This window comes from Arachis stenosperma, chromosome 6 (assembly GCF_014773155.1).
Source record: "Arachis stenosperma cultivar V10309 chromosome 6, arast.V10309.gnm1.PFL2, whole genome shotgun sequence".
NCBI lineage: Eukaryota > Viridiplantae > Streptophyta > Magnoliopsida > Fabales > Fabaceae > Arachis > Arachis stenosperma.
The window spans coordinates 143063410-143130287 of NC_080382.1; the positions used below are offsets into that span (position 1 = coordinate 143063410).

General features: G+C 29.2%; 6 protein-coding genes across 11 annotated transcripts; 2 read left to right on the plus strand and 4 right to left on the minus strand.

Annotated features, from left to right (window-relative positions):
• The first annotated feature begins 10859 nt into the window (after nucleotides 1–10859).
• LOC130933125 (uncharacterized) lies at nucleotides 10860–13199 on the plus strand. Its single transcript, XM_057862644.1, has 3 exons — nucleotides 10860–10959; nucleotides 12098–12526; nucleotides 12632–13199. Exons 1-3 carry the CDS (start codon nucleotides 10912–10914, stop codon nucleotides 12842–12844), a joined length of 690 nt encoding a protein of 229 aa, XP_057718627.1. The 5' UTR covers nucleotides 10860–10911; the 3' UTR covers nucleotides 12845–13199.
• A 327-nt stretch (nucleotides 13200–13526) lies between these two features.
• LOC130932590 (CSC1-like protein RXW8) lies at nucleotides 13527–21211 on the minus strand. 4 transcript variants are annotated; one of them, XM_057861938.1, is made up of 12 exons: nucleotides 20802–21211; nucleotides 19348–19712; nucleotides 19011–19157; nucleotides 18493–18556; nucleotides 18194–18403; nucleotides 17374–17559; nucleotides 16929–17227; nucleotides 16078–16354; nucleotides 15454–15729; nucleotides 14332–14565; nucleotides 14080–14260; nucleotides 13527–13864 (listed from the first exon to the last, which is right to left on the minus strand). In XM_057861938.1, exons 2-12 carry the CDS (start codon nucleotides 19623–19625, stop codon nucleotides 13782–13784), a joined length of 2235 nt encoding a protein of 744 aa, XP_057717921.1. In that variant the 5' UTR covers nucleotides 19626–19712; nucleotides 20802–21211; the 3' UTR covers nucleotides 13527–13781. The 4 variants fall into 4 exon arrangements, with proteins under 4 accessions (XP_057717921.1, XP_057717920.1, XP_057717922.1 ...); XM_057861937.1 differs by having other exon boundaries at nucleotides 20798–21211; XM_057861939.1 differs by lacking the exon at nucleotides 20802–21211 and adding an exon at nucleotides 19903–19988.
• Nucleotides 21212–30215: 9004 nt separating this feature from the next.
• LOC130932835 (probable pectin methylesterase CGR3) lies at nucleotides 30216–34073 on the minus strand. Its single transcript, XM_057862267.1, has 7 exons — nucleotides 33950–34073; nucleotides 33600–33830; nucleotides 33162–33201; nucleotides 33010–33051; nucleotides 31638–32012; nucleotides 31189–31244; nucleotides 30216–30700 (listed from the first exon to the last, which is right to left on the minus strand). Exons 2-7 carry the CDS (start codon nucleotides 33711–33713, stop codon nucleotides 30548–30550), a joined length of 780 nt encoding a protein of 259 aa, XP_057718250.1. The 5' UTR covers nucleotides 33714–33830; nucleotides 33950–34073; the 3' UTR covers nucleotides 30216–30547.
• A 10387-nt stretch (nucleotides 34074–44460) lies between these two features.
• Nucleotides 44461–45126, minus strand: LOC130934893 (F-box protein At5g07610-like). The gene has a single exon (XM_057864416.1). It carries the CDS (start codon nucleotides 45124–45126, stop codon nucleotides 44461–44463), a length of 666 nt encoding a protein of 221 aa, XP_057720399.1.
• A 2712-nt stretch (nucleotides 45127–47838) lies between these two features.
• LOC130933291 (uncharacterized) lies at nucleotides 47839–51554 on the plus strand. Of its 2 annotated transcripts, none has more exons than XM_057862869.1 (7): nucleotides 47839–48082; nucleotides 48530–48658; nucleotides 48965–49237; nucleotides 49830–49887; nucleotides 49986–50913; nucleotides 51072–51123; nucleotides 51226–51554. In XM_057862869.1, the coding sequence occupies exons 1-5, from the start codon at nucleotides 47978–47980 to the stop codon at nucleotides 50063–50065; spliced, it is 645 nt and encodes a 214-aa protein (XP_057718852.1). In that variant the 5' UTR covers nucleotides 47839–47977; the 3' UTR covers nucleotides 50066–50913; nucleotides 51072–51123; nucleotides 51226–51554. The 2 variants fall into 2 exon arrangements, with proteins under 2 accessions (XP_057718852.1, XP_057718853.1); XM_057862870.1 differs by having other exon boundaries at nucleotides 50762–50913; nucleotides 51226–51552.
• Nucleotides 51555–53298: 1744 nt separating this feature from the next.
• LOC130935720 (squalene monooxygenase SE1-like) lies at nucleotides 53299–58136 on the minus strand. 2 transcript variants are annotated; one of them, XR_009067954.1, is made up of 9 exons: nucleotides 57682–58136; nucleotides 56856–56967; nucleotides 56220–56394; nucleotides 55632–55800; nucleotides 55220–55438; nucleotides 54808–55083; nucleotides 54415–54693; nucleotides 53800–53987; nucleotides 53299–53506 (listed from the first exon to the last, which is right to left on the minus strand). XR_009067954.1 is itself a non-coding variant. In XM_057865596.1 (8 exons), the coding sequence occupies exons 1-8, from the start codon at nucleotides 57928–57930 to the stop codon at nucleotides 53880–53882; spliced, it is 1587 nt and encodes a 528-aa protein (XP_057721579.1). In that variant the 5' UTR covers nucleotides 57931–58136; the 3' UTR covers nucleotides 53642–53879. The 2 variants fall into 2 exon arrangements, 1 of the variants encoding a protein (XP_057721579.1); XM_057865596.1 differs by lacking the exon at nucleotides 53299–53506 and having other exon boundaries at nucleotides 53642–53987.
• Between the last annotated feature and the right edge of the window lie 8742 nt (nucleotides 58137–66878).

Here is a 66878-nt window from a genome sequence, read left to right on the forward strand (position 1 = left end):
TAATATAATCTTTTTGACATATTTGGTTAATAGGGAAATATGCATTACCTATATTTCAAATTTAACTAATCTGATTTATCTAGCGGAAGTATTATATATGGGACAGAAATTTTTCAAAAAGAATTTTTTTTCTTCTATGATTAATTCCTGTATCTCGAACCTAGAACGGATTAAAAGGATAAAAATCTTTACCACATTAATTAACTAATAATAAGTTGGTCAAATTTAAATAGTTAAAGAAGACTTTGTTATCTCTCCTTAACTTAATTGAGATCAGAAATGTTATTTTTAGAAGTACTAGATTTTTTTTTCTTCCATGTTCTAACACTTGCCTATTTGTTTTCTTTCTATTATATAGTTCATATATGAATTATAATAGACAAATAACATTTTTTATTCCAAATAAACAAAATTCACTAGTTTTTTACTTTTAACTTCATGCACAAATAAGGGGGATATAAACGAATATAAATAGTAAGAATATAAAGTAATCTAATAATGGATTTTTTTTACCACAAAACTGTTCAAATTTACATGTCCACAGTTAGCATATAAAGCTAATTAATTAACGGCATAGAGCAGTGACTTTTGACTTAACAATCAAGCATTTAGCTTTGAAGTTATGTAGAGACTAGAGAGGTCCCATACACTCAAATTCAAACTTTATCCGGTGCCAGCAATTATTCACTAGGACCAATTGTTGAAAGATTATGCTTTCAATTTCGTTTTTAGAAGACGAAATATTTTTAATTAGTTTCTGAAAGATTGATCATATTCTATAGTTAAACAAGGACACGTGACATAAGTTATTTTATGACATGTCATTATCTATAATTGATAGAAGGGTCAATATTATCACAAAACATACAAAGGACACAACTTTTCTTTTTCCCGCTCTTTTTTACAAACATAGATAATTTCATTGATGAAAGACATTATAAATTAAATAAAATGGACCATAATATAAGGTTATCTTAGCATTTTTAATAATAGGTCTAATTTCATTTTATTTTGAGTTTTATAAAAAATATTTGTAGAATCATATATTATAAATAATAATTTAAAATTAAAAAGAAAATTTATTTTTTTAATATTTTTAATTTTTTTTACTAAAAATAGAGAAACTCAAACCCACAATTTCTAAGTGAGTATAGAAAGACTATACTATTTGAACTAGAGCTCGTTGTGAAGATTTAAAATTTTCATAAAATTATAAATAAAATTCCTACAAAATTAATTTATTATTATTTAATAAATTTTTTAACTTAAAAATTATATTTTTTTAAAATAGTAATATTAAGAGTCGAAGTATCTTTTATTTAAGTGATCCTTTTTTTTTTAAATGGACAAAAGACGGATTGATTCAAAAGTAAAATGTTCCTAAATTAGAAATTATATTCAAGGGTTATTCTATTTGATGCGGTTTTCAATTTGGGTCAAATATAGAGTTGGATACGTCTCAACAAGTTTGATTGAATCTCAGTGGCATCCAATATAAATATAAAGCTATTTTATTTGTTTGAATTATTTAGAAATTAATGGACCCAGGTCCCCTCTCATTATTTCTTGAAAACTTGAATTTTAAACACTAGATCGTGGGATCGGAATCCAACAATGTGTTATTCACTCTTATATGCCTTGAATTTTAGAAAATTTCTTTGGCGAGAACTGTAATTAGATGAAGACGGTAACTAAATTTTTTAGAATAAAAATTATTATGAATAAAAAATATTAAAATTTAATTAATATGTGTTTTAAAAACATAAATTAAAGTTATTAATAATAAAAAATTTAAATAATTTATTTTAATAAATACATTAAAAATTTAATATTTTTTCTATTATAAAAGAAATAATTTCATTTTTTATTGAAACAATCATGTCAGGAAGCTAATTAGATTACGAGCCAATGATAATAAACTATTAGTTAGATCGTAAATAAGTCAAAAAAATATCTAAAATCAAATAACAAGAAACCTCTAAAATTTAATTAAAAAAATATTTAAAATTAAATGAAAAAAATTTAAAATTATTGTAAAAAAAATTCAAAATTTAACATAAATAAATAAAATAATTATAAAAAAATCCAAAACCTAACAAAAAAAATCCAAAATCTGAATACAATAAAACTCGTTTAATTATAATAAAAAATGCATCACTTTGTGATATTTAATTTATTATATTTGGATTTCACATGTTTAAATTTTAGAGGTTTTATAGTTTTTTTTGAAATATACAATAAAAAATAAATAAAAAAATTATTAAAAAAGAAGGCATAATTTCTGATGTTTTTTACTTTTTGATACTTGAATTTTCGGATATTTATGTTTTAGAGATTTTAAATATTTTTTTTGGAAATGTACAATTAAAAATAAATGAAAGCAAATTATTAAAAACAAAAGCATTACTTTAGATATTTTTTATAGTTAAGTTTCAGATGTTTAAATTTTAAAAGTTTTAAATATCTTATTTAAAAATATATGTTAAAGAGTAATTTGATAATCAAAAGTCGTTAGATAATAATTTAGTCAAATATATTAAATCATTTAATAATTTTTAATTAATAATTTTACATGAAAACAACTGCCTTTATAAATTTTTATCTTTGTCCAAAAAAATGTATAATAATTAGAAACAACATTATTGTAATTATGGACAGATCAAAACTCAAATGCATTCAAGGAAGTGGCATTGATAAGGCACCCACTTGTTGGAGAATATGATTTGGTATGTTTGACTTAAAGAGTGGTTTTGGATTTTTTTTTAATTTAAAATATTTTATTTTGTTAGGTTTTAGATATCCTTTTTAATGATTTTATATATATATTTTTTGTTAGATTTTAGATTTTTTTTTATAATTTTAGATTTTTTGTTAAATTTTAAATTTTTTTATTATTTTAAATCTTTTTTATTTAATATTTTGTTATAAAGTAGGCTAATTTATTAAAATATTTAACAAGAAAATAATTGGTTACCTAGTTTTTTTTATTGAAAAATAGTCTTCATCATATTGTTAGTGATTATAGATAATAATTTTATGTTTTCGTCATGAAATCTTAACTTAAAAAATAAATTGATAGATACAAATTTTATGTTTCTATATACAACACATACAATATATTTATTGTCATTGGCTAGGTGTTTTCCTAAATAAAAATTAGTAATAATTTATATTTGTGTTGACTTTTACCTATCATTGGCTATAGAAAATATAAACCTCTCGATTATTTATTTATATATATTTTAAAAAAAACTTTTGACTTTGTTGCTTATAGATTATTAGGTGTGAAAAAAACTACGAAAAGTATAAATGAATCGATTATTTATATTTACATGCATGATTACATATCAAGTATTCAAGATCTCCTATTTTCAGTAGCTAGTTTGATTAAATTATAAAAAGATTAGAGAAGTCATCATAATCTTATTATATACATTATTTGGTTGAGAACAGTTGTAATAATTTAGACGAATATTTGTTGACTATATGGTCATGATTTGTTAACATCAGTTGACACTTAGCTTGACATAATTTGACAATTGAATAGGTTAATTATTTGTTAAATCAATGTTTCAAACATTGGCCCATTGCTGATCTCACTTAGCTTATTATTCACTTCTTATTATATAGGGAGTTTAATTTAGTGAGTTCTTATATGTAAAGTTAGTTAGTTATTTTAACATTAATAATAATAATAATAATAAATTATAATTTTTCTTGCTATTAATTACTTTTAATTTCTTTTCTCTGTTTACGTTCCTATTATACATATTTAACTATGTGTGTCCATCCGGCACCGATATAATTCTTTTTTTTATAATCATTCACATTCTGCAAAAAAAATTGAGAAATAATAAAAAATAAATCTAAAATAGTATAAAATTATTTTATTTTACATTATTTAATTATTACTTATTTTATTTTATTTTTTTAATTATTGTTAAAATAATTCAATAATATTAAAGGAAATAAAGGATAATATTATAAATATTATACAAATAAAATTATAAATATTAGTTAAGTTATATAAAATAACTTTAAATTATTGTCGTGTTGTTTTTCTAATATATATTACTACACATTGCAATGTCTTAAAATAAAATATTAGCCGATTTAAGTTTTATAGTGATTTTTTAGATTAGTGCACTAAATTATTTTTTTTTTACCAAATTTATATTTTTTAGTTTAAAATTTTTAATATTTTTAAATATATTAATTTTAATTTTATTTTTTATATATTGTTTAACTATAAATATTTTTATAAAATATTTTTAAAATTTTAGTTTTAATTATACAATTTTTTATAATAATTTAATATTGATAAATTTTGTAATATATAAGTATGTTATTTTTAATATATATATGTATATATAGGGCAATTTACTTAAATAAATAGAATAACAGAATCTTTTACCTAAATGTGCAAAACTGATTATTGTTACGTGCATGTGCAAAAACGTACTCTATGTAATCCGTGGCAACCCACCACGGTTTACGAAACGTGCATAAACCGTGGCAGGTCACAACGGTTTAGGGACAAAAAATATTGAGTGTAAACCGTGGTAAGTCACCACGGTTTACGAAGGATGGATGGCATGCATAAACCGTGGTAAATCACCACGGTTTATGAGAAAAGTGGCTTACACATAAAACCCGGTAACCCACTGCGGTTTATGTGTGTAGCTATATAAGTAATCTTGTCTAAATTTTTGTTAACAAGGTAATTATTTAATATAGAAAATCCAAACAGAACATTTATTTTTTTCCAAAGATAGTACTACTATATACATTTTTTCACAAAAATCGCGTAATTAAATATTTTGTTAGTACACTTTGTATCATGTTACATTAAAAATAATAAAAAAAATTAACAATAAGGTATTAAACATATATATAGGATAGCATGTTACCAAAAATAGTATAAAGGATATAACAATATAATATAAGCCATAGCATGATCACCAAAAAATAATATGGGCATGAGTAATGGCAGAAAAATACAGAATTAAGAGTACAGAACTAAGAAAAATCCTAAAATGTAAATCTCCATCTGTAAAGTAAAAATAAAAAAATAAAATAATAATCTCAATCCGAGACCATATAAAAAAAATAGTATATAGTAATACATAGCAATATATATGGCATATATTGTACTATTAGTAATTATAATGAACAATAGTTATAATAAGCACCAAAGAATTATGATCTATAACTTGAGACGGAACTTGCAGCTACTGCTCTTGATTCTAATGGAGTTATTAGCATTAAGATTATCCACAACAATCCAGCACCTAACCCTGAAGGTGATCTTGAATAGCTTCAACTTCCCAAACTTAATTTTCACCGGTTGCTTGGCCTTCAACCGAAGAGGAACACTTCCACTTTGCTGCAGTTGTTGCTTGAATAGCCAATGGAGGGTGAGGGTCGCTTGTACCGACTAAATGGCGTCGCTCACGTGGCAGGATATATCGACGAAATGTGAGGCGTTTATTATGTGTAAGTTACTTATATAGCTACACACATAAACCGCGGTGGGTTACCGGGTTTTATGTGTAAGCCACTTTCTTCATAAACCGTGGTGACTTACCACGGTTTATGCATGCCATCCATCCTTCGTAAACCGTGGTGACTTACCACGGTTTACACTCAATATTTTTTGCCCTTAAACCGTTGTGACCTGCCACGGTTTATTCACGTTTCGTAAACCGTGGTGGGTTGTCACGGATTACATAGAGTACGTTTTTGCACATGCACGTAACAACAATCAATTTTGCACATTTAGGTAAAAGATTCTGTCATTCTATTTATTTAGATAAATTGCCCTATATATATATATATAAAATTAATCAAACACTTTTTTAATTTTCGTCAAAAACACGTGTGTTTTTAACCAAAAATCAAGAATATCAAAATACACTTTTTTTTTTAATGCTTTTGGCTTCTATGAAATATACTTTTTTGGACTTAAAAATATTTTTTTAAATCAATGCTATAATTGTATTATTAAATAATATAATTATTGTTATAAAGTATACTTGAAATTGACTGTGCGTAAATAGATTAGATGAAAGAAGTTAGAAACGATCGTAAGAGTTCTTGAAGTCCATTCATATCAGCTCTAAAATGACGATTAGAGGTACTTCTTGTAAGTAAAGACGGATCTAAATATAACAAAAAAGATACTTTGTCCCCACAAAATTTAAAAAAAAATAATAATACTTATATATATTTACCCTTTATTATATTATGTTCATTCTAAAATAAAATATAAATAATTTTCTTGTGTTTTATGTTTTTTTTTGTTAAACTTAATATATAATAATAATTATATTATTAAATTTGAGTTAGCATAATAATAAATGAATAAACTAATAAAAGAGTGATAATTTTTATTATATTAATTAGTTAATAATTAAATTAAAATTTAGTTTTCTAATAATTAAATACAATTTAAATTATTAGTAATTTTTTAAAAAGTTATTTAAGATAAAAAATATATTATCTATATATTAATATACTATAATAGTATTTATTATTAAAATGGTATTGATTATAGTAATTACTTTTGTTAAAAATTTTATTTATACCATAAAGGATATAATAAGTAGACTTAATAGTTAAATATGAGATAATAAAAAATAAAATAATAATTTAAAAACATATATAAAAAAATAATATTATCATATTAAAAATAAAAAGAACTATTATAAAAAAAATTTATTATTTTAAATATTATACTGTGTGTGCATGTGAAATTATTTTATTATTATTTTAAATACTATAATAAATGAGTGTATGTATATTTCTAGTTTTTATCAACATGTATAAATAGTTTTAATTTAAAATTTTAAATATATCTAAATCAATTTGGATTGGTCGAGTAAACAGTTTAGTCGTTCGCTTAAACAAGTGTTGGGAGTTCGAATTCCATCTCGTATGTGTAACAACTCATTGGCCAATTGCAAACTCTTAAATTAAACTCAAATTCATGACGGATTAGTTTTTAACTTGTTGAGTATTGCGGAAAGTCAAAAGAAAATATATCTATACCTAAATTTTATTATATTTTTGTCCCATTGTAAAATTTTTATGAGTCCGTCATTTTTTGTAAGAGACTTCAATGCCTAAATTAGTAAGAGTTTATATATATTTGTTAAGATATTTATGGGGAGAGCTGATAACATAGTCATCTGAACTAATGATCTTATTTGAAGTGAGTGTGTGCTTTCTTCTTTTATTGTACCAAAGAAAAAAACTCATATAATCAAAAATATAATTTTAAAAATATACATATTTAATAAAAGAATATATAAAAAATAGAATTAAAATTAGAATTTTGAAGTCATAAAACAAAAGGGAAAAAATTAGTGAAAGGACTAATTTAGTGCATGACATTCAATTATTTCAGAGAGTAAATGAATCTCTTAAGGTTAAGTTAGGGACCAATTTGATGCATCTACAATAATGTATAGTGGATGATATGTAGACAAATAATATTACAACACGTGGCATAAGCTGACAAATGGCCAAATAGTATTATGACATGTGGCACACTCGTTTACATCAGCATGCTACGTGTCACTGATCAACTCGTCATCACACCATTACATGTGGCCAAACCATGAAGTGACCATTCACCTTTTACATTTTAACTATTCATCTTTTAACCCTTTTACCACCGCATACCCCTTCCCCAAACCCTCATTGCACCACCAGTCCCTCCTTCGCCAGCCAACCTCAACGTCATCGAACTTTTTCTCTATCAAGAACGTCGGTTTAGAATGAAAACAACCATTTGCATACCTAGTAAAATGAACATCCAACAAATTTCATTGTATCTACTTAAATCCGATTCAAGTTAAATAAACATCCACCTTAGAATAAAAATAACCATCTACATACACAGTAAAATAAACATTCAGCAAAATTCATTGTATCTATTTAAATCTAATTCAGATGTTTATTTTTCCTGCAAACAAGATATTTATTTTTCATGTAAATAGGATGTTTGTTCTTAATGCGAATCACATCCGAAAAAGGAAAAGAAGAAGAGGAGGAGAACCACGGCGGCGGAGGAAGGATGGCTAAGAGACAACAATAGCGCCACCCAAAAATCGCGAGGCAGCAGTAGCGGCGCCCACGGAACGCAAGATAGCTGCAGTGGCACATGGAAAACGTGCGCGACGGGATGAACGAATTGATGGCTCTATCGATGGTTCACTCTCCAACAGTTTTTTTATCAGAAATTATGGCGCCTTAGAACGACAAACCGGCACGATGCAACAACAACTTCACGAGAGGGTGGCGCAACATCGTAGCAACACCGTCAGGGAAGAGTGGCGCGAAAAAAGCGGCAGCAGTGGATGGGCGGATGGGCGGGAGGGGCATTGGCTGAGCGTCAGAGGAGGAGACGCATCGAACTGGCCGACGGAGGTGGAGGCATGTTGGGTTGAGTAGCGGAGGGGAGGACTGTCGGGATGAACGACAGTGTGAGTGGAGAAGGGAGAGGAGGATTAAAATGGAATCAGAACATGATGTGACGGTATATTAAGAGAATGTTACGTTTCCTAACTCTAATAATTTAAATTCAAAATTTGATTATTCTAATAAATTGAAAATCTAATTTTAATAATTAATTTAATTTTTTTAAACTGTTGTTTACGTTGTTTAAAACATAATGTTGAAAACATAATAAAATCTTGTCTTTAACTTATTTGAAAATGTAAAATGTTGATTGGTAGAGCATTTAAATAGAGAGATAAATAAGATGGAAGATAAATAAAGAATAAAAAATAGTCTTATTCTAAAATATAATACATCAAATGATCTGATACCGTATAATTTATATAACTGATCTCAAACCATGGGATAAAATTTCGTTGTTGTTTGTTGTTGTCATACAAGTGAATACTTGATTATTCCGTTTGAAAGTTTTAAAAATAGTAAGTGCATACTTAATTAGGACGATAATAGTGCATCAAAATTAAAGCTTTTAGCTAGACTTAAACTGAAACATTGTAAAACATAAACAACATAAGTTTTATCCTAAAAAATTAACAACATAATTTCAGTAATGTCAATCAGCTAGTTAAACACGTCACGAATGATATTAAATATTAATTACATTGACATAAACAGACACGCCTAAGAAGAAAAAATAATTAATTATTAATTAAGTATTAAAATTAATGTAACTGGTGGAATAATTTCGCACTGTAAAGTTAAAGGGAATATCCCGAAGGCAGAAGAAACAGGAGGGAACAATCCTAATACATAAAACCAAAGACTTCAAAACAAAACTCGAGAGTTAGGGCAACAAAATTACAAATTAAAATGATAATTTATTGAGAAACACAACAAAATAATATTCCGTGATTGAGTCCCTAGACTCTGGTCTATGATAGATATGATATTCAATATTATAAGTATTAATTAATTATTTTGATATTTTATTTGGAAATATTTGACTACTGTTTTTTTTTAATATTTCTAAAAAAGAATTATAGTATTATTAAATTAAATAAACATGCATAATACTTCTTTCAATTTTGGCATAAGATTTTAAGAGATATGGTAGATTCTATATTAAATATTGTGTTGATTATATTTCATTCTTTATTGAAAGTAGAGTTCATATCACTACTCAATAATAAATGAAATCTGAAATAATAATATTGTGTTTAATACTTTTTTAATTCTTAAAATATCAGTTTGAAAACACAAAATTATATTCGATTCTAAAATAATTCTCTTTTTTAATATTAAGACGGTATTTATTTTTTCAAATAAAATTTTTAATTTGATTGAGATAATTGAATACATGTTAGTTACGTATATTCAACTCACTTAATTTTAAGTATTTATTTATTATTATTTTTGTATATATGTATTATGTATGTATGTATTTGTGTGTGTTTAGATAATTATTTAAAGAAAAAGGTATACAATATGTTTACCAAACATTTCTCAAGAAACAAGTTCAACTAAACATGGCATGCTGAAAACTTTAGCTAGCTTTAAAATGATCCTTCTTAAATTAGATCAAAGTCACTATCTTTAATTATTATTATTATTATTATTATTATTATTATTATATTGATATTGATTTATGCATGATTACGACATTGACCAGCATGTAAATTTTTCAAAACTTGAGTCCTCCTCTTAGACCTGACAAACGTGTTTCATTGGGTAATTTCATTTTCTTAAATGAATTCAAATGACTGCAGACAAATTTGTTAGGAGAAGCGCTAGCAATGCGCGTAAGTTTTGTGATTTGTAATTATTAATTATTATTATTAATATTTTTAATAATATAAAATTTTATTTAATAATATAAAATTATTTTTTTTGGTTGATTAAGCACTAAGTTTTAATAAAAATGCTTTTTTTAAATTTTCTAATTTTTTAATACCTGTGCATTGTATTTGTATCCATTCCAATAATAAAACAACCGACAATGACCCATTATATTTGTGTTTCAAAGAATCAAAGTTGCCCATTATAAGGACTACTAAAAAGTAAAAAATACCATATATATTTAACCCCCTCTATTTTGAATTAAGTATCTTTCTAATTATATATAAATATTAAGACAATTATTAATTTTATTAAAAATATAAATAATTATTTTTATTAATTTTAGGCATTTTAATTTTCTCTTTAATAATAAATAAAAATTAATTAATAGCTTTTTTTGTACGTTGATTAATTAATCACTTTTAAGGCTTGGCCGTCGATTATATTTTATTGGGCCAAACAAATACTAATTGAAGCCTGTACTTTAGCCCAATAGGCCCATTATTGATAAGCAAGATTCATACAAAAAAAAAAAAGAATCTGCAGGAGATAAACCCTACCGAAAACAACGAGATACTGATGCAGTGAATTGCAATTCCGAACAATTGAAGGATGGTGCTTGTTCCTTCTCTTGCAATTCCTTCCCCTCCCAAGTTACGGGTACATGTCTTGCAATTTTTTTTTTTCAATTCATGAAATTAAGTTGTAAACTACATTTCTGGAAGAACATTTCAGCTTATTTTGTTTGTGCTGAAGTAAGTTATTCAAATACTGACTAGACTTTCTGTTAATTTTTTATTTAAATTTCATCAGTTAAATGAACAAGTTATCTTTTGCTTCCCATATTATTTTTTGAAAGATTTAGGTTTGAACTGTACAATAATTTGTTAATCAGGCAAACATAGCAACACTCATTCTTAGGTTTGAAGTTATCCTTTGAGTTAGGGCTTGTTTCTGTAGATATGAATTTCTGCTGTTAATTCTAGTGGCTGGCCAATATTTTAACAGAGAGGAATTGAAGATAGACATTGATCTTAGTGAGGTAGAGATATTTCCCCCTAGGAATAGGTTTGAAAGAAATAATAAAGGGTGGTTCAGGGCACAAGGATCCTATTTGGTGGAGTCTGGGGAGTGTATATATCTGCAGCCTTACACGATCGAGTAGAATCCCTGCTTCTAGAACTTAAAACCCGTCACCTCTTTGGTCGTAAGGCGGCAACCTTGTGTTGCACTAAGACTTCCCTTGGATTTGAAATAGAATAGAGATAGAAGAGTATATGAAGGAAGTGATGTGCTGCTCTGGTTTCTTGAATCCGTGACCTTATTTCCATAATCCATCAACTAAAGGCTACATCTTATTTGAATCATCGTGTAACTCTTCAAGATGTTGCTGTTATCCATGTAATGTCAGTGCAGGATTCCTCTTAAGCGTACACTATTGGCGTTTTGCTTTTATGTTGCATTTGATTAATGTCCATAGACACAAAAATACATGAACACTGTAGGAAACAAATATGTTTGGTTGCACCGAGAGTGAGAATGAGAATGAGACATGAGAGACATGGTGGGATTGAAAATCATTGTCCTAGTGTGCATCTCAAAAGGAAGGACAGTAGCGTCCTTGGCTCAGTGTCTTATTCCACGTTCCAAATGCAGCCTAATATATTTATATTATTTATGTGCAAGGGAATCAAATCAACTTAAGTTGTAGTTCCAACAATTTATGGATTATGTTGTGCCTCAGCATTTGTTGGAAGTGCTCATTTCTTAATAGGAGTATCCTTCATTCTTTGTGCAGGTTAATCTGTTTCAGTGCCAACCTTGCCAAGCCCATCGATGCTCAGAAATACATCTTTCCCACAGAATATTTTGTACTCGAACTCGTTCAGTTAAAGTTAAAGTGTCAACGGCAGACCATAATGAGCCTAACGGGGTTAATATGCAGCTCGGAGTCCTTGGGGAGAAACTCAGAGCAGCAATACCAACATCAGTTCAAGAATTTCCCTGGAGAAAAGCTGAGCAGATAGTTCTAGAAAGAGTAGTTTTTCTTGTGCAAGAGGCAGCGAAGTGGTCTCTTGTTCTATTTTTTGTTTTTGGCTCTTTATCGGACGTTGTATATACATTTTCCATAAATCGGGAACTAATAATGCCTGTTGGCCTATTTGTTGGCTGCCTAATGGCCGATTTCTTGAAGGAGATCTCACAAGAACTGTTTCATAAATCCGAGGTATACTTTGAATTTTGTTAGTTATGCCCTTGCAGTTCCAATGTTTCATCCCCATTTCTTTAGTACATTTGTTAATTACAATCCCGTACTCTTTGTGTCTGTCAGGAAAAGGACTTGAAATGGCATCTTCTGGGCCTATACAGCTTTTTTGTGTTTGTTAAGTTTATATCGACTAGGTTCGCGATACAACCACATGTATTTCTCTTGCATGTTGGAAATGGTGGCTTGATGCAGGTTTTGTGGTCTTGGAGAAAATCTATGGAAAATGCAACAAGCAAGTCAGAAGAGAACAACACCTCCAATTTGGAGTCTTCATGATTTTTTTGCCGGATCTTTTTAATGACTAATGCTGGTTTTGTACTTTTATTTAGCGTAAATATCAGCCATCAAGCTCATTTGATCCGGCAATCGATTTAACTGTATCTGCTATCATGTATGAGTTGATCTCAGCAGCCACCAATCCCTTTCAAGTTTCAATTGTCTTGCTCTTGTGGGCTGGTTATTTATGCTGCCTATTCAAGTGGATGCCTCATACCTAAAGGAGCACATTTCTGATATTCATTGTTAGCATGCCATTTAACTATCAAGAGATATCATGTTTTGTTGGCCTGTGATATGAATGATAAATAAATATAGTTCAAGATTTCATCTATGGATTGGCCTTCTTTCTCTAGGTGGAGTTGAATTTTTTATCTCTCTTCTCTGGATAAGTTGAAGGGAGTTAACTAATTAACTTTTTTTCCAAGCCCTAGTAGCATTATTCTTTGGAAAAGTTATATATATATATATTATATGCGAAATTCATTCATGTATCCTTTTTCAAAGTCGTTATGGACTAGCATTTATATTCAAAACTTGTGCATTCTTTAAGGAGAATGAATATTCCCATAGAAAATTTCCAACGTATAACTTGGACCCACGTCCAAAAAAAAAAACTTGGACAATTTACTAGAATTTGCTATGCTATATTATCATTATTATTATTAATATTATTATTATTATAAATATAAATGTATAGACAAAAGGAACGCTAGTTTTTATCCCCTTCTCGCATTGAAGGTATTGACATTTGTAAGCCATTACATTACCTCCTCATGTTTTTATCTTTTTAAGCTGCCTGGAATTGACTACTACCTTTTTTTTTTCTTTACATAGTCGGATTTAGAGGAAGTTAATATCTAAACAAAAAATATTTACAACTCAAAAAGAATAAAACACGGGAATGTTTCTTATACAATGTACAAGGCGAAGAACTTTACATCCCACCAAGCACTACTGCTTTGGTACTCGAAGTGCGATGGAAAGACCCTGATTTCTCTTTTTTAAGAATCTCCTTCCCTGAAAAGCAAGCAGCGAAGTTTAATATAGCTACACACAAATATCCTTTTATCTAGAGAGAAAACTGAAAAACTATAGGATTTGATTAGTTTCTACTCTATTTATGGTATGTAAGTTATACGTGATGGTAGTAGTACCAACTATCAAGTGATTTATTATACTTATGGTGAATCAAAATTAATATATGAAATCAAAAGCATTAGAAAAAAGGAAACCTTTCAGACTACGTTGTGGAGAAAACTGAGCATCCTCTTCGTCAGGGTCGCAATGACTGAAGCATCGGGGTAGGTCCGGGTCATGCAGCAAACCGTATTGGCAGTAGGCTGAATGCAAGTGCTGATGAATCTCTCTCAGCTTTCCACTCTCCTCATCTCTCCGATCCATGTCAATGGCAGTCTAAAACAAACTAAGTTAATCTGAAAAAAAGAGCGAATGAGAGACAATGGCGAATGGCAGAGAGGTTTTACCTGTGCTGAGTTGCTCTTAAATGATGGGAGGAATCGTTGTCTGCAATACTGGTGAAATAGGAAAGTGCCAACTACAAGGGGAAAGGTGAATCCAGATGCCACTGGTGAATGTTTCACTCCAAACACCCCAAGTGCAATAATTTGAGCAAAGATCAATGAGAACACTGTTGTGTTGTGAACAATTGGCCAGTACTGTCCCCCGCTATCGTATTTTGCGACGTACACATTCAGAAACTGAAATTCAAAGATAAAAAACAAATGAAGGTAACTAAGTTTTGCAGTGCACTGCAAAATATCACCTCAGCTAGCTAGCAAATTATTCCAGAAACAGAGGAACTCAACTACATAATATGCATAGATGCAGGCATACATCTCTATATTTGTTATTTGGTTGTTCTTTTTCCTTTTTTTGGTTCATCTACACCACCCCAATTAAACTCTTTCCGTTAGAGAACATACAGAGACTTATTGGATTATATGGAGAAGCTGTAAACATACTAGACAATCAGAATTGAGTTGTATTCTTAGATGAAGCGAGTCCCATGAAACTTGTACTTAAAGGTCCCGTGCAAGCAATAAGAATTTATGTAAGTTCCAGTAATTATTTTCGTTTCTCTCATAAAAAACTCCTTTTTTGATGAATAAGGTACGCATGACCTATGTAGCAATCTGCTCCCTTCCTCAACTTATTGCCCGATAATTAATAGCTTCCATCTCACATCATAATATCATATACAATTGTGGAAAAATTACTACCCAAGCCCTAGTACTTATTTATGCCTAAAAAGTAAAAACTTGTTTGGGAACCATTAAGTTGTTAGAAAAAAAAATTAATAATTTTTTTTATCATCTTTTAGAACATGTTTAGATACCATTAAATTATTTGAAATTTTTTTTAATAAGTTTGGCAAAATTTTAAAAGTAAAAGTAAAAATATTTTTTTAGAAGTTACAATTTATATTTTTTTTAAAAAATATTTTCAACATTATAAATAATAAAAAAATATGGTAAATTATGTTAATGCATTAAATGAAATAAAACAGAAGAAACGAGAAAAAAAATTCCAACATGCAAGTTAGGGAAGTTTAGTGCGGTAAACAAACACAAGGCAGAAGTACAAACCTGGTTTCGGTACACAAGGTAAGCAAGGAAAAAGTAGATTATTAAGAAAGGCAACATTATGGGAGCCAGAATAGCATTGGTGAACCCAAGGAATCCAAATAGTAAGATCCTTGGAACTTCTGTGTGGTAAGGGAAATTTTGGGTTCCATTCTGTGAATCATCATTAAGCTTGAGTAATCTCTGAATAAAATTGCATAGGAGCGGATAAATTTGCATAATTTCACATCCCAAACTTGCCCAGCCAGATGTAAAAATATATGTTGTGAAGAAGGTGGCCTGCATAACATAAAAATCACAATCAAGTGAATCAATAATCAAGACTTACCGATTTATCTCCACTAAAAATCTCCAGAAAAGGGAATCAAGTAAACAACTGTGTATTATCCGGTTCTGCTCAAATATATGTTGCAGTTAAGTGCATAAAATCATGTCAACAAGAACATGTATTGGTTTATAGCGTAACCAAAACAATAAATTGAAATGAGGAATGTGTAACGTAGCTTAAAATAGACACTATTCCATAGTTATATATCAGTTAATTTATTGATACAATGGTAAAATTCTCTTATCTCTAATGTGAGATCCCCACTTCAGAGGATCACAATCCGAATAAAAATATATCACCTGTGATGGCACTGCCTTCGCAAGTTGGACAGGCAGGTCTGCTACACTTGAGAAGACTGAGAGTTGACTGATGACAGATCCGGTAAAGACATTAACAAAAAATACATTCCAGATTAAAAAGTACAAGACTTTGTAGCATGCACTCTTCTTCCTTCCACTTCGGGAAATACAACCTTCCAGTGATGAAAACAGCATCATCATAGGTGGAACAGCAAACAAAAATAAAACCAAGATCAAACTTGGTAGGTAACCAGTCACCACCTGATTCACCATTTTGCTGAAACAAAAGAAGGGGGGAACCATCAATTTCGAGTTAAATCTTTTGCATTGTATAATTTAAAATACCAACATTCCATACTCCACATCTTAGTTATGATTATATTATTTCAAGTTAATGCTACAAGAAGAAGTTTGGCATACATAAATACAAATTTTAGCTTTGCTTATGTCAGAAATTATAAACTCAAAATATGTATAGTAAGAATGCCATCTCTCAGTAAATTAAACAAAAAGAAATTATTTGCAAAAAATTTATTGATGATTAACTACACATGTGATTCATCTCTTTGGTTTGGTTAGCAAGTGTTGACTCATGGGCCACTGTTTCAACATAGTTATCCTGTTGAGCGATCAATTGTTCCTAAACATAAACTTTGTCAGTATCTTTTTCTTTTCCTTATGGTAATTTTGCATCAAAGTTTGTTTTGTTAATTATTAAAATGAAGTTTCATATTCGTCTAATAATGTGCTATGTAGGATCACGTGCTTTGTTGATCATTAGAAGAATATCCACGCAAAGCAGATAATAGTCTACGACACTTGTCTGTCATAGATATGCAGAAACATCGTACCTTTTCAGTATCTCTGTCAGAAAAGGGAACATTTTTTGAAGCTTGTCTAGTTGAGTCAAGCCCTGTACAAATGTGACAGGGAGAAGGAACACTAGCATGAAGGCAATAGAAGCTATAAGTGTAGCTATCTTCCGGATCCAAAGTTGCCTATATGGTATGCAAATATTAGACCAGTAAACATCTTGGGGTTCAGGAGCTATATCTGTCACCCATAGCATGGGATTTGATGATTGAAGAATCTTTGAAGCCAGAAGAGCAGCATACCGACTTTTGAAAAACACAAAAGCAGCTGCACATTCCTGTATCAAAACCGAAAAAAAGTAAATATCAAATTAGTGGGGAAAATAAATTTGTTAAGAACAAAAAATATTAAATTCTTTAAATTTCTATATAATAAATTACAACAAGAGCGGAATTATTATTTAAATCTCAGCCAAAACATTACCTTTTTTCTCATATCCAAATCCGAGCTAGTGTTGGTTGTTGACTCAAGTGCACTATTCCTCTCAATATTTATCATCTGGAAAGAATTTGCGTTTCCTCCACAAGAGCAACAATGAGTAAATATTGGCTTGGAGGTATTTTCCATTGTACCATCTTTAAGTACTCTAAAAACATGTTCGGCATCATCCTAGGGAAGAAGATTAAAACACACAACGGTGTAAGTAGCTGTACTATCCGAAGAGCGCTACATGTTTATATTATTGAAACAAAAAAACTCCAAATATTGTAAAGGATCAGCATAAATATGGTTTTGAACTTCTGGAATTGCAGTCAAAGCCCAAGCCCAGGGAAGGGAGGTTAGTTGTCTGAAATAGAACGCTTAAAAGTCACAACACAACAGCCTACATTGTATATTTTCCATATCCATTACATAAAGATTGACTAAATAGATGTTGAGAAATTCCTCAGATATCATACCAATGAAAGCTAAAACTATTACCATTATCCTGGAAATGAAATTTAGCACTAGCAAAAACCTCAACTTTATGCCAAAGTAAAAGGAAAAAAGAGAGAAGAAATGCAGAGAATGAAAGAAATGCAGATAATCATTTCAATTGTAAGTCGTCATAATGGTTCAGTCAACCTTCAACCAAATGATTGCCTTATACAGTGCAATGGATATACACACATCGAAATTTATGACTATACTAAGTGATGAGGATATAACACAAATTACACAAACACAAACAAAGAAAGAAAAAAATATCATGCAGAAATTACAGAGGAAAAGAAAACGAAAAAGAAAAAAGGGAGAAGCACACCTTCATTTTTTGAACTGTACCACACTTGTAGATTATTTGGTGTGACAAATATGTCGATGCATGGTAAGATGAGAAGAACTTTTTCACTGTCTCACAGTATGATTCTTCAGGAGACCAGGGAACTGATCGGACAAGAATCGTAAAAAGACTTGGACTTGGAGGGGCTCCAATAATATGTAATGTCCTCAAGTTAGCGATGCTCTTATACTCCTATATGCATCCACCGCTTGATTAGTCATATTTAAGAATTGAAAAGTAAAACCAAAAACAAACTGAGAATTTTAAGTTCATATCCTTACAAAGAAAAGAAGAGAACAAGCTGAGAACGTTATGACGTACAATGCGAGACAATGAGCCCAAAGCCTGAAATCAAGTAAAAGAATAAATATCACATTTGAGAAACCAGTTTGGAGGAGTACTCCTGTATAAAATCATCAATCATTACTTTATCAATAACTTAAGAGTACAATTATGAAAAAAGAGCAGAATACTAAGATATTAAGAAATTCCAATTACAAATATTTTTGGCACACATATCAATTATTAGAACAAATGTTCATATTGGTCCTTGTAAACCATGCAACATAGAATACACCCAATTGCCTTTTTAAAATAGCAAGCCAGAAGTCGACACCTAAATATACATTGGGGAAATAAATTGATGTCTATATGAAACATTAAGAAACCAAATTGATGTTCTAGAGTATTAGACGACAAACTTCATGGCACATATGTTTCTATCACTGTTCTCAGCATATACACACTATTGGCTATTCTAACAAAATAATAACTAAAAAAAATTAGAGATAGTGCGTACCACTCTGAATGTTGTTGGACATTCGCAATAGTAAATACATCCATCGACTCCAAAGGTATATCCTTATGCAACCTGTCTTTACCATGATAATTCACTGGAAGCACTAAAAAAAGGCAGACGGCAGCAGCAATGGCAAACACTCGAAGACTGAAGAAGACAATAGAACATTAACCATTAGCATAATCACAAGATGGACAAAGAATGTTTGTTCAGCCTATGCTTTGAAATATGTTGATAAAAGAATTTATTTTTATTTGCATCATATAAAATGGTGTTGAAACCAAATAGGTAAAAGATGAAGTAACAAAAGCGGAAGGACTTTAGACGGAGTGAAAACCTGAACACAAGTATCCTGACAAAAACCACAGCATCCAAGCCACCAATGGCGAGTATCTCATCCTCGGTTGTTTCCCATGCTTTCAATATCCAGCTAGGCGTGGGAACAAACCTTTCCAAACAGAAATTAACATTTTTGGAACGCTTAGAGGCTACTCTTCGTCCAAAATACACAGTAAAATTGCTGGGCTGTTTCCTTAATACTGAATAAATTGAAAAGAGTGTCACACACACGGCGATATTAATTCCGGCAGAAGTCAACAGAGCAGCAACTTCCATCCCTGCTCACTGTGCTGGCAAGTTTGGCAGCTGTGCATCCCATTACTTAAGAAGGAATACATTAGAAATCCAAATTCTTCCCATAACCTGAAAGAGCACAAATTAAAAGAAAAAGAAAATGCCTAGGTAAGAAATGGGTTTCTTTGTATAAATATAACAATCAGGAATGCAACATCGAACGACCTATTCCTTTCTTTAGTTAAGATGGAGGAAGATGTGAGAGGTCTGCACCTTCAAACAATAGGCAAAAGTACAGAGAACCAAAGGATCCACGTACCTAGAGCTAAAGAATCGAACTTGAAAGAGCAGAACACTAGAATTATGATTCTATGATTCTTTCAGATTACATATATAACAGTTTGGAAGTATCATAAACTTCTAGATATCCCTTTTCAAGTTACCAAATGAGAAGATTACTTTAAAATATTCAATTTTGCCCAGAAGTGGTTACTTGTACTAGAAGTGGAGTATAATCTAGGACTACTCTTTTAGCTAACAACCAATCCCGTTGCATGCATGATTGTGTACCCCCTGCTGGGGCGAAGGGGCGAAGGAAAAAATAAAATAAAAAATAAATATTCTTTATTTTTCTTATGCAAACTGATAAATATTGTCAATTTGATAAATAAACCAATCGAATATTGAATCTGCAACTAATTTCTATTCAGGAAGAATTTCAGAGGGTGGCCATAATTGAGAGGTAGCTTTAGAAAGCCAGAAAACACTAGAAGAAGAAGCAGTTTAGTAAATCACTGCTACAAACTACCACTAGAAATTATCAAACTTCCAAACAATTGAACCAATCAAAACATATTCGAAGCTCAAACTAAACACAGCTTTCAGAAGTCAGAACCACTTATTTTCTTCCAAACCATCACTTGAAAGTTGAACCAAAAATATTTGTTTATTTATTTTTAAAAAAAATGCAGCAGCTAGAACTGCAATCAAACGAGTAAACACAACAGAATTCAGCAGAAACAGAAATGATTGCCGGAGTAAAATATCCCTGAACCAATCAATTGCAGGCTTTAAAAAATTGAAATAAATAAATTAATCGATTCGAAGAGTAGCTAAATAATAGCAGCATAATATTTCGAATACGAAAAGCAGAACAACAAAGAAAATTTCAAAAATAATAAATAAATAAATAAATAAAAAGGAGCAAAATGTACCAACAATGGCGTATGTGAATGAAGAATCGCCGATCTCTGAATCAGCGAAACCGGTGAAGTCGAAACAGCAAAATGAAAATACAGAGAAATTAAAGAAGCGAATGAAGAATGAACGCTTCTTCTTCTTCTTCTTCTTAGCAAAAACTGTACGTAAAACGCAAAAATGGTGTTGGTTGCTTCAACGTCACATGAAAGAAGAGATTGATTCAAAGGTAAAGAACGAAATCAAAACCCTAAAGAAGTCTTTGTGAATTATTTCCTCTTCTTCCGCGTTTGAAAATGCGAAGAATCTATTATTATGGCGAATCTCTCTCTTTCTCACAGCATAAACACAATCATCATTATCAACATTAGTTGAAACTGTTTCTCTCTCTTATTTAACGTTTTTTCCTTTCTTTCTTCTCTAACACACTCATGTCCACGGTGTCATTATGGTGCATAAATTGCAATTAGAAATGGTAAATCAAATCATAATGATTATGATGGCATTTTTATTTTTATTTTGACAATTTGGTTTGGGCATTTGAAAATGAGAGAAGGTAATAGCGGGAGCAACGGATTCTACACGTGGCGGACACCGAGGCGCCAACCAAAACTACATGTAACCGCCCTAGCTATGCTCCATGACTTTCTCGATACGATGCGTCGCGGGTCTATCATGCATCCCTACATATGCTGCCACATGCCTTCTTCTTCTAAAGTCTTAAATTAGTTGACCCCACAGATATAGAGAAACTCTTTGCACCGCAATTTTTATTATTTTTTATCATCATTTATCTGGTACAAATACTAAATGATTATCTTATTAATTTATGCGTGTAAATTTTAAAAAATATGATTATAAATATATTAATTTATGTGTATAAAATTTTAATAAATATAAATATAAATTATATAATTTTTATATGTAAAACATATATAAATATAGGTATAAATTATTACTGGTTATATAGTATTGCTCATAAATAAATTAAATCAATTATTCATTAAGTAATTTTACGCGTGCATCTAATGACATAACACTATATAAAAGAAATTACTTTTATATTAATTGTATAAATAGTTATCCAAAAAAAATAATTATATAATTGTATAAAATATTTTACACTATTAATACATTAAAATTAAACTCATAAAATAATAGATAAAATATAAATACATATTATCTTAAATAATAATTATTTTTATATAAAAAATATTTTTGTTAGTACAGTTATTATAAATTATATTTAATTTTTTGTATATTTTACTTCAGAATTGTGTGTTTGGTTTTCATTTTTCTTGTCTTATTTTCTTTGCTAAATAAAAATATTTTAATTATCTAATAATTAATAATGATTTTTAATTAATCATTTATAATTTTAAGAGTTTAATTTAATTGCTATGAGCTAAATATGTTATCCAATAGTAAATTTATTTAAAAGAAATCATGATTGAATTAAATATTCGAATATAATTTTGTATACTAATATAATTTTTTATATTTATAAAAAATATAATATTTATTAATTAGTTTTATTTTTAAATTATTTAAAAAAAATTTTGATAATATTTTTTAAAAAGAATTCAACAGATAATTTTTTTAGATATCGAATTGATAATTAATTTTTATATAAATTAAATTATAAGTTTAATTATGTCAAAAAACAAACGAGTACAAGTCTCTTAGTGATATGTCAAAAATCAAAATTATCAGAAAGAGATAATATACGTGAAGAATTATGTTAAAGAGACTGTCTCTAAATTTTTTTAAATTATAGAAAGTAGATAACCAAGATTTTTAAAATACAATATCCAAACAAAAAAAAGAAAAAAAAAAGAAACAAAATGTCATGAATGAATTAATAATTGTGTCACACTATCAAATAAAAAAAAAAAGAAATTTAATTATGCCAGTTCCATCATGCATGATAGTTCCATGTGGCATAATTTAAGTCAATAATAATCTTTAGGCCTGAAAGGCAATAATCTTGTGCCGACTTGTGTAGTAACATACCTAGAAATTTAGGAACAGTGAACTTTACATAAAATTAATAATTAAAAATTATTAAATAAAAATTTAATTAAATTAATTAAATTTAAAATTATCTGCACGCAAATTTTCATTAACAAAATTAGGAGGGAAACTTCCGTGTTGGCTTTCGGTGGTGTGGGCCCCCAGCGATGGAAGTATACCGAATTGGGTTAGATGGCCTTTCGTGTGTTTTTTAAACTCTCAATTCTCACTTTCTGGCGTTAAAAGTTGTCATTTTCTGAAAGAAAAAAAAAAAATTTAAGAATATTTTATAAGAATGAATGATAACGTCTTCCGAAAAAATTAAAAAGTGTCGTATCTTTTTAAATTAATTTGTTATTAAAAATAAAAAATAAAAATATTTTAATTTTTAAATATTAAATTTAAATTATTGATATAAAATTAGAATTTATTAATAAATAAGATAACACTTTTTATTCAATAAAAAACTTTAAGGATGAACTTTTTTAAAGTCATTATAAATAGGACTTGTGAATAGAAAATATAAGCATTTGTTTGATTTTAGTTTTTATTTCTATTTTAGCTTCTTTAACTAACGTTTTTACAGTACTTTTTAGCTGAATTTTTCCATTAAGATGCATGAGAAACAATTTATTTACACCATGAATATGAACACAAATGAAGCTACGGAAGAGATAGTAGTAATATGCTTTAATTTCCATGAAATATGAGGACATCGTTTATTTTAATATATCATCTATTTAATTCACGCCATATTTTTTATGTAAGAATTCATTATCCAACACAAAAAGTCATACATACAACATCAATTTCCTTCTACAATAATAGGTCGTTAAAATGAGTTAAATTCATCGAATTAGTCCGTCTATTTATTTAAATAGGCGAATTTTGCCGATAAAATTAAGTCCATTTAAATTTTGAACTAAACAGGCTGAGTTTAATTAATGCGAAAAAAATGACGAATTAAACGGGCTAACCTGCGGGCTAAACGGATGGTCCGTTTATTTTTTTACATTTTCCAAAAAAATAGCACTTTCAGCCGATAATTCTCTCGACTCGATCCGAAAATTCGACCCATCAATTAAAAAAAATTATTTTTTTAAAGTTTTTGACTTAAAAGTAATATTTTTTGTTAAAATATTTTTCAAAAAATAAAATAAAAAGATAACGAATTGACCTGTTTAATCTATCGTGTTGACCATAAACGGTTCGAATTAAAAAATTATAGCCCATAAATAAAATAGACTTAAACGGTTCAACCCATTTAACCTACAGATTTAACGGATTGAGTTTAAATGAACCGGACTAACTCGTTTGACAGCCCTAATATTACAGCTTATCTAATGATTAGATTGTGGTCAATTTAGCAAGATATGAATATAATTTAGCAAAGTCCTAGCCATATTTATCTAATTATCTCCAATATAACATAGTTTCCAAGCGTTCACACCCTGAGTTATGTGATTAATCTAACCTACTCGAGGCAAGTGTTATTTTCTTTTGTAGCACACAACCAACTGCTACACCACCTTTACCACCTAAATCATTCAAGTGTTGTACTCAAATAAATTTCTTGAGTAAAATGGGTTTGTCCAGAAATTATTTTATAGTTAGATTTCTACAAGAAAAGATTTGGCAAGTATTTTAAAGGTTAATGACAAGATTGATTGAAGGCTTGAAGTCAAGAACCTTACTACAAGGTGTTCCACTCGAAAAAGCTCTTAGGAGATAAAACGGTTTACAAGTTGTCTGATTAATGTTCTTATCCTTTTCATTTTAATTTACATTCAAGTTTCTTTTACTATACAAGTTCTTACTTAAATCAAATATATAATCATCTTATTTCCTGTAAAATAAATACAACATTAATGCTTTTTGAAGTCTGTTAAGATTAAAGCATTGTTGAAATAAAATCGTAGTGTTATAATAATTTTCTCTTTTGGCATGTTTATTATTTTATTGGCGTGTTTTCATTTCATTCATTTGATGCACTTATTTGGCCGAAGTGGAATTGGAATCAGGAGGGGCGCTTAGTTGAGAGAATAGGACCATGGTCTTTCTAATTTTTTTTTATAAAAAAATTAGTAATAATATTTTTAAAAAATAAAAAATAATTTAATTGGTTTAAATACTTTCTTCTAATTTAAAATATTTAAGTTCAATTCTCATTTTTTATTTTTATTGTATAATAATTTTTAATTTTAAATATTAATAATATGTTAAATTTAGACTGAATTCAGTGAGTCTTTGTTGGTTTTTACAACACATCCAAATTAAAAGATAAAATCAAATCAAATAAAAAAGATATCTAACAAAAAAAGATAAGAATAAAAAAAGATTATCTAACAAAATAAAAGATAAAAATCATTATTATAAAAAAAATCATCTAACAATCAAATCAAATCAAAAGGGTTATCTAACAAAAAAGATAAGAATAAAAAAATATCATATAACAAAATAAAAGATAAAAATCATCATTATAAAAACACACTGCTTTACTAACAGTTTCTCTATTGCTCTCTATTCAATAAGTAATACTCTCTCTATCTTTGAATTCAAATAAAAGAAATTAGATATTTTTTATTTATTTGATTTAATATTATTTATATTTTACTGTTTATTTAATTTAATTTTTTATATGATAAAAAATATTAGAATATTCAATAAGTATCGATATTATTATATTTATATAAATTGATAAAAAATTCAATAAATATTATAAATTTTAATATTTATTCTTCTAACTTCTTTTTTACATATTTTACTTGATATATATTCAAATTTTTATATAAAATAATGATAAAGAATTAAAGAATTGATGCATTTTTTAAGAGAAAGGCTAATATTTAAGAAGGAGAATATATAATTTGTACAATATCAACACATGTAGATAGTTCTTCTACTTTAGTGAATCACGAAAAAAGTGAGATACAACCTTCAAAGGTTCAAAGAGTTGCATATGATGAGTTTGACCTTAATTCTTTGGAATGAGACCCTGAAAACGACTTCAAATTTGGCAATATCACCCAACCCAAAAAGATGAGGTTATACGAGTTCATTTGAGTTTACAAAAAATTATTGTTGATAGATCAACTTATTCTCAGCGTAGTGATGCAGATAGTGCTTACAATACCTAACCTCATTTGAGTTTGTATTGATTTTGTATTTGATGAAAGATATTATGGTCTTATGGGAATAACTGATGTTCTTTGTCAAGCTTTACAAAAGCAGTCTCAAGACATAGTTAATGCTGTGCAACTAGTTCATTCTACAAAAATACTTATCCAAAGCATGAGAGATGACAGATGGGAGAAATTATTAAAAAATGTGAAATCATTTTGTGAGCAAGATTGATATTCTAATTCCTAATTTAACTGCTTCTTATGTTGCAAGGCAATGACGCTTGCGTAACCAAAAAGATCATATTACAGTTGAGCATTATTTTAGAGTTGAGATATTTTTAGTCACAATTGATAAACAATTACAAGAGTTAAATAGCAGATTTAATGATCAAGCAATGGATCCACTAAGATTTTTACTCTTGTTGACAGCTACTATCCCGAAGATTTTACTCAACAAGAGACGATTAATTTACTTTTTCAACTTCAGCATTTTATTCTTGATGTTCGTCAACATCCAGAAATGAAGAATTTGTCAATTATTTATGAATTGTGTAGATATTTAGCAAAAACAAAAAAGTCAAAAGTGTATTACTTAATTGATAGATTGATTCATCTAATATTAACTCTTTCAGTTTCTACCGCTAATACAGAGCGATCAATTTCAGCAATAAAAATAATAAAGACAAGATTAAAAAACAATATAGAGGACGACTTTTCTATGAATAGTTTGATTATTTACATTGAGAAAGAAATTACTAAAAAATTTAATTTTAATTTAATTATTGAAGATTTTAAATTACAAAAGATTCAAAGAGTATTATTATAAACTATTTTATAATTCTTATCTATAAAATTATTTATTTATTATCTTATATTATTAGTAACAAATTTAAAAATTAATTATATTTATAAATTTTATTTTAATATAAATATTATTATTAATTTTTATGTTAAATATTTTATTCTAAAATTTTTCTTTCAAGTTCCGCCACCAAGTGGAATGATTTTGCACTTACATATTAGGATAAAACAAATTACGTATTATTCCATCGCAGGATTAACATTCTACCAAATTGGGTTTGAGATGGTATCTTCATTTCATTTTTATATGGAAAATTCTGTGATGCTGAAGAAAGATTCCTCAACACATGCTGAAGCTTATGTGTCAAAAGATGAAGGAAAACGCGTGTCCCTCAAGAATGATGTCCTGAACCGTTGCATTTGGTGCTGGCAACTGCAGCACTGGGGATGTTGCTTTTCAGAAGTTGTCGCAACTTGATAGATGTGTAGATAATCATTAAGAAAGGCTAATTAATTAAGTTTACAAAAGTAATTTTTTTTTTAATGTAATATTTGGTTTTTGGTGGAGTTGTGTTATTGGTCCGCTGGGCCTTGGAAGTTGGATTTTTGGTGGGTTATGGGAAGTGATAAAAACGCCTTGGATATAATCATGGGCTCCACAACATATATGGAGGTTACATTACCCTAACAAAACTAATGGGCCTTAGTAGGAAAAAACAATGGGATTGAAATTCTTATGTGAGTTGCAACAAAAAAAAAAAAAAGAAATTCTTATGTGAAATAATTAAGTTTCAAGTAATTTATTAATAATTATAAACACTAATTATGTGTATACTTAATTAATAATTTGTTATTATTTTAAACGATGGACATGATTAAATAATTTAATTATCTATTGAAGATAGTGAATAATTGATTCATGTTTAACTTATTAATAACTATAACAATTAATTATTATAAATAGGTATATCTTTATTTAATAAAAAATTTATATTAATGATGTATATTCATTATTTAAATAATAATTAATATACATAATTAATACTATATCAAAATTAAATATTTTTGTTAGTGTTAAGTTAAATTATAGTTAATAAAATTTATTTACGTAATAAAGTTAAGTTAAATATTTTTGTAAACGGATGACAGTTGAACTTTATCAGTAGAAATTGATGTAAGTGAAATCATCATGATAATACGTTTTTTGCAAAAATGCTATTTGTGTAGCTACATTATCCTGATTACTAAGATCGAATTATTCTACCTTCGCATGCACTCAAATTACTTACTTTTCAAAAGTTATAAATTAGTAAACCAATTTGTTCCTATCCTGACCCAACGGTATGACCCAGGTCCAAATACACCAAAAGGCCCAATCCAAAGATTGGCCTTCGTTATTCACCGACCTCTTCAAAAGAGGTCGGACTCAACACAGACTTCTTTTCAAAGAAGTCGGGCTCAAGAAATAGCTGGCAGATAACACTTATTCAAATAAGTAACTGCCCCTAAAATCTCTCAACCCACTTCTAGAAGTCATATCCCACCAATCCCTAGATAAAAGGGACGGTTATCCACCTAAAAAGGTGGCACTACTCCAACGGTGGTTATTGGATCACCACTATAAATATCCTGACACCCCTCAGGTATCTCTAAGTTCCAATACATTCTAAACCTGCTTAACCCCATGCTGACTTAGGCATCGGAGTATCTTTGCAGGTACCACCCCCCATCTCTTGGAACACACAACTCGGAGGCGGCTCCCAGACGTAAACCAAGTCGGAGACCACACTCCTCCAGCGCTTGGGCCTCAAACAAGTCCAACCACTGTCCGGTTCTAGGTAAGCCCCGGAACACAACTATAGATACGGTTGGAGTTTAGGGTTGATGAGAAAGGGTTTATGGTATAGAGTTGGACAAACATGGTTAAACTTTGACGGTGTACGATTTAGGAGTTATGATTTAGAGTTAGTAGGTTTTGTAAGTTACATTTTGAAATTTATAGTTTATGTTCAAGGCAACTAGGGAATGCGAAGTCGTTTAAAATACAGCCACCGGGCGTCACCGGACGAGACGTGCACGACGCAGAACTCCTGCAGAAGACGCGAACAAGATCGGCAATCGCACGACAGCTTCAACGCGCCTGAGGAGACAAGTACGTGGGAGCACGAGCTACAATTCGGAGTTGCGATCCTAGATGTTTTCGACACCTCGATCACCACCGAAGCTACATATGCAGAACGCCGGCTCACTATAACCTCCACGAGAGCTACGGCTAGGGTTTCAATTTTGTTATAAATTTCATTAGCTACATACAGGACGGTTGGGGGCACTTCACAGGTGACGGAGAAGTGGGGGAAAGCTGACGGGTTGGGCCATTTTCTTTTTTGTTCCTTTGGGTATGATATTTTCCCTAAGCCCATCATTCTTCCATCTAACGAAGCCTTCATCATAAAAAAACATAAAACCAATTCCGTTTTATAGGAGTTAATCTCCAATTAACTTCCATCTTGTTATATATAATCTATTTAATTAGTCAACCTCGATTCCCGTATTATCACTGACTGTGGGACCTTTTGCTGCACCACATGCCTTCCACTTCAACACATGCAAATAAAGTAATTCTTCTAACGGAACACGTGTTTCCACCTTCTTCAGACATGCAACACCCACACCTGCTGAAGGATCTTTCTTTCAGCACACTAGCATCTCTCTCATTATATTCATCAAGCTTAATTTTTTTATATTTTTTATTTTTATTTACGAATGAAGACCAAACGGCCAAACCATCATTTCTCTTCCCGAACGAAATGTCATACGTGCTCCCTTAGGCCTTAGTATATTAATAAGAAATTAATAATACACATAAACTCCCTTAATGATATACTCATCTTCAAAATAAACAATAAATGATTTAAGTTAAATGTTCATGCACTGCTCATGTGACCAGCCATAAATAAATGTATAATTTTTTACATAATTATGTATACAAAATAAACCATTTTGCTTTTACATATCCATATACGTTCTTAGTGGGCATATATAAGAATTTGAATTGTTAGTCTTCTCATCAAAAGAATAAAGGAACTAGAATCTTTAAAGTGGAACTTCCAAATCTAATGTGAATGTGTATATATCACATCAACTGAAAGGCTACTCTCGATTTATTCAAGTATATTTGAAAATTATTATTAAAAAAAGTGGAAAATTAAGAGAACTACATAGAGAGTCAATTAATATTGTACGTGTCATAATATCATAATATATAGTTATAAATATAAAGTACCATTAATCATGAATTCAAGCCCATGATAGCGCTACTTAATCTTTTTTTTTCCCCTTTAAAACAGAAAAATGAAGAGAACTATCTCTTCAAGTGAATTCCCAATCTAATCTATTGCACCAACCTGTGTGTAATCTACACTGAAGTGAGATGCTAAAAGCCACAAATACCAAGATCTGATTATTCAACATTTTATAAACAGCAATGGTGCAGAGAAGGTAAACTGAAGAAAATCCTTTCTTTTGCTAGATTATTCAGACAAATATAATGAGATTTAATTTATATCTCAAGGGGGAAAAAAAGAAACTTATAACTTTAAATACAAAAATCAACGCCACTTTCCTTACAGCTCACCTAATTCAACTGATAACTTAGCTAAATGCCATTTTAAAGAATAAAGCTATTACAGGAAACAAACATAAGTGATACACCATCATCTATGGTTCAAAGAATTAAATTACCTTTATAGAAGTAGTGTGTTTCCGACGAAAAATGAAGCGAGACGCAGCTATCAGGAGCTGCAATGCTACAAATGTAATCATATCCAGGAATCAAGGGAGGGACTTTAGGTGGAATATCTGGCATTTTGGTTCATATGAGCCCTTTGTTGAAGCTTGTTCAAACTTCTTAGAAGCAGATTCATTCTCTTCTAAGTTAATCTGAGCGAAAAACTTGGTCCACCAGGATGAACTTCTCATCTTGGCCTACAAGAAAGAGATATTTTGTTACACTTAATTTATGAATATTCAATACTAAAGAAAATGACCTGAGGCAAAAAATCCGTTACTAGGTCACAAATTCATATTTATATGAATGCCTTTATCTGGCTTTTAAAACCCAAACAAAAATGCACAACATATTTCAGTTAAAAATAAAGCCTTTGCTTAAAATTAACTACTCTTGCAAATTTTCACCTTATCTTTTAAATTAATATCTTTTTAAAAATAAATAGGCATACTTTAACTTTAAAAATATTAAAAAGTATACATCACTAGTCACAAAGTGCCTATTAATTTTTAATAAATAAGATGTAGATGAAGCTGATAATATCCCTTGCTTCATAAAGACTGAGGGTCTATTATTAAGGACCTTCTAATTCATACAAGCTCAGTAATTGACATTGAAGAAATGGTTAGAAAAGGGAAAATAAAAATATATGATTGTTGTTACTCTTCATGTAAAATCCACTTACCGCTCTTCCAAACTTAGAAACATCTGCAACCTTGGCCTTTTGTTGAGTCGGAAAGCCTACATCAAGAGAATACTAGATCAAGAATCCAGTCAACAAAGAATCATCACTCTTAGCGACTGTTTAGAATTTACCATCAAAGAGATTATATATGATATGCCTTAAGTCATAATGGAAACAGATTTTTAAGTGTATAGTTCACATGAAAAACACTTCTGCTCTTAAAAACCAATACCGTTCTTGATCTTAGGCAAGCTCAGCAATATGAATCAATTGATACAATTGAGCAACACCAAAAAATGAACAAGAATTCTGGAAATGCATGCCCTACCTTCCCTTCCCAATGTCAGGTTATAACTATAAATCTTCTCTATTTAGTGCAGGTTTTAAAGGGTTATTACATTGATGGAAGGAATCATCAATAACTCAAAGATTCTATAATATGCTCTTACCAGTAAATATCGCTATACCATCTGCTGATACCCTTGCCAAATCAGGAAGTGTTTTATTGAGGTATCTGGGAGATAAGTAATCCAGAGCATCTGAAACGACTACAAGTGAGAAAGATTTTGGCCTGTATGGAAGAGGAAATTTGATATCTGCCACACGCACACTGCCTCTACGGATAAGTGTTTTGCAATTACTATCGGCATCCTCTATATCATACGGTTCAATACCCCAAGCTTCAGTTTCCTCCTGCCTTAACAATTTGGAGACCACAAAACAACTATCAGGTCCAACATGCAAAACTTTATGCATGCTGTCTCCATATGCTTTCTGTAAAATAGGAATGGCTTGTTGGACCTCTCCACTGCACAAATAATCACCTGCATTTGGAATTTATGAATATTATTTTGACATACATAGATGGCAAGCTAATTACTGATAGATAAAGCTGGCCAATTGTGCCAATTCAAATGAACAAAATCTTGATGACACGGAACACTATATAGTCGTCACTTTTACAGGCATTAGGATGGAGGAAAAGGAAGGAAGGAGAACGTTGTTTGGATGTCTATAAATGAAGGATGAACATGTGATATCCAACCCGTATCATCATTAAATAAAATATACAAAATTTAAAGGTCCTCCATGTATGAGGATTTTGTCAAACTATGGGAAGGAAAGTTGCAATAATCTGTTACTCACTTTCCTTCTTTTTCCCCTTAGATTGTTCCCTCTCCCTTGCCACAAAACGTCCAAACTTACAAGATGCAATGCTATATTTATTGTTCAATTCAAAACAATGTACATGAGCTATTTATAAAGTGAAAAGGATGGCAGAAAATGAAATCCATCTAGTGAACAATGTAACCAAGACCCACAGTGAGATAAGCATCTTAAGTTCTAACATGGCACCTTAATATAGATTATGATTTATTGAAGTACCATAATTCACAGTAACAACCAACCCCAAACTACAAAGTGTTCAATAAACTTCTTCATATAACTTAATAAAGTACTGTAGGCCAAAAATTGCACATAATGCAGCAAGCCGATGTTCAACTTCAGATTATCATCAAGGAGAAAGTAATCACAGGCAATGAATCTTTCATCGCTACTTAAGACTTCTTAAGAGTTGGAAATCCATCAAGGGAGTTACAAAACTTCCCCACTAGCATGACATTATGGGGTTCCTTAACTAGGAAGTAGCTTTCCATGTAAACCATAACTCATAATCAATACTTCAAAAGTAAAGTAAAATGCAGCGGAATAATGAAATCAAATCAAGTTAAAAACCACAATACTATATTAAATGGTAAATAACTTGAAAGTGAAACAAATCATAACCAAGAGGACAAGGAAATTAAAATTGAAAATTACCTTCAATCCTGCTAACAGAATCTAAGTGACCACCAGATCCACCTATAATATATTCATAACCAAAAATTAATAAGCTCTGTTGCTTGTAATATACAGAAAACAAAAAGTTCATCACAGCAACAAAATGAGAACAATAACAGATAAAAACAAACCTGATCCCTTATGCATATAGACAATGAAAAACAGACCACCCTATAAAAAATAGCAAAAAATCAAAGCCAGAATCAGAACCTCACCAAACACACAGAGTACTGAAAAACTAAACTGAACACAAAGAAAATCTATCAAAGGCATCTCTGCAAATATATTATATCTTATAATTATAATATTGTAATCTATATATCCAAATCTATCAGATGCAATCCTAATCAAGCATTGTCGGCATCAAAAGTAATTTAGCTACTTTAAGATTCAAACCGCATTTAGCTACTTTAATTTGTGGTGCACTATACTCTATCACTATACCAAATCTTAGCTGGTTTAGATAAACTCTCTATCAAAGTAAGCCGAAAATGTATAAATCCAACAATTGCAATGTGAAACTTGAAAAAGAATAAGAATGAATGAAAGAAAGAAAGAAAGAAAATCACCAAGACTACGAGGCCAATAGGCAAAATTGACGAGGACCTCGATTTCGAACTTGAGAACAATCCACCGCCACTGTCTCCGAACCTTCTCGAAGGATTCACCGGCCTCCGAGACATCTCTTCCCGATTCAGTTACTCGCCACCACCACCACAACAACAATAATAACAATAATTTATTGTTCTTCTTAGCCTTATTATTATTATTGTTGTTACTATATACTAGTATTAATCAATCTGAAAAAAAAAAGAAAAGGAACAAGATTATAACATCAGCATTGAAAACAAGGCAACTAAAATCAAAGGAATGAAACTACGTGTTAGATGCTGTAGGAATCGAAGAAATGGATCCGTACAATGGGAATTGGGAGTGAAGAGTGCATAATTGTGAGAACGATGGAAGAGTTAGATCTGAATTGTGCGCGTCTTGTTCTGTTCTGTTCTGTTGCTTGTTGAATTGCACAGACATGTTAAAGTGCATTACACGTAATAAAGTTATAAAAAATTATATTATAATTTATAAAAATATTGTTAAAACAAATAAAAGCAATATTAGTTTCTTTAATAGCAAAAATATTTTACAAATCATAAAGAATAAAAGCTATTTACAAATTAAATTTACACTCTAAACCTTAAAGTATTAACTCTGCCTCTTAATTATATAATCCTAATTTATTAATAAAAGAGTAACTTTATAATAATTAAAATATAAATTAGAAAATAGTTTTTAAAGTAAATAAAAAGAAATATTTCAACGAAAAAATAAATTTACAAACTAAATCTATAATCTAAAAGAAAAATTTTACTTGTACAACAAAATTCAGCCTTTCCGTCTTTAATATTATTTAATTATTTTTAATTAAAATATATTTCTATTTTTTAGATACATATTTATAATTAATATTAATTTAAATTTCAAAAACTAAAATTTCTCTAACTTTCTACTCACTTCATAGTTAGTTATTGTTTCCTTTTTTTACGTTCATTTTCTATCTGTAACACGATTTTTTTTCCTTCTATTATTCTCCCCTTCTTTGTTAAAGTGACCGTAATTTCTTTTTCAATTATAACACATCTAAAATTATTAACTTATACAGAAAATATTTTTAAAACACATCCAAAATCATAAATCTAAAATTTAAATTTAAACATTAAAAAATAATTGTAACACATCTAAAATTCTGAAGTGATACACAAAATATTTCTAAAACACATTTAAAATCATAAATAAAAAATTTAAACCCTTGCAGGCCGTAATTGCATATATAACAGTATTTAAAATAAGACTAAAATAAAATTTTAAGGAAGACTAAACTGAAATTTATATATAATTTATATATAAAAAATTAAAATTAGGGACCATTGACCCCCTTTTCTTGTACCTGGTTCCGCCACAGCTTGCACTACATTTTGTAAAATTTCAAAAATACTACGTTTTGTAGTCACGTAGATTTGAGGACTGAAAATTTGTTTTTTTAGGCTAGAAAATTGTTTATTTAGGTGTATATACTACTAAATAGTAATGAAGTAGTTTTCTCTGTGATTCTGTTTTGGGTTAGTTTTGTTTTGGTTTATGATTGATTTATGGAAGGGTTTTGATTTAAAGAAAAAGAAAAAAGAAGTAGTACAAGTATTTTTTTATTATCAAAATTTTTTAACTTTTGTATACTAGATTAAAGAGACAATAGTTTAATTAATACTACATTTCCTGCAAAATTTATTGAAAGGATTCAATAATGTTTTGAAAGGACAAGATAGCAGAAAGTGAAATTTACCTATAATATTGGATCACACTATTGGACTTCTAAAGTAATAGTATTATATAATAATTATTATTTGCTTAATGTTTGACTAATGTTATCTCCATCTGTTGTATTAAATTTTTTTACAGTTCCTTAAAAAAAACTAAAGGACAAGATGGCTGAGTTTTAAGTTGGTTTGTCTAGACTTATATCTTTTGTTTTAGAATTGTGTTTAGTTCGTTTGTATATAATGTATCTTAACTCAGTAAATTTAATATATGTATATAAGAATATGTTATGTCATAATTGTTTATGAGATTTTGTTTTATTAAATATGTTGGATGTTAAAAATTGTCATTGCTAATAAGTAAAGTTTGAAATTTTATATTTTGAATTGTAAGTATGAAGTTGACTTACATACAAGATTATGATTAGATAGAAGCTAATATTATTTTGTTTGAAAATTTAGGACTAAAAGTCTAAAATGGATTTGACGTGGACACCATCAATTCCTAATTTGATGAGCACTAACAAGACAAATATGTTGCTGAATTGTTTTAATAAAATTGTGCACAAAATTTAAATTTTTATGAGTTGCATTATGTCTCTATAAATAGAAAGAGTTCAAAGTAAAAAATTCTAAAACCCAACTCATTGGATTAGACTGATCTGCCTTTGCTCGTATTTGTGACGTGAGTATGCCTTTGTCTTTGTACCTTTAAATTTGGAGATTAGAACCACTTCAAAAAAAGTTCCACTGTTTAGATCACTATAGTAATTCTATTTACTCAAAGAGCCTAATTGATCTTGGCTTGGCTACTTATTTGACTTAGTTTGGTAGAATGGCAAATGAGAATGAAGTGCTTATTTTTTTTGGTGACTTGCCACACACAGATGTGTATTTGTTCAATCTTTTGTTGTATTTACTAGAACGTGTTAATCTTATTTGTTATTATGTAGAAGTTTAAAATTGAATTGATATTATACTTTTTTTTATCTATATAAATAATAGATTTATTATTCTATCTTTCTTTTTAAATATTATAATCATGTACAAATAAGTGATGGTCTTAATATATTTAAACTGTTCAGTTAGTCACGGTTAAACTAAGGCTACAATTCATTTAATAATGTTGATAATGAACATAATAAAAAAAAGTACTATATTCACTTATTAAGGAACTTAGACACAGTTTCTCTCTTGCTCCAAACTGTGTATACTTAAACTTTAACCCTTTTAAACTGAGAGGCTTCAACTTGTAATGGCACTCTGTTTTGCTTGGATTCTTTCCAAGTGACACTGTGGAAGTGTGGAGTGTAGCGACTTGTAGCGGCACTCTGCTTTGCTTGAATTCTTTCTAAGTGACACTGTGGAATATAGCGACGCACGTTACATTATTAGTCCACTAATTAAACAACCCTAATTTGTTGGTGAGAGATAAAAACTTTTATACGACTAAAAATGATTTATACATTATTTTTTTATGCCTTTTTGGACTCTTACAAGGTCCCAAGAATTAATCATCAAATAGGACGGTGGAGTTCATATCAAATAGAGTGGTTAAAAAATACGGCCAAAACAGAATGCTCCCATGACATGTAAGATGTAATTGTAAATATGGCCTTTATGCTCTCTTCTACTCTACATTTCAAAGACTGCAAAAGGTTCTTCAAAGGCTTGGCAGCTTTGACAGCTTGATTATTCATACTAATAATGCATCCTGATTTCTTCATCTACTAAACTTCTGATCTTCAACCCGCTTGACAGCTTTGACAGCTTATGAGATCATTCCTGTTTTTTCCAAGCTTGGTTGCAGGTAGTTATGAAAAGAATGGGCCATCTGGTCCCACTTCATTTGTGGGACTCCACGGATTTTCTTCCAGCCATTCATGGAGGTCTGATTGAAAGAATCGGTTCTGCAAATTCCTAGTTACCAGGCTTTTTCAGGTTCTGTTGATAAAAGGGCAATCACCCAGAACATGGAGCAAGGTTTCAGCATTATTTGGACATCGAGGGCAATCGACCACCTCTGTAAGCCTTTTTCTGAATCTATTTTCATTTGTTAGTAGAGAATTTTGGGCTAGCAACCAGGTAAAGGCTCTCAGCCTCTTTGGAAAGTGTAATTTCCAAATTTTTTTTGAAAGAAAAATTTGTGCTAGAGTTAGGATGATGTCTTGCTAGGTATGTAGATTTGATAGAGACGATATCTTCTCCTAAATCCCTTTGGAGGGCTTTAACCACTCTAATCATATCAACTACTTCACCGGGAAGTAGTTGGTTGAGGCCAATAAAGTTCCAGTTTCCATCTAAATCAGTATAATCCATCACTTTGTCTTTTAGAAGAGGCTGGATGTCAACTAGAGCAATCTCGTTGAGACTAGGGATGCCGGCAATCCAATGGTTCGTCTAGAAGGCAACCTTATTTCCATTCCTGATTTGCCAAATCATATGGGGTTTAAATTCCTTCCAAACCTTTAGAATGCCCTGCCAAGTATTAGAACTGCTGTTATATAAAATACAATATATACTATAAAAAACCATAAATGATACCCTTATTTTAACTTCTAATTTCTAAACACTAGCTAAGCTCTCGCTGTACTCAAAGGCTCTAGACCAACCCCAAATTGATGGGAATTTTTTAGACCATCTGTCCATTGGTACGTCCCACACATAGTCATAGGTTCTATCCTTAAACTGCAGAACAACAACTTTGTCTCATAAAGTGTATCAACAAACCTATGTCATTTTTATTATTTTCAATGAGATGTATTATACTGTAAATGTATTTGTACCTTACAGGGAACAAGTCGCTTTTTTTAGGGCTTCCAAGTCTATCAAAAATAGTTTGAAAAATTTAACGATCGAAGATCAATGCTGTGCATGTGAACTCACTTTGGTGAAGAATAATCTTCCTTCAACCGAAAGACGCATACAGAGAACTCATTAGATTCAAATTCAGCCAAATTCATGTAACCGCATGCAGGCACAATAACTTACAATAACTTATCCATAATGACAAGGTTCCGGCGACAAAGGAGGCATGTCATCTTTTATGCACTTTTCCTTCAGATCAAAATGTAGTGTTGTTTTGCTTCTAATCCAATAAATTGAGTCCTTGAAATAGGTCGCCCTATGGAAATCAACGGAAAAGTAGGCGGGAAGGAACACTCGCGCTTCCACACACCGGATTCCGAAGAGTAAATCATGGTTTCGAAGCATTCATTCTTTGAATTCACGCCATCAAAAATGCAGATAACTTTATAACCGAGAAAACGTATGGGATCAAAAACTAGAGAGTAATGCAAATTTAATGAATCAAACCATGGAAAGTAAGAGGGCAATGTTTTCTTGTCTCCGGTGGTAGGGTTATAGATAAACACGGCGTCTTCCGATTCGAGCAGCATCAAGCCGTTGCAAGATTGTATTATCAGTGAAGAACCTAGATCAGGAATTTTGGGGGAGAATGAAGATGAAGAATATGAGGAGTAGGTTTCCTTCTCTAAGTAGAAGAAATTCACTTCCTGATTCAATACAGTGTCGGGGGCGAGATCGGGGGCGAGATCTAAGAACAAACCGAAAACTCTTTATTTTAGGGTGGCATGACAGCGGCTGAAGAAAGCATCGGAGATGAGAGAGAGCCACCACTTGGAGACACATTTGAAGGTTATGATATCTCTGAGAGGCACAGTGAGTATTCTTCCTTTTTTAACTCTAATTATACTTTCTTCTAATTCCTTGATTATTGTACGAAGAACATCTCATTTACATAAAGAATAAACATTTTTTTTTTTACTAAAGATATGAGACTCGAACCCGCAACCTCTTAATTGAGTATGGAGAGATTATGTCATTTGAGCTATTACTCATTGGCATAAAGAATAAACATCTTATTTACATTAAAAATAATCATCTCATTTTCATAAGAAATAAATATAAAACTTAAAGACAAATTTAATTTTACCTGATTTATATTCACCCTAAAAAAATTAAAAAAATGTATATATATTTTGAATTAATTTCAATATTATGTTTTAAAAGTTAGGCTTTATAACCTCTTTTTAAAAAATAAAAGTTTTACCAAATTAAATTTTAATTATATCATATTATTTATAAGTGTAGTTAAAATTAAAAAAAAATCTACAAATGTAGTTGAACATCATATCATATCATGTAATTGAATATCATATCATCTATAAAATTGTAAGTCACTTAAAATTTTAAAGAATATCGTTATAAATAATTTTATATTTTTTTATTTGTAGAATTATCTATATATTATCGTATTAATAATAAACTTAGAGAATAATTATCTTTATAAAATTTATTTTAATATAAATATTATTATGTAATTTTTATGTTAAACTTTTTGTTGGAGTTATCTGGTTACTCTTCCATCAACTGGTCTATTCTCGATCATTGCCAACTGCCAGTTAACCCGGGTCAAATGAGGTGTTTGAAGGATGCTTTTGCACCATTACTTTGTTCAGCGTTTTGCTTAGGTCCCACCTGCACCTCCTTTGGGTTGGAATCCTTTCCGATCTGTCTAGTCTCCATGGGTAGAACTTTTTCTAGCATCTCTATCGTAACTCCTTCCATGGTGGATGTCTCCTCCTCTTTGTCTTCATTCATCTTTACATTTAAGCTCTACTTAATCCTAATTAAGCATCACACACTCACACATACATTTAAGAGTTTTATCTACTGCTTGATCACCGTTAAAATTTAAATTCGGATACAACATATTTAGCCACTCAACTAACCTCAAGTACGGTTTGAAGACTTGTGCATCGAATATCAACGCTATACATGAGAACCCAGTTTGACGAAGAATAATACTCTTTCTTCTTCTGTTTGTGATATATATAACTATTTGTTATCTCTTTTTATTAATTTAAATTTTTAAAAAATAATAATTTTATAACATGACATTAAAATTTTATATGCAAAAAAATTAAATAAATTTAAAAAAAAAGTTTTATAATTATTTATGTTATTTTTATTAATTTAAATTTTTAGAAAAAACGATTTAATAACGCCTCCAATGGAGGGGAGGAGGGAAGGTTTTGATAGTGTGAAAAAATCTTAGTAAAAATTATATTATGTTTAAACAGTTTCTTTTGTCGGAAAGAGATATATTAATAGTGAATGCTATGGTATCTAAAAAGTGGTGTCTATTTATTAAAAGAGATTAAAAATAAATTATTTTTAAAAATTTAAAACTTACCACAAAATATAAGTTAAACAAAAATTAGACAACAATTAATAAACACCATAAAATTGACCTATATTTATATCTAAACAAAATTAATTTTATCTTTTTAAAAAACATCATCAACAAATTAAATCTTTCTAAAGGCTTTCTTCAAGACTAGCTCTTAAAATGTTCTATAAACTCAAATGTAATTACTATATGAGCACAGTAAAATTAACATACGTGTTGCTGATAATAATTTGTATGAAGTGTGAAAAAAAAAGAGTAAACACCCAATCCGGTCTCTATCCATATCAAATTAGGACAACGCGATTCTTTACCAAAAAAGTAACCTACGCCGGTCCCTGTCTATACATAAAATAACTCATCGCGCCCCTTCTCATGTATTTCCGTCCATGGACAGGGACCGATTTGGGTTACTTTTTTTGTAAGGGATCGCGTTGTCCTAATTTAAAATGGACAGGGACCGGATTGGGTGTTTACTAAAAAAATATTAAAATTAGTAGTGTCAAAAAAATTACAAATTTAATATTATAAAAAAATTATATAAAGATTACTTGACTACAGTTGATATTTTAGAAATTATTTTTAGCAAGTATAGAAATAAGAGTGGTATTTTGTCTAATATTGATATTTGACAATTGAATACGCAAGAGATGTTACTACAGCGTCGTCAAAGATTCGTCCAAGCATGGCGCACATATAGTGTTCAATACGTATTTTGTGTTTTAGTTATGACTTATGATCCACCTTATATATTAGATCTATTCCACCTACAGCAATATCCAAATTTTTTTCAATAAAAGGCCAATTTTCAACAAAAATATCCAAATTTTTTCTTATAGAAAAAAATTAAGCCATAATATTCTTTTATTTTTAAATTAACTCTTATTCAATTTATTAAAATTAATATATTAGAAAAAATTCACCTAAATATATTAATTTTTCAATAAATTCAAAAAGTTAAAAGATTTTAATAATGTAGTTATAGAACTTATTTTATACAATTATATTACCTTAACACAAAAAATTAATTACTATATAAAAATAAGTTTAATATTCATAAAAAAACTTTTTTGTTATGAATTTTTTTTTTATTGACAAATTTATTATTCTCTTATATTAGATTTTGTTTTCTTTGGAAAGTATAGAACCTAACTTTGCTTCGTGACTGCTCGTCAGTGGAAAAATAAAGAAGTTAATAAGAAATTTCGAATATAACTAGTTCATTACTAAGGATATAATAGATATTTTACCTATTCTTTTTACTAAAATCTTTTCACATAGCTAATGTGAAACATCTTATGACCAAGGTAATATTTACTAATTTTATTGTGTATTATCAATTTTTTATTTTTGTGTCATTTTTTTCGTCAATCTTCTCTTATCTTTTATATCTTTAACACTTATGTTGTATTATTTGTATTTATTACACAATGTGTCAATATAACAAATGATTCAATATTTTAATACATATTTTTTCCATGTTATATTAATTATGACGTGTGAACACTTTTACTGATTTACTGTATCGGATGAATATCGAGAAGTGTTAAAATATATTCAACATATAGAAGTATCATATTTTTAACTAATTATATCTTAATAAAAAATAAAAAATTTGTAATATTTTTTGACATTACTAATTTTAATATTTTTTTTAGTAAACACCCAACCCGGTCCCTATCCATTTTAAATTAGGACAATGCGATCCTTCACTAAAAAAGTAACCCAAGCCGGTCCCTGTCCATGGACAGAATACATGGGAGGGGGCGCGATGAGTTATTTTATGCATAGACAGGGATCGGCATGGGTTATTTTTTTTGTGAAAGATCGCGTTGTCCTAATTTAATATGGACAGGGACCGGATTGGGTGTTTACTCGAAAAAAAATCCCAACTTTCTATTATTATGAAGGTATTTAGCCATTACAATGCACACCAAAGTTTATCTTGGCAATTGAAATATCTCCCATACTAATTTACCAAGCAAACTTAAATTACATACACCAAGAATACCTAACTCCAAGCAGTTTATATTAGTCTTAAGTTGATGATATGCCTTTTTTTAGGTTTTGTTTTCTTGCTGTGATAAAATATATATTTTAATTTTTGGTGTGATATTTAGTTCTATGAAAATTTGACTAAATTTTACGTTGACTTTTGTTATGGTTCAATACAGCTTACCATGTAAATAAATCATAAAATAAAAAATATTAAATATTAAATATTACGTATCATAAAATTAGAAATAAAATATCACACTTACGAAATAATTAAAAAATAAATAAAAAGATTCATTTGTAGTAAAGATTTATATTTTTAAATAAAAAATTATATATAATTATCTTTAGTAAAAATTAATAATTAAAAATTATTAAATAATTTAATATATTTAACTAAATTATAAATACACTAAGAAAAGTAGCAGAACCTGTTTTTTTTATACTTTTGAATTATAAAAAGTCATGGTACGCGTGCTTTACACTGTTTTTAAAAAAAACTTTTAATTTTTCGAAAAGTTAATTTATAACTTTTTGAAGAATTAGAAATATATGACTTTTCCTCTTTAATAAGTCATTCTATCATTTTCGTAAAAAAAAAGACCCCAAAACAAAAATAATCTAGTAAAAAAGACTGGAAATACTGGTCTCACTGGTATTTTCACCCAAGTTTCCATCTGCTAGAAGCATTGTGTGGTATAAAATTTCAGTTTTAATTTTATTTTTCTTACATGTGATTTTATTTTTATATAGCTGCTATTATTTTTATAGTTAGTTATAGCAAATTCTTGATCCAAATAAAAGAGGAAGAAATTTTAATAGAAGTAAAAAAAAAAAACAACAATAAAATATACATTGACACACATTTTACATTTATTTTTTATTTTTATCTACCATATCATACACAATAAAACAGCAAACACTAACTATACAATAATTTTTTTGGCATTGCCATCAAGATTATTGTGAATTAAAATTTTATTACTATTTACCACATACAAGAACACTATTATGGGTGAAGATGAAGTAGAAGAACCAGTTTCTACCCAAAAAATGAAACTAATAAGAGAGTAAATAAAGAATTAATTGCCTAAACGATTGTAATTTTAGTGATTAGGTTATAGAAAATCAACATTCAATATTAAAAAATATTTGTTACCATCGTTGTTTTAATATCTATTTTTTGTGAAAAAAAAAATTATATTTTTAAGTTATTTATACAAATACTACAACTTTAAAATAAGTACTTCTATAACTAAAAATTTAAATATAAAATAATTTATTTATAAATTGGTATTAATAAAAGATCTTATACTTTAAAATTCTTTTTTTAAAAGAGCTTATTTAAATTGTTTATATAAACTGAATCTTATTGTGTAAGCTATTCTTTTAAAAGTAGCTTAATTAAACTGTTTACACAACTGGGCCTGAGCCTAAATCTCCCTTCAACTTTAACTTTCTAAACACAGGCTAAGCTCTCGATGTACTCAAAGGCTCTAAACCACCCCCAAGTTTTTTGTAATATTTCATTGCCTGTTGGTATGTCCGACACATAGTAAGAGTTTCTATCCTTTAACCGCAGAACAACAACTGTGCCCGGTACATGCAACAACAAACTCATGCCATCTTCATGATCTTCAATGAGATGGATTACACTGCAGAAGAACTCCTTTTCATGAAGAGTGATTCTATCAAAAGCAGTTCTAACAATTACAGGTAGAAGATCAATGCTATGCAGGTGAATCCACTTTGGTGAAGAATAGTCTTCTTTCAACCGGAAGACGCATATAGACAACTCATCATCAGATTTAAATCCAGCCAAATTCATGTAACCACATGTAGACACAAGAACGGTTCTATAATAAGTTTTGGGGGGCAAAGGAGGCATGTCATTCTTCATGCACTCTTTCTTCAATAATTTGAATCCTTGAAATAGGTCATCATATCGAATTCAACGCGGAAGGTAGACGGAAAGAAACACCCGCGCTTCCAAACACCGGATTCTGAAGAGTAAATCATGGTTTCGAAGCATTCATTCTTTGAATCCACGCCATCAAAAATGCAGATAACCTTATAACCGATAAAGCGTAAGGGATCAAAAGCAAAAGCTAGAGAGTAATGTAAATCTGATGAATCAAACGATGAAAAGGAAGAAGGCAAGGTTTTCTTGTCTCCGGTGGTAGGGTTATAGATAAACACGGCTTCTTCCGATTGGAGCAACATCAAGCCGTTGCAAGATTGTATTATCTGTGAAGAGCCTAGATCGGGGATTTTGGGGGAAAATGAAGATGAAGAATATGAGGGGCAGGTTTCCTTGTCTAAGTAGAAGAATTTCACTTCCTGGTGAAATACAGAGTCGGGGACGAAATCAAAGAACAAACGGGAGACTCTTTGTTTTACGCTGGCGTGACAGCGGCGGAAGTAAAGGGCGGAGATGAGAGAGAGCCAACGCTTGGAGACACATCTGAAGGTTATGACATCTCTGAGAAGCACACGAGCAAAGATTTGAGTGAGTAAGTCATCATTTCTTTCAATTGCTTCCATTGAAGAAGAGATTAATTCTGTGTTGTGGCTCATGTTGTTCTTCACTTAGCTTTGTGTATCTTCCAAGAGTGGGTGCTTATCTATATAAAAATATTTTTTTATTTATGAATTATGTTTGAATAAAATAAGGTAAAAATATTTTTTATTTATTTATTATATAAAAAATATATTTTTTTTAAAAAAAAGATTTTTTTAAAAAATATAAATTATAATTTAAAAAAAATATTTTTTATTTTTATTATTAAAAATTTATCAAACTTACTAAAAAATAAAAAAATATTTTTTTATCAATTTAATAACATTTAAATAAGTATAAAAAAATTTTTTAATCTTTTTTAATATAATTTTTTATTGTTAATTTTATAAATAAGGTTAAAAAAATATTAAAAAAACATTGCACTTTAATGATTTTTTTATAAAATTTTAGATAATTTTTTTATTTTATTATTCTTAAATTATATATTATACCGTGTATTTAATAAGTTTTATTTTTTTAAAATTATGTGTAACATTATATATATTTTTTTAGATACAAAGAGTTTATAAAATTAGAATGAGTAACAAAATTGATTATACATATCTTGTAACATATAAACTCTTAAAAATTTCTAACATAATTGACATTGTGGATAAATTGATTATATTTCTAAAAAAAAAATAACATTGATAAACTTGTGAAGACATTTCAATACATATTAAAACTTGTAATTGGCATGTTGAATCAGATATTTCTCTTGATATGTGGTACACGGTAAAACCTTTTTTTTTTTTAAATTTGGAGTGAACCAATAATATTTAACAAATTTTAAAATAGAAAAGGATATTTTTTATATAAAAATTATTTAATAAATAAAAATTATAGCAGAAGAAAGATTTACATACTTTGATCGTTGAAAATGAGAGAAATAAGTGTGTGGAAAGAGTGAAAGCAAATCAAGATGACATTAGTATTTTGAAGTAAAAGTCACAAAAGGCTTGTTTTTAAGAAAAGATTTTTTTAGTTATTTTTTTAAAAGATTTTATAAAAAAGTATGTTTGAGTATCTAATGTAAAAAGATTTTTTTATTTATCAATTATGTTTAGGTATAATAATATAAAAGTATTTTTTGTTTATTTATTATATGAAAAATATCTTTTTTTAAGAAAAAAATATCTTTTAAAAAAAGATATAAATTTATAGTTTTTCAAAAAAGATATTTTTTATTTTTCTAATACTTTTATTTTTACTATTAAAAATTTATCAAATATACTAAAAAAAAGATCATTAAAAAAATATTTTTTTATCAGAATAATAGCATCAAAACAAGTAGAAAGAAACACTCAAATAGAAAAGTCACAAAAAAGAATGTGAAATAAAATGAAATTAAAAGATAAAGAAAGTAAAAAAAAAAAGAGTTAAAAAATAAAATAAAAATGACTTTACATGTAAAAAAAGATAAAGAAAGATAAATAAAAATATAAGGTGATGAATTAATTATTTAACACTCATTATATTATTATTAAACTCATCAAGATAATCACAATAAATAAAAAAATCATTAATTTAATTAAATCATCAATACTTACTAGATTCTTTAAATAATACTCAAAATATCTGCTAGCAAATACTTATAATTATTAGAAAATTATTTTTACTACAGAAGGTGAGAATAAGATACTCAGATTAGTTATGATGGTGAAGCCACCGTCTGAAAAAAAAAAATGTACAAGTAAAATACTCATATTGAAATCTTCCTTCTTAACATTATTACAATTACAAGTCCCATTTTCTTTTTTAAAGTTTTAATAAACAAACACACGTTTTTTACGGTGTAGAGTTCAATTAACATGCAATCAGTAGCCATTACAAAATAAAAAACGAAGAACTATGAGCTGAGCTAGTATTCTAAAAATCTTTTTTTTTTTTACCGGAAACAGAAAGATTCGAATTACAATTTTTTAGATGAGTATAGAAGACTATGTCATTTAAATACAGTGGTTCTTTATTCAATATTCATTTAAAATATATTTTTATATAAATATATAATATATACATATATAAAGTGCAAGTTGATCGGATAGAATTGAGACTCAACCCGCACCCTATCCGACCCACACGAAAATCCTACCCTACCTATTTCAGATTGGATTGGTAACACTATTCTGACTGGGTTGAGTACCTGTAGTTTGGGTGCAAAATTAAAATAAAATAAAACTTAGACATATTTTTTAAATTTTTGATAAATTTTAAGAATAAAAAATATATTTTACCCTTTAACATATCTTTCTGCCACTAATATTTTGGTTTTTTTACTGTGGTTAAAAACTAATTTTTTGTAGCTCTGTGCTCTATTTGAGAGAGTTTGTCGCTAATGAGTAATATGAAATTTGAACTGTAAATACTTATTTATTTAATTTTTTTTTGGTTTGCACCACGGTATTCATCAGGCCGAAAGTCCAATGACTAATCCTTTGAGTACTGCAGAGACACACAAAGTGGATGACCCTCCCAAGTAAGCAAGCTTCATTTATCGAATCCGAGAGAGATAGTTAAGGGACACAGACCCTCATCTATCTGTGGTAAACTGTAAATACTTATTTAGATAAACGAATAAATTTACTATTTGACTCAGTAATAAGACCCAGTATAACCTAACTGGCCCAACATGGTGCTAACGAAAGCCCGCGTTTATTTTTTTAACAACCTCTCTTCTGACAAAAACCAATCTTACCTCTTGTAAAATTGGTACTTCAAAATCATATTTCTTTTCTGTAAAAAAAAACAGAAAATCAGATTTCTTTCAAGGCCAAAAAAAAAAATTAGCTTTCTTTGGATGCGATTATATTTTTTTCTTTTACTTTTTTCCCTTTCTACTTTTGCGGTGTTTTCTTTGAATTTTGAAAGATGAAGGACGAAACAGGTGATGGAGAGAACGATAAATTGCAGGATATTAAGCTTTGGGGAGTTTTTCTCTTCGGTTTGATTGGCGCCACCGCTTCGAGAATCGCAGTGAGTTTTCATTTCTCTCAAAAGTCATTTTAATTTGATTAAACCTTCGAATTTGTTTTACTAATCTGATTGAGACTTCGCACTTAGACCAACGTTGAATTTGTCATATGCTGATATGGAACTTTAATCATTTAATTTTTATAAAGTAGAATTATGCTTTACATTATGTTCTAAGAATTTATGCTTGACATTTTGTGTTTATGTGATTTTTCTTTGTGAAGATAATTCTTCTTTTTTAGGGTTAAAGTTTTCAGTTATATTGAATTCTGCCTCTGTCCACCGGCATTGGAATTGTATTAGGCATTTTTGATAGTCAATGTAAAACTTTGTCGAATCATCGAACTGCTGAATGCGTTTTTGTTTCGATTATATTGTAACTGAATGCAGATATTTGCACAAATCATAGTGAAATTGATCTTCCATGCTGTACTCTTGAACTCTTTGCAGCTGTCCCGGTCGCAATCATCGTGGAAAGGAGGGAGTGGCAGTTCTTTCCGATCAGCATTTCAAGAGGAAGCATGGAAGAGGTACAACAAACGGTTGCGAGAGGAGTACGAGCAGGAGCTGGAGAGGGTGGTGAGTTGTGTGTGATGCGTCATGTCATTCACTACAATACTTTGTTTTTATTATTGTTCATTACTTCATAATAAGAGTATATATCACATTCATAGAAATTGAGCTTGGGAGAGATTAAACATGTCTGTGATCTCTCAGAAGTGTGAATGTGAATCATAATATTTGCAAGAAAACAGATTTCATAGCAATTTGATTGTGGTAAGGCATAAAGAAATGTAACTTTTAGTCTTTTAGGGGGTTTCTTTGTCAGTTAATGTTAGGTGCTGGGGCTTGAGCCCAAATAATTTCCTTTTTTGCTGTTTTTAGGAACGAATAAAGCATATGCAGAGTGTGTTTAGCAGAGAAAGAAATAAGTATAAAAGAAGCTATGAGCAGTGGAGGGAAAATGGTCCTGGTGCATATCATCAACATTTCCAGAGAGATGATTGGTATTGGAAGGCCGACGCATCCTTCAGAGACCAGAGGACTAATTATCGAGATACTCCGAGGGAGAGTGCATATTATTCATTATCACATCACTACTCAGTTCTGGGTCTTGACAGGTTTAGAACAACACCATATACAGATGCCGAGATTAAGGTAATTGTCTTCTCATACGCTTTGCAAATATCTTAAAAGTTTGCTAATTATATGCTGCAAACTTGTCTTGATAAAAAGATTGACGTATCATTTATGATGCTAGCGGTTTGTGTATTTCTTTTGTGATATGTAGCACAGGGATAGGATTGGCAATTTGTTCAATATTTGTTTCGTCCCTGTAATGCGATTTAGCTTAAAGTAGCATTTAAGAGGGTGCAATGAGAAATACTGGAAAATAAAAGAATTTTTCTGTGATTGACAACCAATGAGGAAACTCTTAAAAGGCATATGTGAAGTTCCTAAGGAAAGTGGAAAACCACGCCTTAAAATCTAGCTATTAAAAGGGAAAAACCACTCTCCTTAAATACAATATCAAGCATCCTATATTACTTGATGTGAGACTTTGGACAGCCCATAATACTCAAGTCCCTAACAGCATATTAGTAGATATTTGTATAACAATCAATAGATTTGTTGCCAGGATATCCTTTGAATCCATATTATTCTGCATTGGTTTTGGACGTTCTTACTACTTGAATATAATTGCTGATTTCATTTTATGAATATTTATGCTATCTCTGTTGCATTGTAGGTAGCATTTAGGATGAAGGCGAAGCAGTATCACCCTGATCAAAACCAGGATAATAGAGGTAACTCTTGACTAATTATCACTAAACACTAATTTTAACCTCAAACCAGAGCATTACTACTTAACAATATTATCATCATGGATGTGAAAATGAAACAGAAGCTGCTGAGGTTAAGTTCAAAGAAGTAATGTGTTCATATGAAGCCATTCAAAAAGAAAGGAAGAACCAGAATCTGTAAATGCCTAACTTTGACTGATTATCTGGGACTGGGAGGGATGTGAAGTATTCAAAATAATTTTCCAAAGTTCCTCCTAACTATAGAATTACCATTCAGCTAAAATATGATTCTGTTGAGAGTAAATTTTGGGTAATTATTACGTTACATATATGTATATTTATAGACAACGATGTTGTATTATAAGGCTGTTAACCTCGGGAGCATTGTATTTTTCTTTAGGAAATTCACAGAAAAGATATGTACATAAATAAACAGCATTCCAACTTTGAAGGAAACTAAACTAAGGCAAAAACGTGTGTCTTGAAAAAAGTTGCAATTATCAATCTGAGAATTGTTTCTTATGTAGTAGTAGTTTTTTTTCAATCACCATTGACTACATGTTATAGCTTTATAGGTGCCATGTTTGGTGTATTTGGTTAATCAATTGGATAAGATTATGAAAACATTCAAATGATAATATTTAATTCTCATTCTGCTCTTGATAGCCAATAGAATAGATGTGATAACTGATAAGATTAATATCAAGGTTGTGTATAAGAATCATAAAAAATAACTAAAATTTTCTATCATTAAGACATGATTTCCTATATTTTTTTAGAGTTCAATTTTGATAGATTAAGTGATTAACCATGAAAAAAGAATGGAAGTAATGCCCCCAATTTTTTAGTCGTGTTAACGTTGTTGATATGCGTTAAGTGCCAAGTTAGCAGTCTATTAAACCACGTCGTTCAAGGTGAAGAGTCCAGTTGCTAAAAAAAGGATGCAGTTTCAATGTTCCAATCTCTCTTCTTCAAATAAAGTAGCAGTGAAGAAGAAGAGGAGCATCAATGATCGTTCGCAAATTTCAGGTACTCCACAATGATTCCAACTGTCATCTCGAATTTGATACCGACGATGGCTTCAAAATAATCCCTCTCCCAAAATGATCCCTAAACTCATTCTTTCTTTCTTTCTTTCTTGCTAACAATCACACAAATCTTTTCTTTCTTTCAATTCATGATTGCAGGTTTTTCAAGTTCAACTCCTCTCTCACTTTTGTTCCTCCCGACCAACAGAAGGTTCAATTTCCCACCTCTTATTTTAATTATATTTTGATTAAATTGTATTCATTCATATTCATGAAATAATGTGTTTGAATTAATTTCCTTTGAAATGCATAGATTTATGTTCCTGAAGATGATACCCCAGTCGCCGCTGACTCCGATCTCCTCGCCATTTCCAACAAACTCCGACTAGTCTCCATTGAAGACGAACCTCAACCCCAACCAAACACTGAACAAATGATGAAAATAAAATTTGATGGTTAGGATTTTACAATTGAAAATAGACCAATTTGAGTTTTTTTAAATAAATTTTAGATACTAATTTGAGTTGAAGTCATTGTTTGTCTATATTAACGTGCTGTTAGCACACACAAATTTTTAATGCGATTGGTGAGTTTTGGACTAAGGTGAATTTACGTTTCTTGAGTGAGAGATCAATTTGATTATTTTACAAAGTTAGAGATTTAATTAATGCAAATTGAAAATTTCAGAGATTATTTACGCCATTATTTCAAAAAAAATACCACCATTTAATTAGATTTGTGTATTTAAATAATTTTTTTAGATAGCGTTTGAAAAAAAATCAGAGATTGAGAGAATGAGACTGAGAGACAAAGACCGAAATAAATTTTAGTATTGTGTTTGGTGTAAAGTGGAAGACAGCGATTGAAATAAAAATGAAACTTTAATTTAATTTGCACAAAGAGTAAAGTTGGAATTAATTTATTGAAATAGAGGTATTTTAGGTATAAAATATTATTAAAATTTTAGTCTTTGTTTTTTAAAATTTCAGTCCAGTGTCTTCACTTTTTGGGTACTGAAATTTTAAAGATAGAGACTGAAATTTTAATACCAATTTTGGGCCAATAAACATGATATTAAATTCTAGTTTCTGTCCCAATATCTCAAAATAAACGCTACCTAAGTGACATGTTTAAAAATAAATCACTTTGGTTGATATGTTAATACACGATTAAATGATTTTAAATTTTTATAATGTTATTGCATGAAAATTAAATCCTATTTTTTTTATAGGCATTATATGAATAAGAAATATCCCTTAAGTACTATTGTTATATGCAGAGCATTACAACCACTATGGAAGATAGAAATCCCCCTTTTATTGCATAGACTATTGTTAGAGTAGTGGATGAGAAAGATATATTATTTAGTGGCATTTATTTAAAAGAAAATGAATTTATTTTCAAGAATCGTCCATAAAAATATATTATTTCAGTCTTTATTTTAAATCCAAAATTTTATTTCTAGGAATGAAAACATATTATTTCAGTATTTATTTTAAATTTAATTTTTTTCTCATTTTAAAAGTTGAATATTTAATATTTCTTTGTTAAGAATAAATTAGTATATAAAATCATGATTATATTTCTCAATTATTATATTTCTTGTCCGAGACCTCTTTTTTTATTTATATTAATGGTATTTTGAAAATAAAAATATATTTTTAGCAATATATTTAATAAAACAAATATATTTATAATTTATTCTTGAGAATATTAAAAACAATTCTCATTAATTTATCGTATTAAAAAACAAGTTTTAATAAAGTAAAAATATGTTTCTGAATATAATATTCCTGAAAATATAATTCTTGGTATATATTTTAACTTTGAAACAAATGTTCACTTGTATTCCAAAATAATTTTAGATGGATTTCTTTCTATATATTCAATTTTGTGGTTATCACAAGATTTAGAAACTCTTAATTAAATTTTGATTTCAAGAAATTTACAAAAAACTTGTAAAGCAAACAACAAATTCTTAAAAAATTGTTAAATAGTTTCTGGTAGTGGATTAATCACCAACATTTGTCATGTCAGTGTTTTTTAAAAACTAGTTACCTAACCGTCATATATTTATTTTGATTTAACTATTTTTTGATAATTTATTTATTACTCGTTTTTTCCGAAAGTATTTTTGGTAGCAAAATAAATTTTTGGATACTATTTTTACACCCATAATTATAAAGTGGCCAGAGGGGTTGCCGGGAAAATGGATGGCCAGCCTTGGCACCTCTGGTCGCCTCACAGGTTCAGCAAGGACATGCGACATCGTTGAGGTAGGGGATTTGTTTCTACCCATTTACACTATATATATAATTTTTTGGTATGAGTATAATAATAATAATATAAATCTAGTAAGAGTACCCAAAAATAAATTAAGGACAATATCATTATCTCAGTAATAATAAAATTTTTGAACAGATATATTTTTTTTTTTCGTCAAAAAAGAAAGAAATAGTTCAGCAAAATACACCTCTGAAAAATATTCTCTATTTCTTCCTTAGTAATCCTAGAACCATTTCATCTAGCAAGAAATGCAACTTGGATCAGGTGCAGGTCCTTTCTTCTCAGCTCCCAGGGACATCGATTTCAACCTTCATTATTTAACCAAGGAGAACAACTTCAACTTATCAGATTGGATATTTGATAACTTTTGCTTGTTGTGAACTGTTATATTATTAAATTGGCCATGGAGATGGTAGTCATGTTATTGATTTTAATTTCTAATGTAGTGAAAAGATGCTACATTAACTCATATCGTAATACTTACATAATGCATACTACAAACAGTACAACCTTACATTAAACAAACAAACAAAAATGAAAAAAAAAAACCCAAAATGTTAACAGATCTAAATCTTGGAGCATCGATCTTCCCTCAAATTACCTGAACTGAGAAAACCTAGCTCTTAAATCTTGAAAGCATCTTGATTCTTTTTTCCCCAAAATTTTTTTTACCGATACTCACTATCTTGCAGCAGGAGGAGCTCTGTAATAAGCTGGAACAGTTGCAGGGAAGAACATTTGGCGAACTCCTTCTGCCTTAATTATAGGAAAGATGATTCCAGATGCACTCTACCAAAAGATGAATTTGCATTAAATAAGTTGATTTTTGTGTGATTTAGTTAAATGCATAAAAGACATTTGACAACAGAGAATAGCCAAAAATATATTTTTGATCCCTTATCTTTCCTCTTTAATTTAAACCCCCAATCTTTATACTCTGAGACGGTTTGAATCGTTTCTAATTTGGTCTCTTGCACTTTTTTTTTTCAGTTTAACCCTTTGCCTTAAAGTCATTTTAAATTTCATTCTACATGTGAACCATGTCAGTATTTTGTTATTATTTGACCGAGAGAACAAATTGGAAACGATTTGAAACATAAAGAAACAAACTAATTGAAAATGATTTGAAATATAAAGATCGAATGAGAAATCAAATGAAAAATATATGGGACCAAATTACCTAATCTTCCTAGAACATATTCGACAGAATACTTACAGAGATTAACCGAGCTCCAATCCATATCTTCTTGGGCGAGGGAAAGGGAAATATTAAGCGGCCAACACCATACACTGCAACAGCAAAGAAATGAGCCACCAAGCTCAAAGGACGAGGGTTTAGTCCTGAGAGTAATGAGATTGGTCCCTGGGAACATAGGCCTCCAAGGCTCAGATAATCAAAGCAAGCTTGGCGCATTTCCTTCCTTGCTTGATCTGGAGATGCAGAGAAGACCTTGTACAAGGCACCTGCTAATGTATTTATGGTTGATGCCACAGGCTGCAAATTGAAACACCAAGTTAGTTTACTAAACAGGGTTGAGATTTTTTCATCGACATAAGCAAGACACAGATAGATTACTAAATGCTATTTGTTTGCATTGAAAAATATTACCTTTCTCAAGGTGTAAAAGGATTCAAGGTATTTGCAGAGTGTGGGTGCGTCATTCAGGTCACTCAGGGGCCTGAGAAGATTTCTCAGCACCACAATGTCTGACAATGCCACGGTCATTCCACCCCCTGTTAGAGGATGCCTCATGTTGAAGGCATCTCCCATCAAAATGGCTCCAGGGGTAGGAAGGGGGTCTGCTGGCATGCTTCTATTCGATATTGACCTTATGTTGCCTTTCTCAACTGCAGCTAAAAAGGCATCATGGAGCTCAGCGGGGATCTGCAATAGTTTTCAATAGATCATCATCTAACATACCAATACCCTCGTATGTAAACAAAATTCTCTCTCAATGCAAGAAGGCTAATCTAATCACATGCCAAGGATTAATAAAAAGTTTGCAGTGTTTGAAGCATACCTGTGGAGCCACCATTGTCTTCAAATACTTCTCCATTTCACCATTTGCGATAGAAGGAACTTTCTGCCCAGGTACATCAACCAAACAACGAACCTCTGTACTACTTATGCGATAGAACAGAATTGGGGAAGGGTCTCCGAGTATGACGTGACCATGATTTTCATATGGAAGTTGGCAATTCTCCAGAATTAAGCCAACGAAGTGAGAGGGAATATCAACCTGCATATAAACCATAATAAAATATTAATATTATTAATATTATTGATAAATAATTCAACAGATTTCTCTTTCTCACAAGAAAGTAGAAAAGAGATAGCTTCTTAGAATATAGGAAAAGGGAGAAGAAATGAATTGACTATAGTAAAAATTTTAATTTATGGTAAAAATTTTAAAACAAATTCTCAATTCTCACCTTAGGATTACAAAGACAACGGCGCAAGTTTGAGAAGCCGCCATCACAAACAACGGTAAGAGGTGCATGTACTTTCAGCTCCTGACCATCTTTGGTCTTGTACTGAACACCTTTAATTGTCCCCTTTTCTTCAATCAAGGAAGTGACTGACCCTTGCAGCAACCGGACACTGCAGAATGATAAAAACAAACCAGCATGAGAATATTACTTTACTTAGCAAGAAAAAAGCTTCAGCTCTCAGTAGAAGAATGAAACTGGAGAAATAAAAAATTATTTCGTAATAATCAAATACTAGACAGAAGCTAATAGCATGAAACCTTCCAACAAAATTACTTTGGTAATCCACATTATTTAAATAATCTAACCAAAACAAATCGAATGACATCTATCTGAAGTATGGGTACTTAGGAACCAAGACCAATTTTACAATTACTGCCAAAACAAAAAATCCTAAGTAAAAAGTCATGGGCAGTTGCAACTTGCAACACTGTAAAAAAGTCAATAGTTTATATGACAAACGAGAACTGGAGGAGGAAAATACATATACAAAGCACAAACTATACATCACAGAAAGGAAGAAATCAATACTTGGGCAGTGTGGCAGCCTTTTCCCGCATCCTCTGAATAAAACGGCCATTGTGAAAGCTTCTACCAGCGATATCTGACTGAAACTTTTCCAAGGGATAAGAGAGGCATGTATTTTTTCCGTCCTTGAAAAGTGCATAACCAAACACTCTCTGAGCATCAATTTCTTCCACACAATCTGCAGTTGAAACACAAAATTTGTTAATCCTTAAGCACGCCTTCCTCTAGTAAACAGAGCTAAATCCACGAATTCTTGTGGTCAGCCAATCTAGAAATAAAAATATTAAACATCGAGGATTGAGTGAATCTAACTTCAAAAGGCAACTCCAGACTAGAGAAGGACTTGGAGTAACCCAATAACAATTATAGTATAGGCTCTAATGCTATATTAGAATTGAGTGAATCTAACTCGATTCTAAAATCTAGCTCAAGAAATAAGAGTTGTTGGACATTTAAAAAGGCTACATATGTCTTATCTCTAGGCAATTTGGAAATCTAATCTAATACGTAAATCTAAAATTGGACATGATACTAGACCTTTCCCCTCAATTCTAATTTTTACGTTTGAAAAATTATATCAAAAATAGAATTTTAATTTTAATTCCCAGTACCAATTCTATGATGTTAAAAATTACGCACCTTCAAGTCCCAGCTCAATCAATTTGAGATAGCCGCCAGGTTGTAGCAACTCTCCAACAATTCTGTCAGGCTCACTCAAATCTCTTTCAACTACAAGTACTCGCCGTCCATCCTGTACCACATAGCAGTTATTACTTAGTACTTCAAATTGTGCATCGAAAGGGAGTTCTATTATTTTATATACCTAAAATTAGTTTGGACTTTGGAATGTCAATGCCTTGTTTTTTCCGTCAAAATTCGTCTGACATAGGCTTGTAATTGTGAAATATTTCGTACTAAAAAATAATCAAAACATTATTGAACTTCTCTAGGTAAGAAACGGAACTCAAGAGTTAACAAAATTTTCCCCTAAGCATTATATCAATAATTCGTCAAATTAATCCTTGAAATATTCTTCATAAACTGTTATATGACGAAACTATTGTTGCAATTTAAAAATATATATCACTACTCAAGAATCATTCTATGTCAAAATGCTATATCTCGTCTAATAATATTATAATAGCCATAAATAATTTTTCTTATGCCCGATGATGCAACTTATTACTTCGATAACAGCTAATTTTGTCCTTTAAAAAGAAAACACAAACAACAATAATTTTTTTTTATCAGATTTGGCTCCTTTAATCCTTCACCTTCAAATGATAAATTGTGTAACGGTTAATGAGAAATCAAACAATGCACATTCTTCATTTGTTGCGAATTATCAACGAGGATTTCGTGCAAGCACGAACCACGTGAAAACGCGCAAACGACAAAAACACGCGAATGAAAATTGGAATTCCTACTCATTCATTTATGCATTTTATATTATTTTTCTCTTTACCTTGCCGAGTGTGTAAGCAAGAGCCGCGCCAGCAACGCCAGCTCCGACGACGATAACGTCAGCATCGTTGCCATCGAGGTTCTTGGATCCACATTCTCTGACGGAAGTTTTCACGTTCCCCGTACGCTGAGCATCGTTCTCCTGCGAAGCACGACGGCGGCGGTTTCCTCCGGCGAAAACTAAGCTGTAGAGCGCGAAGACGCTGAGAACAGAGACAAGGATCCAGCCTAGGACATACGGATCCGCCATTTCAATAGAATGCAATATCACCAGATGAAAAGAATCACGATGGATCGGAGGAGGAGAAGGAGCGAGGAGGTGGAGTTCTCTCTCTCGCTCGCTCCTTCGCTCGCAGTCGCTCTTGTTTCTCTCTCTAGTATGTTATTGTTTCTCTCTCTTAGCTGGAAAAGGAGCTTGGAACAAGGGAACGGTTTAGTAGTGGGTATAACGGGAAACGAAGGGTAAAGAATGAGCGTATTTATAGGAGCATGCTTGCGGTGCTCATTTGAGTATAATGGATGGTATTGGTTGGCACTTGTCACTGTTATGGACACGAACGCGGAACGCCTATTTTACTTTTACCTTTTTTTTATATCTTCAGAAAAAGAAAATTATTTTGCGTAATTTTCGATTATTGACGGAGACTCGTGCCGCTAACGAAAATTGATGCATCGAAAATAGGTTAGTTTCACCTGTTGTATAATTTGGGAAAAATTTCAAGTGTGTCATGAATATTAGTATTTTAGTGTTTTTAGTCCTTAATTTCAATTTTATATGTAATATTTTATAATAAAAATATTATTTATGCACTAAAATTAATTATTAAAAATAATAATTATGTATTTGTATATAAATATATATAATTTAATTTATTTTTAATATATATTTTATATTTTAATATATATTTTATTTTAATAATTAAATTTAGTAATTAATTTTTTAATACATTTAATATAGTTAATTTTATAATTGAAATTAATAACTAAAATTATTAGATACTGATATTTTTAATGTACTCAAAACTTTTTCTTTAATTTATTCTAAAAATATTATTCATATCTTATTTTTAAAATTTGAAGTTAATTATTTTTTTTTCTTTTAAAATTTATCTTAAAAAATTTAAATATTTTAAAAGTAAGCTATAGGATCCAAATAAGGTTATTTTTTTAAATAAAAAGTTCAACACATCAAATATTATTCTATTTTTTATAATTTTTAATTAATCTGTTGATTATTTTCACAACACCTATTTTTTAATTTTTGAATATTCTGTCATTCTTTTTTAATTAAGTGCTCCAAATAATAACAAAAACCAATGTTAGCAAATATTCTATCAATTTTTACATTAGAAGTGACAAACTGGTCTAAATTCATTGGGTCGGCACCCGCATAACCTATCAATGTGGGTTGGACTGAAAAATTGGGACCGCCAAAGAGTTAAAGTCTGCCTAACCCCACACCACTTAAACTACGGACTTTGGTGGGGCGGGCTTTCCGTCGAACTTAGTTTTTTTTGGCAATGAGGTATTTTTGTAATTTGTTTTTTTTACAAAGTCCAACTTTTCCTTGCCCAACTTACAAGAATATGAAGATGAAAATTGAGTGTTTTGGATTATGTTTATGTTACAGACAATATTTATAATTATATTTTGGATTATGTTTATTTTGCTTTGGAGAGAATATTTAATGTTTGTGAATATAGAAAAATATAATTTTTTATGTTTTTAGAAATTATAAATTTATTAATATGGTTGTAAATTATATATATTATTTAGTAGTTCGGGCTACCCATAATTAGGCGGAGCGGGTGAGATTCTAGGACCGCCTCACTAGACAAGGCGAAGCGGGCTTTTAGTGGGCCGGGCTTCCCCGCATGCCACCCCTAGATTGCAGGATTAACTCCTAAATCACGTCAACCTACAGTTATTCAGTTTTATATCTACCAATTCCATATCTTGTAATACGGTATCCATGTTTTAAAGTCTTTCCTTATTGTTGTGTTAACACATTAGTACGTAGTACCTTTTCTTTCTTCAACTACACAACCTCATTAAAGTTACTTAGGTAACAAAGAGAAAGTCAACCAAGCTTCTCCTCTATTGTATAAGTACTATACACCAAGCAAACTGTACAATGAAAATTATTGTTTGTTAATTTTTTTTATACACAATTATCACTCTTTTCTGTAATAATTATTCAACTTAAACATCATATTATTCTACATTATTAATTAATCTCTAGAAGTATTTTCCAATCCCATAAATTATTAACTCACTGTATTATTATCTCAAATTTGCATTACATCAAATTTAGTAATTACTTCTTTCTTTAACACTATCAATTTTAATATATTCACATTATTTCTATGTTTAATTTTTTTTTATTATATTTTATTTTTTAACACCTCTAACCCCTTCACATCTCACGAATTAAAAATTAGTCTCCAAATAAGTTAGTTAAAATGACATATTCTATGTAATAAAAAATATTTGAGTTTTAATTAAATTTTTTTTTTTAAAGAAGGTTAATATTTAATAATATTTTAATAAATCATGACAGTATGTATTATTTTAAATAAAAAAGATTAGGCTTGGAAAATAAAATGATCTTTAAACTGAATACGAACAAGGCTTATAAAATAAAATTGAATGGAATTTTGTGTGATTTATAATAGGAATGATAGATTTTGATATTAGATAGATTTCATTGATTAAGGGACCGGGTTTTATTGTTTTTTATTTTGTATTTATAAAAGACTAATATTTTAGAGTTTTCAAATTGACTAGGGGCATCTGCTAAGGAGATTTGATCTCCTATCATTATATTTTTTTCTTTTTTTTGTGCGAAAAGACTTTTTTAATTACTGTATAAGATAAAGCAAAGCATAATTATTTAGGGGATATAAATTTACAGAAGGTGTCTGACAGTCAATTACCTTTTTTTATAAATAGTTTTATTTTGTTCTGTAAAGCATCAAAAAAATTAGGGGTGTGTATAGTCCGGCCCGATTTAAAGATTTGGTTTGGTTTCGAGTACTTTAGGAACTAATTTGATGTGATTTTATTGGGTTTATGGTCGGATAAGGGCCTCAAAAATAGATCCGATCATTATTTTGGGTCGGGTTTGGATCATATCTCGGGTCACCCGAAGTCAGCCCGATGGCCCGGTCATTATTCACATTAATATTTTATGTTATTATTTATTAGTGATAGATGATGACTATTCTTATGTGGAATTTAAGTATTATAAACCTTAAAATTTTGTGTTATTAGTTATTATAAGACTATAAGTTAATGTTTTATGTTTAAAATGCATAAGATTTTAGACTAATGCATAATATTGTGTTATTTGTATTGATTTAAATATTTAGTGTTATTATACAATATTAGTATTGATTATGGTTATGCTTTAATTTTAGAGAAGAGTTGGTTCTTGTTATATTTTTCTAAGTAAATTTTACTATGTCAAATAATAGTTGGAGCCTTAGAAATTTGGATATTTTCACATGCTAGCTTATAAGAAGGTATCAAGGTAATGTAATGTTAACGACCCGGTTTTACCCGATATAATTATGGCTCGAAAGTGTATAAATTTCATCATATCTAGAATCGGATTCTAGTCTAATAAATAAGTCCGATATATATTTTGAGTTAAGTCTGAGTCCCATCAAATTCAATTTCACCCAAATCATGCACATTCCTAAAAAAAATTATATGCTAATATTATAATTCTACTATGATCTACGACTATAAGATGATTAGTGGTAAAAAAAATAATCTAAACAAATTTATAATTTTTTTCAGTCATAACGTCTCTCTTTATATCAAACAACAACTAACAAATTCTCTGAATATTAGACACATAGGAGTTCATGATATAGGAGCTCATGATAAATACCTAGGCCTCCCTTTGATTGTGCAAGTCTAAAAAAGTCGTTTACATAAAAATATTAGGTAAAGTTTCATATATTATCCTAAATTTCTAAGTACCTGCTAAGTCATAACTCACATTTACATAATTTTTTATTGAATAATCAATTAGCGTTTGCTTTTATTTTTTATTCTCATTCTAATTTACGTCTTGAGTCAAATATATAAGTTGTTGTTGATAGTTACCACAATATACTATGCAAATATGTTTAGTTGCCTTTCATTTTTGTTTGGCCCTACATGAATGCTTCACCATTTAAATTAAATGATTAAATTATGCCAATAACTTTATTCATATCAAGGTGACAAATGTTTTATGCTATATATAGATAACTATATATATTACAAAAAATTTAACCAATTTAATTAGATCTAATAATTTTAATAATTAACTTATTTATCTATCTACTTTAAAAAAAAATATTACAAAATTTAGTATGTACAAATATTTTTGGGTCGGTTTATACAAATATATTTGGTTGCAAGCAGAAACGAAGTGAAACTTTTATAAATAAATTTCATATATAATTTTAGACATTGAATATCATAGCCTTGGCGTGAAAATTTATGGACCAAATTAACAGCAAATTAAATTAGCATTATTTGAAGGTATTTGCTAACTTGTATTCTAAGAGCAAAAGTTAAGCATAAAAGATACTATAAATAATAGAAATATTTTAAAATCTCAGAATTACAAATAGAACATATATTATATTATATATGAAACCCAAAAGGAGTATTTATTTGTCCTTGTGTTTTTATATTACTAATAACTAATTGTTGCATCCTTGAATGTATAGACTTTTGGACAATATTCCATAATTACAAATAAAATAGTGGGTTGCATCATTAGATGAAATATCTTTGTGGAATGTGGTGGATATATTTTTAATATTTTTTCTCTCTCAGCTTAGTTGTTAATATAATTCATTTCATATAATTGATAATCCAATTTTTAAAAAATAAAACAAAACTATGGGTACAGGTTGGGAAGAAAATAAAACAAAACTCCCACGGATAATAACAAAGTAAATCAAGGGGCTATCGTGTATATAGCATCCAAATTAAACAAGCTACGTTTAAGAAGTAATAAGAGGAAGAAATAATGCAATTATATGATTAAAAAAGTTGACCTATTTTATTTTAAATTTAATTTTAATATACTAATAGTGTAAAATATTTTATACAGTTATTCAATTATAATTATTTTCTTGAATGATTATTTATGTATGTGCATGATCAATATAAAAAATAATTATTTTTATTAATGTGTCATTATGTGATTAGATGCGATTTTATACAACATTAAACAATATAAAAAAACTAAAATATTAATATAGATCACAATTTTATGGAGTATGTAGTTTCTTTATTTCTATTTATTATTAAGACTTAATTATTCTTAATTTTTATACTTTTATTAAATTTTAAATTAATTTTTTATAGTTTAAATATTTGTAATTAAATAATTTTATAGTGGATAAATATTTTCAATTAAGCCTTTTTAACTGTGTTCCGTCAAAAAATACAAAATATTTTTAAAATATTCATTTTGTTGTTTAATTTGATTTGGGATGAATTATAAAATATTTCAAAACAACTATTTTATAATTATTGCATTTTTGTAGAAAAAAAGTAAAGATGTAATAAAAAATTATCTAATATAAAAGATTCAATTACAAAATTTTAAATTACAAAAACTTAATTAAAAATTCAGTAAAATTATAAAAAAAAATTGAAGGTCAGCCTTTTTATTAAAATTTATATAATTGATGATTAATTGATGACTACAAATTACAAAATGTACTGGCGCTGTTTTTATAAAAAATAATAAAATAATTAAGTTATTTATTAACATTAGAAAGAAAAAAGAAATTAAAGTCAAACACAATCAATACACAGCTTCATAATCAAATGTGTAAGATTGCCTAGTTTCTTAATCAAAAAGAAAAAGGAAAGAGGAAAGAAATAAAAATTCAGAATTGGCCAAAAAAGCCAACGAGGAAAGAATACGAATCAGCGCCACAAAATACAGTAGTGCATGTGGTTAGTCCACATATGCAGCAAATAAAAAAAATTTTAAGTACTTGTTTGTTAGGTAGCTAACTGGTAATGGGACCATATTTAATTTATATGGATTCTTATGGTAATTATAATATGGACAACTAATGGATCAACTTCATTCAAGGGCTATATATATATATATATATATATATATATATATATATATATATATATATATATATATATGTATGTGAGTGTATTAACGATTTGATTAGGGTAATTAATTAATTAAGTAGATATTGAAAGTTCTAGAATAATAATAATAATAATAATAATTGTTCTGAATATTCTGGAGTATTCAGGAGATTATTTAAAAACTTGCATGGTGTTATTATTATTGGAAGTTTTTTTCCCTTGCCATATCTAAAGTTAGAGAATGATACAATAGCGATGGATGGGCAATAGTCACAATAACGTGACAAATCGCAAATCTAAAACCTAAATGAATTTCAATATTCTCTTAGTATTTTTTTTTTTAGTCAAGTGGAAACAGAGAGACAAAGTTTAGTTTGGACAATGGCTGGCCATGGTCCCCCAAAAATTTTATAAAGAATGAATAGTTTTATTTTGAAAAGTAAAAAATAGTTCAATTAATTGAGGTTTTATATTTTACTAATTCTCACTAATCTTGTTTGACGCCCATTCTCACCTTTAATTTCATTCTAAATTTTTTATTTTACTATTTTGATTTTTTGGCCAGAGATGGGATTTTTCTCTCTCGTAAAAAAAAATTAATAAATTTTATAAAATATTTTTTTTTATAATATGCTTAACATATGCTATTAGAACACAAGTTAACAAAATCCTATTTAATATTTGTATTTCTGTAGATAAATATAATAACTTCTCTTTTTTTTTCCTTTTTCATAAAATTAAAACTGTAAATATCTTTGGTTTAAATTGAGTCTATTCCATGTTTAGTTTGTGTTTATATTAATCTTATTTTAGTCTTTTATTTTCTAATATAACAAAAAATAGAGAACGATATATAAACTAAAATATCCTTTTCTTCCCTTTATTGTTTGATTAGAAGGAGAATTGTTCTTTTATTATTAAATATAAAATTTATTATGTTATAAATACATTCAATTAAAAATATTCAATCTTATATAATTATCTTCATCAAACAATTTTCCTAATATAATTCATATATTTTAATTTACTGATGATCTTTGATTATTATTATTATTATTATTATTATTATTATTATTATTATTATAGCCTTTCACGAGAAAAAAAATCAAAATTATAAATAAATTAGTTAATATATTTTTATGAGAGAGGCTATTATTATTATTCTCTTTAATTAAAAATTCAACTTAGACTTAATTTGGTAAAATTTTTTAAAAAAATATTTATGTTTTTCAAAAATATAAACACTTCGTTTTACATTTAGTAAATTAAAAAATTAACATATTTGTACTTACAGCTTTTAAAAATTAGGAGTGTTTTTAATTTTAAAAATATCTAAAGAGAAACTTTTAAAAATTTACTTGTATTTATTAAAATTAAAAAATCTAATATTATATTATATATTAATTAATATTTAAATTTAATTCTTACATTACTATCTATTATAATATTTTTAAATTTTAAAAATTATTTTATTAAAAATATTTGTTCTTGTTTATACTTATTAAAAATTATTTTTAATTTAATTTATCAAATACAAATATTATAATTTTTAAAAAATTAATTTTTATAAATTATTTTTAAAAGATAAAAATTTTACCAAACTAAACCAATACTATATATTCTAAACTTTTACAATACAATTCCACACATACATTGTAGTTTCAAATTAGTTATGTATATAGGCATTAATACGAAATGAAGCATGTTAACCTATTAAAACTGGTAGGTACATGTATCAAAGAAAACTAAAACTATATATGAAATGAATATATTATAAAAATGAAAAAATATATGTATTTATATATTTTTAATTATTTTTTAAAATATTTTACTGGAACAATAGTAAGAATGGCAATACCACCCAAATCCACGGGTATCCACCCCTATCCACTCGGGGCGGGTAATTACCAGCCCCGCATCGAGACGGGTTTTTAGCGGAACAGATTTTTGGGAGGGACGGGGACAGGATCGGGTTTAGGTAATACCCGCCCCACTATATATATAATATATATAATTTTAATATATAATATGTATAATATATGTAAAATAATTAGTAAATAATTAATAATATTGTATCATATTTAAATTTTTACTTTAATTTATGTCATGTATGTGATGATAGTTATATAAATTTTAAAATTTAATTTTATTTAATAAATTTTAATAATTATAGGGGTAGGTAGGAGCAAAATGGTTACCCGCAAAAGCGGGTTAGAATTCAATGTTTTACTACCCGCGAATAAAAACGAAACGAGTTCTATGCGAATTATTATACAATAAAGCGAAATCGGATAGAGCAAAAACCCACCCCTACATATTCTCCCCTTTGCCACCCTAGACAAGAGTCCACTTTAATTTCTTTCAAACTCAAAGTAGCTTTCTTTCTAATTTGGTGGTGTATATATATATATATATATATATATATATATATATATATCAGTAACATGCCTCCCTTAGACTAATTATTTAAATGGTTAGAAATTAATTAAAAAATTTTAAATCGTAAATAATATAATAGCTTTGTCTTTTGAACAAATTAATAGCTATGGACTGAAAAAGATATTTATTAAAAAAAAATAAAAACGTATGTTAGTGGAATACATGTTCCTATATTACAATGTATTTAGATCAGTCAGGGTGTGGACAAATGCAATATTTTGTTTATCCTTTTCCGGTTTTCCCATCAAAATTCAAATAGCAAAGTTGTGGTCCTAAGTAACATGTTGAACTTGGATTTGGGGACCATATATTTCATTTCATATACAAGGGAAGGAAAGGGTCTAATAAATCTAAATAAGAAGCCAAGAATTCCATACAAAATAAGTAAATATCGTACAATAATTATTACTCTTTTAATGTGGTATACCCTACAATAATTATTACTCTATTTACGTCCCCTTTTTGTTTTCAGCACATCACACATATTTCTCCATCATTCTTCATCACGAGGAAATATAATTAATCCAAAAAGATGATAAGATTATCGATACTAAATTAATATTAAGGATTTTCGAAACAATAAAGAAACTCTGCATGGATGTAACGTTGATAAGATAAAGAGTCAACAAC

What these genes read in the sequence shown, in the direction of transcription:
- LOC130933125 (XM_057862644.1), top strand. Translation starts at nt 10,912, where the DNA reads ATGGTGCTTGTTCCTTCTCTTGCAATTCCTTCCCCTCCCAAGTTACGG. An exon ending in CTTCCCCTCCCAAGTTACGG is followed by an intron (nt 10,960 to 12,097) that starts GTACATGTCTTG and finishes TTCTTTGTGCAG; the next exon opens with GTTAATCTGTTTCAGTGCCA. An exon ending in AACTGTTTCATAAATCCGAG is followed by an intron (nt 12,527 to 12,631) that starts GTATACTTTGAA and finishes TGTGTCTGTCAG; the next exon opens with GAAAAGGACTTGAAATGGCA.
- LOC130932835 (XM_057862267.1), bottom strand. Translation starts at nt 33,713, where the DNA reads ATGTCTCGGAGGCCGGTGAATCCTTCGAGAAGGTTCGGAGACAGTGGC. An exon ending in CTATTGGCCTCGTAGTCTTG is followed by an intron (nt 33,202 to 33,599) that starts GTGATTTTCTTT and finishes TATTTTTTATAG; the next exon opens with GGTGGTCTGTTTTTCATTGT. An exon ending in TGGTATAGCGATATTTACTG is followed by an intron (nt 31,245 to 31,637) that starts GTAAGAGCATAT and finishes CTCTTGATGTAG; the next exon opens with GCTTTCCGACTCAACAAAAG.
- LOC130932590 (XM_057861938.1), bottom strand. Translation starts at nt 19,625, where the DNA reads ATGGAAGTTGCTGCTCTGTTGACTTCTGCCGGAATTAATATCGCCGTG. An exon ending in GTCCAACAACATTCAGAGTG is followed by an intron (nt 18,557 to 19,010) that starts GTACGCACTATC and finishes ACTTGATTTCAG; the next exon opens with GCTTTGGGCTCATTGTCTCG. An exon ending in GTACAGTTCAAAAAATGAAG is followed by an intron (nt 17,560 to 18,193) that starts GTGTGCTTCTCC and finishes CTTCTTCCCTAG; the next exon opens with GATGATGCCGAACATGTTTT.
- LOC130934893 (XM_057864416.1), bottom strand. Translation starts at nt 45,126, where the DNA reads ATGAGCCACAACACAGAATTAATCTCTTCTTCAATGGAAGCAATTGAA.
- LOC130935720 (XM_057865596.1), bottom strand. Translation starts at nt 57,930, where the DNA reads ATGGCGGATCCGTATGTCCTAGGCTGGATCCTTGTCTCTGTTCTCAGC. An exon ending in AAGGCTGCCACACTGCCCAA is followed by an intron (nt 55,801 to 56,219) that starts GTATTGATTTCT and finishes ATCATTCTGCAG; the next exon opens with TGTCCGGTTGCTGCAAGGGT. An exon ending in AGACAATGGTGGCTCCACAG is followed by an intron (nt 55,084 to 55,219) that starts GTATGCTTCAAA and finishes AAACTATTGCAG; the next exon opens with ATCCCCGCTGAGCTCCATGA.
- LOC130933291 (XM_057862869.1), top strand. Translation starts at nt 47,978, where the DNA reads ATGAAGGACGAAACAGGTGATGGAGAGAACGATAAATTGCAGGATATT. An exon ending in CCACCGCTTCGAGAATCGCA is followed by an intron (nt 48,083 to 48,529) that starts GTGAGTTTTCAT and finishes AACTCTTTGCAG; the next exon opens with CTGTCCCGGTCGCAATCATC. An exon ending in ATACAGATGCCGAGATTAAG is followed by an intron (nt 49,238 to 49,829) that starts GTAATTGTCTTC and finishes GTTGCATTGTAG; the next exon opens with GTAGCATTTAGGATGAAGGC.